Genomic DNA, 57894 nt, shown 5'->3' with positions numbered 1-57894 from the left:
CCGTATGGGAGGGCTGTGGATAATTTATAGCTCATCGCACACAACACGGGGCTCTAGCATTTCGACTCAATTGAAATGCGACCGCCGAGGCCGAGATTAAATAGGCCTTTCGGTTCAGCAGCCGAGCCCCACAACCACTGAGGCACAGCGACGGCTGCTCGTCACTTTCTAACGAAGCACTAGTCCAATGGCAAGCGCCTTCAATATATAACTAAACCCGTGAAGAAAAAAAAAACAGCATTTCCTCTTATCCGCAGCAGAGGCTTAAGCATCTCGCACACTGTTGCCTGGGCATGAGAATGGCAGGCTTTTTTTGCTTCCCATGCTCCTAGCAAGAACAACGTGAAGCCGTCTTGAGCAGCAACGTTACAAGAGCGATGAAAAAACATCCTCCCACACTCATTCACTCTCTTGCCGAACATTATGAATTTATCTTTATAAAGCGTCCAGTTGGTCTGAGGGTCTAAGAGTGTCATTCTCGCTATTTTAAGAGTGTTATGTCTTATCACGTTTGAGCTTTCGTGGGGTCTGCTACCATCTTGATCACAGCGCCATCTTTGTCAGCAACTACTCATCGCGTTTCGAGATTTCGTGAGCCTCCAACCACCCTGAGATCAAAGCGGCATCTGTGGCTGCACCTAGAAAACAGCGCATCTCGCGTTGAGACTTGTAGCGCTGTCTACAATAGCATTGTTGAAACAATCACCTCCCGCGTAACAATGATGACATCAAAGTCCAATATGGTGGGCAGAGGTGGAACTATGTCAGTATGACGTCAGGGGACAAAATGGCGCCATAGTTAAGGTTTCTCGAATCGAAGATGGCGGCCATTAAAATTGGTTGTGCCCTCTCCTCTTTCCCCCCCTCACCAAAAATATCCTAAACGGGTAGAAGAACTGTGCCGTTACGGGACCGCTATACATGTATACTTTCGTTCCGCTATATATATATATATATATATATATATATATATATATATATATATATATATATATATATATATATATATATATATATATATATATATATATGTATTCGTCGAAGTATACGCTTCACTTAAGGAAACATTTTTATTTGACTCGACGTTTCGATCGGAGGACCGATCTTTTTCAAGAGTGACCCTACAGTGCATGGGCGCGTGTTCTTATAGCATGGGACTTGACACACAGAAGGCTTAAAAAGAAAAGAAATAAAGAAAAGTAAAGAAAAGAAAGAAAGGGAGGGGGCGGCCGGGAGAACGGAACACAACTGACACCTATGGCATATTAGGGAAGCAAAGGCGCCGCGTCGCGTACCAGTGAACTCGCTGCACACACACACACACACACACACACACACACACACACACACACACACACACACACACACACACACACACACACACACACACACACACACACACACACACACACACACACACACACACACACACACACACACACACACACACACACACACACACACACACACACACACACACACACACACACACACACACACACACACACACACACACACGCACACACACGCACGCACGCACGCACACACGAGGCGAAAGAGGGAGGCCGGGCTGGGTGCGCACGCGGCTTCTGCGACAAGAAAAAAGAAAAAAAGAAAAAGAGAGAGAGAGAGAAGCAAAAGCAGAGAAAAAGGGAAGAGCAAAGAAGAAACGTGGTATGACCTCAGACGACTCAGTCGTCTGAGGTCATACCCCGGTTGAATGTCAGTTTCGGCTTGTTTCCATCTGCCGTTCAACTCATTCTTCGGTCCCGCGAGGGCCATATGTCCCCTTCTCTTTCTTCTTTTTTGTCATTATATATTTTTTTTAGTTTTTGAAATTTCTCTGTGCTATATTTCTTGTTTTTTTTGCATTTCTGTCAACAAGCCTTTCCATCTGGTCCTCCTATGGGAAGCTCATCTGGTTTTAGCGGCTCGCGTGTCACCATGTGGAGCCACTTTGGGCGGTCTCAACCTGTTCCGCCTCGTCCGGGCCATCTTTCGCAGCCGCTCGGGGCCGCACATACGCGGACAGAGGCATACCGAAACCCACAATTGGCGGACGCATCCCTTATTTTGTTAAGCCCCACCACGTTTCTTCTTTGCTTTCCCCTTTTTCTCTGCCTTTGCTTCTCTCTCTCTCTTTTTCTTTTTTTCTTTTTTCTTGTTGCAGTAGCCGCGTGCGCACCCAGCCCGGTCTCCCTCTTTCGCCTCGTGTGTGTGTGTGTGTGTGTGTGTGTGTGTGTGTGTGTGTGTGTGTGTATGTGTGTGTGTGTGTGTGTGTGTGTGTGTGTGTGCGTGTGTGTGTGTGTGTGTGTGTGTGTGTGTGTGTGTGTGTGTGTGTGTGTGCAGTGAGTTCACGGGTACGCGACGCGCCCCCTTTGCTTCCCTAATATGCCATCGGTGTCTGTTGTGTTCCGTTGTCCCGGCCGCCCCCCCCCCTTTTTTCTTTTCTTTACTTTTCTTTATTTCTTTTCTTTTTATGCCTTCTGTGTCAAGTCCCATGCTATAAGAACACGCGCCCATGCACTGTATGGCCACTCTTGAAAAAGATCGGTCCTCCGATCGAAACGTCGAGTCAAATAAAAATGTTTCCTTAAATGAAGCGTATACTTCGATGTATATTATTTTAAGCAGTCAAGTACCTCATGTTTTCGCAACTACTATATATATATTGTCACGACTGAAGTCACAGGGAAGGTACACGTTGCCGAGAACCAGAGAATAAGGTCGGCTTGCCGTTCCGATCACAGAGTCACAGAGACAAGCACCAGCGCGCCGCTCGTGCCTACAACAACCGCTTCGTCGTCGTCGGCACCAAACAAGGCTGTCGCGCGGCGCTAGGCACGTGGCATTATTCCCCCCCGTGAAAGAAAACATCGTCCCGATGACAAGGTGAGAGGAAGAAAGAAAAAAAAATGAGGTGAACTGTACAATAACGCAAGGTTTCACTTGCAGGAAGAGCTCAGTAGCGCGAAAAGTATGGCTTTAAGCGCACCACATGCACAATTTCAGGCCGCTGGCGTCGAACACTGACGGTCACAGTTCCATCTGGAATGACTTCGTAATTAACGTTGTTTAAGCGGCGCAGGACTTTATAGGGTCCGAAATAGCGGTGGAGTAGTTTCTCGCTCAAGCCTTTGTGGCGCACGGGGGTCCACACCCACACTTGGTCCCTTGGTTCGTAGTGGACTTCCCTGTGCCGGAGGTTATAGTGGCGAGCGTCGGTGGCATGCTGCTCCTTGATGTGCAGGCGGGCCAGCTGACGGGCTTGCTCGGCCTGTCCTGCGAAATGGGCGGCATCGGGTTCGACCGCTTCTTCCCCGCGCGGGAGCATCGCGTCCAACATCGTGCGGGCCTCTCTGCCATATACGAGACGGAACGGCGTAAACTTCGTGGTTTCCTGCGGCGCCGTATTGTAGGCGAAGGTGACATACGGCAGGATCTCGTCCCACATTTTATGTTCGACGTCGATGTACATTGAGATCATGTCCGCCAATGTTTTGTTTAGTCGTTCCGTTAATTCATTTGTCTGAGGGTTATACGCTGTTGTTGTGCGATGCTCGGTATGGCTGAGAGTTAAGGTGTCCCGCAGTAGCCGAGCTGTAAACGCCTTTCCTCGGTCAGTAATGACGGTCGACGGTGCACCGTGTCTGAGCACAATGTCGTTCATAAAGAATCGAGCAACTTCGCCGGCAGTGCCTCGGGCAAGGGCCTTCGTTTCGGCGTAGCGTGTTAAGTAGTCTGTGGCGACTACGATCCACTTGTGTCCGTTCGAGGATAAAGGAAATGGGCCTAAAAGGTCCATGCCCACTTGCTCGAAGGGTGTGAGGGGTGGTTCAATAGATTGTAGCATACCGGATGGCTTGAGCGTGGGTTTTTTTCGCCGCTGGCATTGTCGACAAGTCTGTACGTAACGTCTAACGCTCGGAGAAAGATGTGGCCAGTAATAGTTCTGCCGGACTCGGTTTAGGGTGCGTGTAAAGCCAAGATGCCCTGAAGTTCGTTCGTCGTGGCAGGCCAGGAGGATTTCGTGCCTTAGATCTGCCGGTATGACTAGCAGGTATGTTTTCGCACTCGACGTAGAATTCCTCTTATAAAGCACCCCATTGCGGAGGCAATACGACGACAACCGCCGAGCAAGATACCGGGGTATTGTAGGATGCCCACCTTCAAGATGGTCAATAATCAGTCGCAGCTCGTCGTCGGCACGCTGTTTGGAGGCGAGATCGGACGTAGTGACTGCTCCGAGGAAGCTATCGTCGTCGGTGGCATCTGACGAAGGAGGGCCGACGGGCGCGCGGGACAGGCTATCAGCATCGGTGTGCTTCCGGCCAGACTTATAAATAACATCGAAATCGAACTCCTGCAGGCGCAATGCCCAACGTGCTAAGCGGCCACAAGGTTCCTTTAAGTTTTTCAGCCAACACAAGGAGTGATGGTCAGTGATGACACGAAACGGTCGGCCATAAAGGTACGGGCGGAACTTGGCAGCGGCCCATACTACCGCCAAACATTCTTTTTCAGTGGTGGAATAGTTAGACTCAGCACGGGAAAGTGCACGGCTGGCGCAGGCAATTACTTTCTCGAACCCGTCTTGGTGCTGAACTAGAACGGCACCAAGGCCGACGTTGCTCGCATCCGTGTGTAACTCTGTGTCGGCATCATCGTCGAAATGTGCCAGGATCGGGGGTGACTGGAGCCGGCGTCGTAACTCGTCGAAAGCCATCTGCTGCTCGGCGCCCCAGGAAAATGATGCGTCATCTCGAGTTTGGAGAGTCAGAGGGCTGGCCATCTGTGCAAAGTGTTTGATAAAGCGACGATAATAGGAGCACAGCCCCAAAAACCGTCGGACTGCTTTTTTGTGGGCGGGGACGGGAAAGGCAGCAACGGCAGCAAGTTTCTCAGAGTCAGCTCGGATGCCATCAGCACTCACGATGTGCCCAAGAAACTTAAATTCGGTGAACCCGAAGTGGCACTTTTGAGGCTTGAGAGAAAGGTTGGCAGACCGGACAGCTTCGAGAACAGTTCTCAGGCGGCGCAGGTGTTCTGTGAACGTCGGTGAAAAAATTATCACGTCGTCGAGATAAACAAGGCATGTCTGCCACTTAAGACCTGTGAGCACAGTGTCCATCATCCGCTGGAAGGTGGCAGGAGCACAGCAGAGCCCGAATGGGAGGACGCGGAATTCATAGAGCCCATCTGGTGTTACGAAGGCAGTTTTTTTTCATGGTCACTCTCATCAACTTCAATTTGCCAATAACCACTCCTGAGGTCAATGGAGGAGAAGTACTTGGCTCGGCGAAGTCGGTCGAGAGAGTCGTCAATCTGTGGCAACGGATAGACGTCTTTCTTTGTCATACTGTTAAGTTTCCGATAGTCAACGCAGAAACGAAGTGTTCCGTCTTTCTTTTTAACGAGGACTACAGGCGACGACCATGGGCTGCTTGAAGGTTGAATGACGCCATCGGCGAGCATCTCCTTGACTTGCTGTTGGATAGCGTCTCTCTCCCGAGGAGACACACGATAGGGCTGCTGATGGATGGGTCGAGTGCCTTCATGCGTGATAATCCGGTGTTTAATGACCGACGTTTGCTGCACTTTAGATGAAGACGTGAAGCACACACGAAACTCCAGCAATAGATCTTGGAGTTGCCTCTTTTCAACGGAGGAAAGGCTAGAATTGATGTCGACAGCGTGTACGGCATCATCCGGTTCAGTGCTAGGCGTAGCTTCCTCTGAAGCAAAACATTCGGCGACTTCGTGCAGATGGTCGACGTAAGCGATGACAGTGCCACGGAACAGATGTCGATGTTCATTGGAGAAATTGGTGACAAGCACCTCCGTCTCTCTTCCACGAAGGAAACAAAGACCTCTTGCCACAGAAACTCCCAAGGCGAGTGAGAGGGAGACATTAGGCTCAACAACCCGGAGGCCGTGATGTGGCTCCTCACAAGTAACTCTGGCGAGGATGCTGGCACGTGGTGGCACTGTGAGGCTATCATCGGCGACTCGCAGCGTGGAGTGGGACCCATGGTACTCATGCCTTTCAGTGGCCAGTTTGGCGGAAAACGTCACCAAGCGGTTCGGTAGATTTATAGTGGCACCGTGCTCACGAAGGAAGTCGATGCCAAGAATAACATCACGAGAGCATTCGCGTAGAACAAGAAAAGTCGCAACAAATGTGCAGCCTCGCACCGTAACCCGGGCTGTACACATACCCAGTGGTGCAACCACATGTCCGCCTGCCGTCCGTATGTCTGGTCCGTTCCATGGCGTCACCACCTTTTTCAGTGTCCTTGTAAGCCGCCCGCTAAGGATAGAATAATCGGCTCCCGTATCAATTAAAGCGCTGGCCTCCTTCGTGTCGACGATAATAGGGATGTCCAGGGAGACCCGGCCAAGACCAGGGCCTGTCGACGTCGCTTCGGAGTGAAGTGAGCGGTGTGGCGGCGGAAGCCGGACGGCGGTTGGGTGGTCGGCGTCGGGACAATTTAAGCGACACGGCGGTGATAACTGGTCGGCGATGCGGACGACGTCGGGGCGATCTGGTCTGTGCGGCGAAAACTGGACAGGAATTCGGCGTTCGACGTCGGGGCGAATCGAGCGGTGCGACGGTGGAAGCTTTACGGCGAATCGGTGTGCGGCGGCCTCGTCCCCAAAGGTCGCCGGAGCTAGTTTTCCCGATGAGGGCTCGAGGAACCATAGCGTCCAGCGGTATACCGTGGCCCAGAAGGCGAAGAGCGACGAGGCGAAGGCGAGCGCGACTCGCGACGAGGAGAATGTGGCAGACTACGCTGGCGGGTGACGTACTCGGCGATGTCCTGAGGCCGCTGACCAGGCCGTGGACGAGGGCTGTCGGGGGAAAATCCTCTCAGGCCCATCTGACGATAAGGGCACTGCCGGTAGAGGTGACCTGCTTCGCCACAGTGGTAGCAGAGAGGGCGGTTATCTGGAGCGCGCCAGAGATCAGTCTTCCGGGGCGCCTGGCGCCGATCTGCCGAAAGGGACAGCGGTTCCGCAGCGTGCACAGCGATCTGAGGTTGCGTGTAAGGCGAAGAGGTAGGTAGCAGGGCTGGGCGGCGTGTGACATCAGCATAAGTCATCCGCTGGGTGGGACCCGGGGGTGGTGGTGGAACGACTGTACTTGTCGGTGGCGTGAGTGCGTTCTGGACCTCCTCACGGATGATGCTGGCCAGGGAAGCTGCACCAGGAGTAAATGATCCATGAAGTTGCTGGAGCTCCTCGCGAACCACGGTGCGAATGAGGTCGCGAAGGGAGCTCATATCTTCCCCGGGATTGTAGTCGGTTCGGTCAGACGGCGGTTGTGTGGAGATGGAATTCAGCGGCCGACCGTACTGGCTGCATCGCTGCTGTAGCAGTTTCTCCATGGTCACAGCTTCAGCCAGAAACGTCGCGGCGGTGGTGGGCGGGTTCCGCACGAGGCCGGAAAAAAGCTGTTCTTTGACGCCGTGCATCAAGTGCCGCACCTTCTTCTCCTCACTCAAGGACGGGTCGGCGCGATGGCAAAGGCGCATGACGTCTTCAACGTACATTGCGACCCCTTCGTTCTGACGCTGAACTCGAGAGGTTAGGGCACGCTCGGCATTCTCTCGGCGGTCACTGTTGGCGTACGTACCGAGGAGCTGGCTTTGGAAGGCCGGCCACGTAGAGAATGTGGCCTTGCGGTTCTCGAACCATGTCCGAGCACCGTCTTCAAGGCTGAAGTAGACGTTCCGCATTTTCGCAGCGTCGTCCCAGCCGTTAAACGTCGCGACCCTTTCGTAGTGAGCTAGCCAGTCCTCGGCGTCTTCAAACTGCTCACCGTGAAATGGTTTAGGGGTGCGTGGGGTCTGAAGGATGAGACAGGACGAAGGGGTGGAAGGGACAGTCATGGTACGGGCGGGCGGTGTCGTTGCCACAGCTAGGGTCTCTTCGTCAAGAGCGAAGGCCTCGGGGGGCAAGCCTTGGAGCCGTCGGCTGGTACGATGAACAGGAGTGGTCACGAGAGGCGGCCGCGTAGGATCGTCCGCAGGAGAAGGGATCATCGATGGCACCTCCACCAGTGTCACGACTGAAGTCACAGGAAAGGTACACGTTGCCGAGAACCAGAGAATAAGGTCGGCTTGCCGTTCCGATCACAAAGTCACAGAGACAAGCACCAGCGCGCCGCTCGTGCCCACAACAACCGCTTCGTCGTCGTCGGCACCAAACAAGGCTGTCGCGCGGCGCTAGGCACGTGGCAATATATATATATATATATATATATATATATATATATATATATATATATATATATATATATATATATATATATATATATATATATGAACATTGTATGCATGAAATTCCTAATTGAAGTGTTACCACATCGCACCACAAGCCGAATTTTATGCCCACCTTGACCCCTCATACGAAGCAAATTCCGTTTGGTATGTATCTTGAGATAGATAGATAGATAAAGAGGAGGAGGGAAAGGCAAGGATGTTAACCAAAAAGGGGTTCAGGTTGACTACCCTGCACTGGGGAAGAGAGATTAGGGGACTAAAAGGAGGAAGAGAGAAGGGAAAAAGGCATAACACACACACGCACAACGCTGTCACAATTTGTCACTCAATCCAGTCGATCTCAAGTAGGCAAAGAGTGCCTTGTATGCCTTGAGGGCAGTCGACTACTGTGGGCACGGACCGAGGATGTTTTGCTCTGTTAATGGGCGAGGATCGAGGCGGTGCAGGGTACAACACAGTGTATGTCTTGCACTCGCAAATCCAGGGCACTCACAGAGAAGATGAGCGATGGTCTCCTCACAACCACAGGCAAGACTGTCGGCCATCCCTAACCGGAAAGCATAGTGGTTGGTAAAAGCAACACCGATCCATAAACGGCATAACAATGTTGCGTCGCGACGTGCTAAGTTACGTGGAAGACGAAGGCGCAGTTCAGGGTCCAGTGCCTTGAGGCGGAGGTTGCAAAACTCTCCCGTGTTCCACGGTGAAAGTGTGAGCTCCAGCGCCAAAGGGCGAAGCCCACGCGCAGCTTCAGGTCTCGATATTGGGACCCTCACTGGAAGTCCGTCGTTGTGAGCAGAACGCGCAGCCGCATCGGCCTGGTGATTACCGTTAATACCACAGTGTCCTGGCAGCCATTGAAAAATGATGTCATGACCTTTGGAAATGGTGCCGTGGTACAGTAGACGGATCTCAGCAAAAAGTTGCTCCTGCGACCCGCGGCGTAGCGCAGCTTGCAGGGCTTGAAGGGCTGCTTTAGAGTCGGTGAAAACCGTCCAGTCATGTGGAGGTTCTTGACTGATGAACTCTACCGCAGCCCGTAAGGCTGCGAGTTCCGCACCAGTTGAAGATGTTGGATGGGTCGTCTTCACTTTCATGAAGATGGATCTGGCCGGTATCACCACCGACCCCGCAGAACTGGTCGAGTGAACTGATCCATCTGTGTAAATATGTATGCGGTGACTGTAGTAAGAATGCAGGTGATTCAATGTCAGTTGTTTGAGAGCGGGCAGTGATACACCAGCTTTCTTTGTAATGCCAGGAATATAGAGGAGAACCCGAGGTTCATGAAGACTGCACAAGGGTGAGCTCGGTCTTGACGCAGGGGTGAACTGCGAAGGAAGATATGCGCGATGGGCTTCAATGACTTTGGCAAATGCAGTACGCGGCCTAATTATTGGGAGTGTTGCGAGGTGATGACAGGGAACCCGTGTGAGGTGCCGAATATGTGTTCTCATGGTGTCAACAGCAATGTATGTAGTAACAGGATGTTCACGGGCAACAAGAACAGTTGCTGCTGCTGATGCAAATTTAGGCAGTCCAAGACAGATACGGAGAGCTTGCGGTTGCACACTTTGAAGAGTCTTGATATTTGTTTTTCTAATAGAACTGAATATCGGAAGACTGTACCGCATGTAGCCCAGAAAAAGAGAACGGTACAGTTGTAGCATCCAGCGCACTGATGCACCCCAGGACTTTTCCCCGATGAAGGAGAGGACGTGGACAACCGAAACTAGTCTCTTTCTCATGTCCTAGATATGTGGACTCCACGAGAGGTTCCTGTCGATGACAACACCAAGGAATCTGTGGCTTCTCTCATAGGGAATGGCTTCTCTATTGATGCGAATGGTGTAAATCTGATATCGCTCCAAGTACCATTCCACGCGTGTGAGCAGCATTCTTTCCATGACTTTGCCGACGCAGCTGGCGAGTGCAGTTGGACGGTATGATGAAAGGTCGAGCGGTGATTTCCCCGGCTTAAGAAGTGGAACCAGATGACTGGTCTTCCAATCATGGGGAACTATGCCAGCAGTCCATGACTTGTTATAAGTGTCCAAAAGAGCCCGTCGACCTTCTTGGCCAAGGTTGGCAAGTGCGGAGTACGTCACACCATCGGGCCCTGGTGATGATGACCTTCTACAACAAGCCAGCGCAGCATCAAGTTCTTCCATGAAGAAAATTGCATCCATCCGAGAATCCCGAGCGGGTGGAACATTGTTGCAGTGCAGCGTTGCGCCTGGATTCGGAGGGCCTGTTATTCTTGCGCAGAAATCTTCAGCTACCTCAACCACACTGCGCCTTTGGTGGAGCGCTACGGATTTGAACGGGTAGCGCTGTTGAGGGTACGTGCGAAGACCCCGAATTACACTCCAAGCGCGTGACAAAGGTTTCCGTGGATCAAGTGTTTGGCAAAATGTCCTCCACCGTTGTGTTTGCAGTGCCTGAATTCTGCGTTGAGTCTTCTTCTGTATGCGCCTAGCATCTCTTAGGTCTAGGCGCGGCTTTGAGCGTCGGTATCTGCGCTCTGCCCTGCGTCGTTGTGATCGCAGTCGCTGCAATTCGAAATCAAAATCGGTGTAGTTAGCGACAGGAATAAAGGGGCAGGTGGCGTGTTCCATGGCCTCCTTAATTGTTTTTTCAAGACCGGTAGAGAAGCCCTCTGCGCAAGCAGCCTCCATAAGTAATTTAAAAACTGTCCAGTCAATGCGCTGCCTACACTTGGCTGGGGAAAATGTGGAATGGCCGGTAATAATCAGATAGGTTGGGATATGGTCGGTGCCATGGGTTTCTACATCCGAAAACCACCGGACGCTGTTGTTAAGGCACTTTGAAATGAAAGTCAAGTCCAAGCAGCTGCAATAAGTCACCCCTCGTATATAGGTCGGGCTTCCGTCATTCAGGCACTGGAGGTCATGGTCCGAGGCGAAGGACACAAGCTGTCTTCCCCTAACGTCCATCCTAACGCCTCCCCATATGGTGTGATGAGCATTGAAGTCACCCATAATAACCCACGGAGCAGGTGTAGCTGCCATCAAACCACTCAACCTTCTGGCGTCGAAACGACTTGATGGCGCCAAGTACACCGCCAGTAGCGTAAACGTCAGGTCACGGCTCTTCACTGTCAGGCAAACGTACTGATTGTCTTCGTTCGGAGGAACCGAATGTTGCACATATGTAAGTTCACGTCGAATGTAGACGATGAGTTTGCTGGATCTGTTGCACGTGGGTGATGAAAATGCCTCGTAACCGGATATTCGCAAAATTGCCGGGGTCTTCGGTTCACAAATCACAAGAATGGGGAAATGATTCTCGTAGACGTAGTGCCGTAAATCGGAAATCCGGGACTGGAGCCCACGAGCATTCCATTGGAAAATGAAAGCTTGCTTGACTTTCTTTTGAAAAGACAGGTCCGAAGGAGCCATGATGCCGTCTACTGTAGAGCCGCAAGAACTGGACGTAGCGCGTCCAGCACTTGAAGTGCGCTATGTGCTGCTGGCGTGTGTAGGCTGGAAAGCAGAGCACGCATGGCATTCATTAGTGTCGTGAGCATTGCAATCACTTGCATATCTGGGCCATGGCCTTGATCGTGCCTGTTGGCTGGATCAGTCGTAGGCGCTGCACACTGCTCTGAGTGCGCCAACATCCCTGACGCAGTAGGCGCAGAAGGCTTGGGCAGTGGTGGCCAAGTTGCATCTGAGGCAGCAGGTCCAGCCTCACCAAGCGCCGGGCTCTCTTGATTTGGTACGGTTTTTGGTGGAGGCAGACAAGCTGCAGTTGGGTTTGGGGCATTATTGTCAAATGTGACTGCTTTCTTTGACAACCTTTGGCGGCGCGAACGACGTCGTCGCTCCTTCGCGGCGGCTTGTTTGTGCGTAGAATGGTCTCGCACCATTTGCTTCAGTACCGCCCAATCGGTCTTTAGACGGGGGCAGTCTTTCGAGGAAGAGTCATGAGGGCCGTGGCAGTTGGCGCACTTCAAGGTAGTCGCGCGGCAAACATCACCGCTGTGTGACTCGGAGCATCGCGGGCACACGATGGAGTTGATGCAGACGCCGCTCACGTGGCCGATCCTCATGCACTTCCTGCATTGAAGTGGCTTAGGCACGAAAGGTCGCAACTGTATGACGAAAGTGCCCAACCTTCACGTACGATGGTATGCAGTCACCCTTGAAGGTCAGCTTGATGCATGGAGATCTGCCTAACCGTTGAACTTGAATGATGGAAATGCCGTCGGTTGCCGGCTTGATCAACATGGGTAAATCTGCATCACAGATGGCGATATCGACGTTGTAAATTACGCCAGCCGTAGTGCCGCTGTCCTGGAGAATAAGGGGGAGTACACTGATGTTCCCGAGTTTTGTGATTGCGATTAAATTCTCTAGTGAACTTCGCTCCACCACATCAATGGCAATGACGTTTTTGAACGGGTTGATTCTGACATCTTTTATGCCTCCCGGTACAAGGCTCTCCAGATAAATAGAGATGGCTGGCCTGTTCAGTGGGTTCAAGTTGTCCGTTGAGTTCAACGGCACATCAAGGCTGTATGCGCTGAGGAACTTCGCGCCGTGATGATCGTTGGCGTTCTTGGTGAGGACACCGTTGACGTGCTCGATGAGGACGATTCAGCTTGTCTACGCAGTCTGCGCTTGGCCTTCTTGCCAACAACCGGTATGAAACCGTCGTCGGCCGAGGACGAGGAGTCTTCACTTGGCACCGAGTACACAACAGTGCCCTGGCTGCTCGAGTCACTCTGGCAGTACAGGCGCTTCCTCTGGGCGGCTGCTGCCGACCCACCGTGTTCCAATAGAGGCTCAGCAGCGTCCACTTCCATCGCCGTGGCAAAAAGGGAGCGGCGCCTCCCTGATTATAGCACAAATTACCTAAAAAACTGCACAGACGTGAAGGCAGCGTTCTGATACCATATCTTGAGAGGGTGCAACTCGACAATGGGTAGACGGGCATCGTAATTTCTCTGATAGATGGAGCTAGGCGGCGATTGTTCCGCTAGGCGGTGTGCGTGCACGCGCAGCGGAGCATGGTGGCAATCCACCCAGTTTGAAAGGGTATTGCATTCCGTTTCTCGACACGAGCGGCGCGTTTTTCTTTGTTTCTGCATCTAGTAAACCAAACAGCTAACGCTCGTTACTTCAACGTCTTCCAGACGGTGGCGGCTTTTTTTCTGCATTTTTTCTGGTTTTTTTACATCAGGCGTTCTAAGAATAATGAACCGGGAGGATTAATAAAAATCTGCTCAGTAGTGGAGAAATTTTCGCGCCCATAAAAAATATTGCATCTACGAGAGTAGGGAGACCTTTTTAGAATTTTACTGCCATTTTGCGTTCGAGAGAAATACGGCTGGCCAATATCGAGACTATACTGTTCCCGACGTCTCCTTTGTGATATTCTGGTTTCTCTGACTGAGTGGTTTCCCTTTTTTTGCTGGCTGAGGTTTCGGGTTTCCGAAGAAAAGCAAAAGCTCTGAGCAGGATCATGAATGCACGCTCAAGTGTGCGAAACATATCACCTTATATTTAACCGAATGGGCCTTAGAGAGAGCAGCCGCTCCTTCCGAACGACTGTTTTCACACTCTGCCTCACAGATTTCAAGGTTTCTTTTTTTCAGGTATATTGATTGCAGCAAGTCTACGCTGCTTTTTTTTCTTCTGGCTGGGTGATGCGACTTTTCGCTGCACATATTGCAGGCAGCGTAAAAACACCGCTTCGCTAAGTAACATGCGCAACAGCTTTGTCACACCGGGGAGGATATTCGCGCACACGCATGGGTTCGGTTCAAATTTTAGACCTTGATTTTTCAAACCACAGGCGCGCTATAAAATTTAATGAAGGAAATAGTCTCGAATTACGTCTCTTTGTAACTTTTCAGAATTAACATGGGCGATAAATGCAATGAATGTAATGTTAGTAAATCTTTGTTAAAACTAGATTACATCATCATCATCATCATCATCAGCCTGACTACACACACTGCAGAGCAAAGGGTTCTCCCCTACTGACAGGGGTTTATAGCGTAGATAGACAAACACAGGAAGAAACCAAGTGACAGAACAGAGCGTTTGTCTGTCTGTGCTGTAAACCTCTGTCAGGTTGCACCACCTAGCCTGCAAAAACGTTCTCGCCCCTCCCATGTCTCTCCAATTGGCCCTGTTTTTTGCCAGCTGCGCCCACCCTATGCCAGCAAAACTTCTAAATCTCATACGCACACCTAACCTTCTGCCGCCCCATGCTATGCTTCTATTCTCTTGGAATCCACTCCGTTACCCTAAGGACCAGCGGTTATCTTGCTTTCGCGTTACATGCCCTGCCCAAGCCCATTTCTTCCTCTTGACTTCGACTAGGATGTCATTAACACGCGTTTGTTCCCTCACCAACTCCTCCCGCTTCCGGTCTCTTAACGTTACATCTATAATTTTTCTTTCCGTGGCTCGCTGCGTTGTCCTTAACTTAAGCTGAACCCTTTTCGTTAGCCTCCACGATTCTGCCCCGTAGGTGAGTGCCGGCTGAATATGCATCAAGATTGAATTGGTATGATTAGTAAGATTGAATATGGATAAGCCATCTGGGATCCTGATCAACCTTATCTCATAGCTAGCATTGAGTATTTGCAGGACCGTGCTGCGCGTTTTATTTTTTTCAGACTACTCACGAACTACCAGAGCAACAGCCTTAAACAATCGCGCCGAATTAGAAGACTTGTCTTACTGCCGTAAGATATCACGACTAGCGCTTTTCCATAAACTGTATCACCATCCATCGCTTCACCACGATTTTTTTCCTATCACCATCAGCCTTCTTTCCGCGACTGGACCATCCGCACAAAGTTAAACGCATCGCGTATCGTTCATCTGCATTTGCGAAGTCATTCATACCACGCACTATCATAGAGTGGAACAATTTAACAGCGCACGTAGCGATTGAATCTAACGCCTCCTCATTTCTTGCTCTCATCCGCAGCGACGTTAGCATTTGATATGTTTGAAATATTCGTAATTTTTGAATGCTTTTTTTTTCAGTTCCTGTACTTTTGCGATTACTTCTGTTCTTTTCGCGTCTAATACGTACACTGTAGTATTCTTCATTTCTGTTCTGCCTAATTGTTTTCTTTGCACCTATAATTTGTATTAAATTGTTTTTATCGCCGGCTTCTTTTTATTTTACTCTCTGGTGCTTAATTATTTCTCCACGTTATACGTAGCCAATTTATTGCTCCTTTGCTTGTTACTGATGTTCTTTGAACATGTTTTTACACTAACCCTCCTCCCCACCACTCACCCTCTTTCTAATACCCTCGAAGGAGGGCCTTCAGGGTTATGCTGAATAAGTAAATAATTACAGCTGTTGTACACTGTTCTCTTGAGGAATATTATTAAACTGCCATTGATGATCGGAGAGGACCTGCCATATGCGCTCCACCCCATTCTTACCCTTCTGGTTAATTCCCTGATCCGTATGATCCGGATCATATTTCACTACATGTCCTAAGTAGACGTGTTCCTCTACCACTTCCAGTACCTCGCTGCCAATTGTGAACTGCAGTTCCCTTGCTAGACAGTTGAATAAACATTGGTTTCCTGTATGTTAATTTTTAGACCCACCGTTCTGCTCTGCCTGTCTAGCTCATTGATCATGATTTGCAGTTCACCTCCGAAGTGATTCAGCAAGATTACTAGATTTACGATAAAATTATCCTCAATGCTTGTGTAGCCAGAGGTGTAGCCTATGTATAAAAGCAGGTGCGCTGCTCTTCGTTTGTTTTCACAAAATTCTGAAGCTCGAACCGTGAGTGTCCTTAGAACGTCCCTTATAAACTATTGTGGAATAAGCCAATATCACCTGCTCTATTTTTGACTGGCAATTCTGTGGGTAGTCTTTAACACGATAGCATTAAGGGACCCGTTGTGCTGAAATTCTGACGTCCAGTGATGGGAGGGGAAAATCGGGATTGGTCCAGAGGATCGTGAGTCACAAACACATGACCTGACCCGTATAAGTCAAACACCTCACAACGATCACGCGGTAGAAATGGGATCACGTCACTACATTGTACCTCATTTTTCTACAGGGCCGTGACGTCCTTGCATCGCCATTACGTAGTGCCTCTAAAGAAAGAAAAAAGGAATTGGGCTGAACAGAAAAATTATGGAGCTGGGATTCCAACACCTGCCCTTTTGGTTGTTAAGCGGGCACTCGAAAACTTTTCATTCCATCGCGTCATACCCTTACAGCGGAGCGTAAGCGGCTCCCAATTTTTGTCTGCTTTAACGGCGTCATAGTTACGGTGATATGTTTTAAACAAAAGCTCTCAATTCGCATTCGGTTGAAAATGACACCCCCAGTCCTTTGAGAAGTCGGCACATTCGAGACCACGCCACGCTAGGTCATGTGCTCCGGTCGAGCTTTGTTACACACATTGAGTGGAAAGCGTTACACCTGGCGCTCTGAATTCGCTTTTGGGGACAATGAAAGTTCGGTGGAGTTACAGCGGGCGAATGAAGGGGAACGGACTGGATACCAAAATAAAGTAAGAGTATCAGGAGTGGCAGAAAGTTAGGTGGCCGGATGAGAATAAGTAGCTTGCGGGTACAGAGGGGCTGTAACTGGCACAGAACACGGTTATTTGGAGAAATATGGGAGGGGATCTTTGTCCTGCAGTGGGCATAGATTCATGATGACGACCCAGCAATGCTTCAGCGAAACTATATCTAGATGAGTATAGATGTCCCACAACGGTAGAAAAGACACGACGATAGGCAGGACTCCGAACACATTGGAAATTGGAGCTAAGAGAAGAATAAAAACATGGAGGACACCTAAGCTTTGCCTTTAAGAGTGGAACGTGACAGCGTGTGGCAGCACTGCCAAGGAGTCCACGGAACGCTATCACCTTGACCGTTGGACAAATCGCTCGAAGTCTCCAGATGGCCTCTGAAAAGGAGATATACGCTGCTCTACACTATCACTTGTAGACGGCTGCGGTTCGATCATCTGTTCAGAAACGAGCGACACCACGCTGAAAGGTCGCGTACGCGCGCGCCATCTGCCGGGCCAGAGCCGTGCATGGCGAAAGGAGGTGGCACATGATGGCGCTACGACTTCACACCAAGCACGTAGGAAATGTATCTAAAACGCATGCTACTGACTTAATCCCGACAGGTGTAATTTACATGTTCATAATTACTCATATGCTCCTAAGTACAGATCTTGAAGATACGGTTCTCATATACCCGTGCATTCAGTAGACGCGCCTTTATTCAAATCCAAGCGTCGAGTAGTCGTGGCGGAGTGCTGAAAAGAAGTCTAAGCACGCTTACGCCACAAAAGCCGAGGCCACCTTACCTCTGCATGACCCTTCCTTCCAAAACATCAAAAGTCTGGGAGGCACACACATGCATCCAGATAGGGGAGCCAGCTAGGTGGCTCTTGCAGGGCAGCATATACTCCCCACACCAAAGCACATTGTTCACGAAACAATGATTTCGGCGACCGTGGTGATTCGGCGTGGCGGTTCATCATGCGGCTCTTCCAGAGACTAAATAGTTCCAGCAATATAAATAGATGATATGGCACTACACAGTTTTTCTCCACAAGCAACTATTTCTATGAAAATAAAGAAAAAAAGAGTACTCGTGGCGGAGCGGAAACGTCAACGTGCCGAATGTCAAAGGGCCTGGTTCGATCCTGAGCTTAGAACCCGGTTTTTTAATGATGAGTGTGCGTCGATTTTTACGCAGATCCCGAATATTTTTCGACGCGCCGTGCGCACAACTACTTGGAGGCTGACGGCTTTACGACCGAACTAGCTGTATATTGATACGGGAATAAAAGAAGAGGCAGAGAGCGAGCGCGAGCGGCGAGTGCGCGGCTCTAGCACGAGGGAGATAGAACGAGAAAGCTTGGCCGCCGCCGGTCGTGCTTCGCCGGCCCTCCTCCGTACTGCTGCTATATTTCTCTGGGCGGGCCCGTGGCCACCCCGTGGCATCCCACACCGTAACATTTTGGTGTCAGAAGTGGGATCATGCCGCTCACCCGCTCCCAGAATCAAGCACCCGACGTGCCAGACGACAGGAGTCCACCACCAGCCGATAGCGCCGACGACGCGGCGGCCGGCGCCGGTAGACCTAGGCGCTCGGAGAGGCTCGGCTCTTCGCAGCAGCCGGACGCCGGTGTTGAGCGCCTCCTGGATACAGTCACCCAACGGATGGACGCATGGGAGGCCCGTCTGACTGCCCAGGCTGGGGAGATGGAAGCTCTCCGGCGCGAACTCCGTCGCCTGGTGCCAGCCGAGCCGAGCACAGGTCAGGTGCCTTTGGGCGTCCCCGCCGCCGCTGTTTACGGCTCTGCCGTCGCTGGGCCTGCGGTCGTGGCCGCCAATGGCGTGCTCGGCGCGGGTGCGTCCTCGCCGCAGTGTTCGTTGGACGTTGTGGAATTGCCCACATTTGACGGCACCTTCTCGTGGGATGCTTACCGCATCCAGCTGGACGGTATTGCGGTGGCGAGAGGCTGGGACGAGCAAATGAAGGCATGGATGCTCGTTGCAAAACTGAGGGGCCGCGCCACCGAGCTGCTGCAGAACGTGCCGCCCGACCAGCTAAGCTCTTACACTGTTCTGGCGGGCCTCCTCGCCGACCACTATGGTGCCTCAGGTCAACCCCGTGTGCAGTACCACCGCCTGCGAGCCCGCCGTCAAGAGCACGGGGAGACGTACCAGGACCTCGCCGCCGCCATTGAGCGCCTGGCTCTGCAGTCGCTGCCGGGAGCGCCTCAGAACGCCGTGGCCCTGGTCGGCACCGAGGCGTTTGTCGACGCCATCCGACTCCCCGAGGTGCAGCGCTTGGTCCGCTCTGGCCGTCCTGATTCCGTCCGCGCCGCCATGGCGCTCGCCATCGAGGCGGAATTGACTTTGCTGGCCACGCGGGGGTCGCCACCGTCTGCCGAGCGCAGCGTCCGGGTGCAGGCTCCTCGGTCCGCAGCCCCAACTGCGGCCTCTATCCGACGCCTGCGTAACGACGTCCGCATGACCTGCTTCCGCTGCGGCTTGCGGGGACACTACGCGAGGGACTGTGCCGGCCCTCCAACGTCGGGAAACGATTTGGCGGAACTCCGGGGGCACCGTTCCGCCGAATCCACGTCCACGTCCACGTCCACGGCCACGTCCGTCCCCACACTCCTTCGTTCTCCGCGTCCCCTCCTTTCGTCGGCTCCGATTACCACTGATGCTCCTTACGTGCTCGTCGACGTCGCCCTGCTTGACCGGCACGTAAAGGCCTTGGTTGACACTGGAGCGGCTGTCAATGTACTGCACAAATCGTTTGTTGCTAACGCGCCCCACCTGCTTCAGCCAGCCGCCAAAACCCGGCTCTTAGCTTTTAACGGCACCCCTATGGAGCAAGTCGGACGTGTCGTCGTCAACCTGACAGCCCTCGGAAATACCATCTCCACCGAGTTTGTTGTCGCAGACAGCCCTATTTGGCCAGTGGTCCTCGGGTGCGGGTGGTGCCAGCAAGCCGGAGTCGTCCTTAATTTTACTAGAACCAAACCACGGGCGAGCCGAACTCTCTGTGGGCCGGGCTGGCTTAGCCGGGTTTCCAGCCTCGGTGTCGCCCTGTGGCAGTCCCTGGTGTCGGCGACCAAGCGTGCCTCAGCATCTCTGCGTGACCTCGCGACGAAGTGGCCGTGTCGAGTCAAGCCGTTCGACGTCACTACCGTGACTGTGGCGTCCGCCGTGACCCTGCCACCGGGTGCGGCAACGTGGGTGTATGCCAAGCTTGACAGTCCGGTCACAGCAGACGTGCTGTTCGACCCCATCCGGTGTTCAGCTCCAGCCCGTCAGATGACCTCCCCTCGAAGCCTTCTGCCTGTGCTCAAAGGAGAGGCCCACGTATTTATACTCAACATCAGCAGCGTACCTCTCGCGCTGACTCCCGGCACGCAATTGGGTACAGCCTCAGTTTTGGACCCCGGGTCACCAGTGGCGTCTCTGCAACCTGAAGCCCCGCCTCGCCACCCTCCAGCGCGGGCGATCCTATTATGGGAAGGATTTAACTTTGGACCCAGCCTGACCTGCGCGGAGCTCGCCTCTCTGAAGACCTTGCTGCTCGAGCATCGCAGTTGCCTTGCTCTCAGCGCCGGTGAACTCGGGTGCACTTCCTGGGCTCAACACCGGATCAACACCGAAAACCGCGGGCCCGTTCATCACCAACCTCGCCGTGTAGCGCCAGCCGAACGGAGAGTCATCCAGCAGCACGTGTGCGACATGCTTGAACAGGGAATCATTGCCCCTTCTTGTAGCCCTTGGTCCTCCCCTGTCGTCCTTGTGCGCAAGAAGGATGGAACATTCCGCTTCTGCGTTGACTATCGGAAGCTAAATGCTATTACTAGTTGCGACGTGTACCCGCTGCCTTGCCTCGACGATGCGCTTGACCGCCTGAAGGGGGCCCGTTATTTTTCCACGCTAGATCTGCTCTCGGGCTACTGGCAGGTGCCTGTTCACCCCGATGATGCGGAAAAGACGGCTTTCGTGACTCCCGACGGCCTTTACCAGTTCAACCGTATGCCCTTCGGTCTCTCGAACGCTCCAGCCACCTTCCAGCGTCTCATGGACCGAGTCTTAGGCCATTTGAAGTGGACTATGGCGTTGGTCTACCTGGATGACGTAATTGTCTACGCGGCTACATTTGAAGAACACCAGAGACGCCTCAAACTCGTCCTCGAAGCCCTTACCTCTGCTGGGCTTCGCTTAAAACCAAAAAGTTTCTTCGGTTTCGCGGAGGTGACGTACTTGGGTCACGTTGTGAGCCGGCATGGCATCCGTCCCGACCCTGAAAAGCTAAAAGCGCTTACAGCTTACGAAGCTCCCACCACCGCCAAGGAGCTCAAAAGTTTCCTTGGATTTGCTTCGTATTTCCGTCGTTTCATTCCGGACTTTGCCAAGCGCAGCGCTCCATTGACCGCCCTGCTGAAGAAGAATGCACCGTGGAGTTGGACGCAGGCCCAACAGCTCGCGTTTCTTGACGTCAAGCACGCCCTCCTCGACCCTCCTACATTGGCCCATTACGACGAATCGGCCCCCATCGTCCTCCACACGGATGCCAGCCAAGATGGGCTCGGCGCTGTCCTCCTGCAAGAAGACGAGTCTGGTGACCACAAAGTCCTAGCTTATGCCAGCCGCCAGCTTTCCGACGCTGAGCGCCGCCGCCACTCTTCAGAACTCGAGTGCCTCGCCGTTGTTTGGGCCGTCGAGAAGTTCCGTCCCTACCTGTACGGCCGTCACTTCACCATAGTCACGGACGATAGCGCTCTCACTTGGCTGCAGTCCGCCAAACATTTGAATGCCAAGATTGCACGCTGGTCCCTGCAACTTCAAGAGTACAATTTCACAATAGTGCATCGGCGCGGCTCTGCCAATCACGATGCCGATTTCCTTTCTCGCCACCCTTGTTCCGTGACGGCTTTGACGGACCTGAGGACTGCACAAACGCAAGATCCCGCCATTGCTGCCATAATCCACTCCCTTGGCACCGCCGCCGGCGCAGGCCTCCGCCAACTACGCCGGGTCTATCGAATGAAGGACGACCTCTTGTGTCATGTGAAGCGGCTCCGTGGTCGACCACCCGTCTGGTTGCCAGTTGTGCCGGCAACACTGCGGCCGCAAATCTTGCGCGGCTTACACGACGCTCCCACGGCTGGTCACCTTGGTCGCGGCAAGACCTACGCACGAGTGTCGGAGCGGTTTTGGTGGCCTAATATGTCCAGAGATGTCAAGGAACACGTGGCGCCCTGCCAGACATGCCAGTACAGAAAAACGTCCGCAGGTGTAACCAAGCCACCCCCGCAGGCTTTTTCGCCACCAAGTTCACCTTTCGAGCTGGTTGGACTGGATCATTTGGGCCCGTTTCCGAAGACGCGTGCCGGCAACCGGTATGTTCTGGTTGCGATCGACTACTTCTCCAAGTGGGTCGAAGCACTGCCCGTTCCAGACACGTCGTCCGCTCATGCCGTCGCGTTTGTGGAACAGCATCTCGTTCTTCGGCACGGTGTTCCCCGGTGCCTCATCACGGACCGTGGGAGCTGCTTTATGTCCCATGAATTCGAGCGAGCCCTCCGCTCCTTCGGCATTGCGCATTCCACTACATCTGTCAATGATCCGCAGTGCAATGGCCTCGTGGAGCGTGTTAACCGTACCCTCACGGATATACTCGCATCCTACGTCGCTCCGTCCCACACAAACTGGGATCGTTTTGTTTCTGCTGCAGCTTTTGCAGTCAACACTGCAGCGCAAGAAACAACGCATGTGACGCCGTTCTCAGTCGTCTATGGCAGAACGCCCTCCATCCCTCTCGACGCGCAGTTGGGCCTTCCCCATCCTACTGCGTCACCAGCTGAATCTGCTCAACGACTTCGTTCCGCCCGCCTCGACGCCCAGCGCAACCTCCTCACGGCTCACGCGCGTGTGCAAGCGGCCAACGCGGCAGCACCACCACATCCCCCCTTCCGGCCCGGTGACTTGGTCCTCGTTCGCCGCACCATCCGTGCGACTGGCCGTGCCGCAAAGCTCTTGCCCCGATACCGCGGCCCTTACCGTGTCGTTGCCAGACTCGGCCCCGTGACATACCGCCTCGAAGACCTGCCAGAGCATCGACCATGCGGTGTGCACCACATTTTCCCAGAACATGTTTCAAACATGAAGCGATATGTCTACGGCGCCTGCGGTGACTCCGACTTAGCTACCGGGTCCTCATCAGTGCCGTCGTCGCCTGCTGGCTCCATGCCTTCCCCACGCAATGCAGTCCCATAAACGGATCACCGCTCTGTATGCATAAAACTCCCTGAGGTTAGCCTAACCGGTGTGGGACCTTCTTCGGCGACTGCAGACACCTTCGCCCAGCTCACACACTTCGAATTCACCGAAGAGTGTGACCGTTTCCTATCTGCGAGCCCACATTGCATCGCCCCAGGAAACCCTGCATCAAAGCACGGCCTGACTTCTCCGCCCCCCCTCCTCCCCCCCCCCCCCCCCGGTGGAAAGGTGATACGGGAATAAAAGAAGAGGCAGAGAGCGAGCGCGAGCGGCGAGCGCGCGGCTCTAGCACGAGGGAGATAGAACGAGAAAGCTTGGCCGCCGCCGGTCGTGCTTCGCCGGCCCTCCTCCGTACTGCTGCTATATTTCTCTGGGCGGGCCCGTGGCCACCCCGTGGCATCCCACACCGTAACAATATGCTATTGCGTCAAAAATTGACGACGGAAAGCTTGGCTTTCGAGATTTTGGGAGACCCCTAGAAATGCTTCTGTGACATGCCTGCAAATTCCCCCCCCCCCTTCCCCTTGGGGTTGTTAAATGGACACGGAGGACAAATTGAGTTTAGCCTGTATCGATAGGGCACCTACTTGTATGCGAAAAGAGAGCTCTATCACGGCAAACGGAGATTGTAATGATAGAAAAAAAAAACAAAAAATGAAATGCAGGTTTCGCCACCTTCCGCAGACTTGTCCAGAGGACTGCCTGCGTCCACAGCGATTAGTTAACTGATCCCAGAATCCAGGCTACACCGCTGTTCACTTCTACTCACCAACCAGTCGTTTTCGGCGCAGACGTCACGTATTCGAGCCCAGTCACAAGAAAAATTTTAAATTCAAATTTGCCTGCATAAATGCGTGTTCTGCTACCATACAAATATCAGCGTGCACACAAAGGGTAAGAGAATTTTTTTTTACAGGAAAAAACAATTACAGGTGGTTCTCTATGCACAAATCAAGGAGTGGCAAGTTAGAGTTGATGCAAAGAGTCCTCGCTTCTCTTTGGTTCACAACACATTAAAGCCGCAGGTGCCTTTCTGCTCCACAAGCTTGTGTAACGCCTTTAATAAGTCGTCGTTGGTTCACGAGTTAGCACGATTGAACCGTGACTTGTGTCTGTCGCCATTATCTTTGTCCTTTTTGCTCAGCACGATACCTAGGCGGGCGAGCTGGTGATACATTTTTAAAAATAACAGCGCGAAAAACGGGGACAAAGGGCAGAAAAAAAAGGACAAGCGTTGCCCTTTTTACTGCCCGCTCCAAAGCCTGTCTTGCATATTCCTGTGCACCGTGCGCCTTCCCTATTACACTACATGGATAGAATCGCCCATTTGCCTTCACTTCTGTGATACGAGATTTCCGCTCGTGTTAAAACGCCATGTTGGGTCACAACAATGCATGAGCACTCTTCAGCTGCGAGCTCCCTAAATGCGACATAAATTGGACAACGCTAAGTATCGCACCAAGAGAGAGCGCCACTTTGATCCATATATCATAAGTTTGGTTGTTCGTATGCTTTCCAAAAAGAAGAACTCTCGTTCGGCTGAAATAGAATTTTGTTGAAGCAAAACATGCACAATGCCGGTCCATCCTGCGGTCTTTCCAAATGCTGTGCAATCAGATTTGACAGAGCTTGTCTAGGGTCTAGTGAACGTTTTGCAGAGACCTGAGATACCGTACATTGTTGGAACTGAAAACATTTCTCTCATTTAAGGTCCGCTACAGGACATCGCGAAAAATAATTATCCTTCGGAAAAGGTCGATGGAACTGCTTGGAGACCTTGCAACACCGGTCCCGCTGCCTCCAAGGCCGTTATACCTATATTTTGGCTCCGTCGAACTGGTGCGCAACCTGCTAAGCCTGCATTGTAAATAGCGGTGAAGCTCTCGTGAATGTCGCCTGTAGAATTTGAAAAGCCAAGCTAAAGCTGCTGGGGTGCTTGAAGCGCTCATCGCCTACCAAAAGTAGGTCCTGTTTTGCCAGTTAGTCAGAGTGAGCCCACTTTCTCTCGTGCTCTATGCTTCGATAGAATTTTGGCGCTTAAGATTTAAGAAATGGCATTGGTAATGGCATTGAGAGGTCGATGCTTGTTCATATTTATTTTAATGAAAGCATTTATTGAACAATATTGTCACGAAGTGGCAATCTGGAGAGCAGAAAGGCTGCAAAAATGGCGTCCAAACAAAACTCTTTATTTGGGCTGGCTTGCACCCACAATAAAGTAAATCACTCGGCGGCGGCGTAGCAACAAACGTGCTCGGCGGTCGTCGAACAGAATTCCCGCCGCTCTCGGTCATCGTCAATTCAAAGCTGATAGCGATCTTTCTAGCTAAAGCGTGCAAACCTATTACATCATTCTAGAACAACCTAGAATCTGCTCTGCCTCAGTAAGAACAATCGAGATAAATCTGGTCGCGTCTTGCATCGCAAACAAAGCGATAAAGCGGCCTGCCGGCAGCATTCAAGGACGAACAAACACCACGAAGATTCGCGGCAATACTCTCAACACTCTTACAAGGGTCCTTAAGGATTCTTTAAGAATCGTCTCACGCGTTCCGCACTTATCATAGCTGCCTCATTTTTAATTGAAACAAAATTAGCCTTGCAAGGTAGTGAGCGTTGAACTTGTGCTGCGTGCACACAGGTGCGGCTTGAGCAAGCAACTCTACAGACGTTTGCGCGCCAGTGTTAGCAACTGCGAGGAGTGCAATATATATCCTCACGCTAGCCTCAGCCAGCTGCGTAATCGCATTCCTTGTATTAAAATGCACAATGCACGTCTACCTTTTCCAGAGCTAACGCTGCTTAGCCGGGCGCTGCAGTTGCAGAACGGATTTTCCCCAGTCTTAGCAACTAACGTCGAATTTTAGACGCGACGGAATAAGCGTCTGGGGAAAATATAACACTTTTAGCAGTCCATTTAGCGAAAGAAAAGCAGACGTTTATTTTTTTTTATGTTGCGAGCAAAGACGTGGCTTCATTCTTTTCAGGTTTCCTACTTGCGATATTATAGCGACCTTCCGTGCTGGCTTGAAAAGCGAGCTTTTCTAGAGTAAAAGCACGCAGCGCTATGTGTGCATTGATACGCTGGTGAGGCGTTGTGTGCGGCTGCAGGGTTAGCATGAAGGCTTACGACACTCGACTGGCGCCCAAAGCTGAACGGAGACAGAATGGCTTTCTCGCTGAGCAAGCCCTTGTCGTCTGCCGCGTGGATCGTTAATAAGATAAAACTAAACGTCTGACGTAGATAACTAAGCACTGATCGGTATATGGCCGTCACTAAGTGAACTTTAGTAGTAAAAACCGAAAACTGGTAGTTGTTTTTGGATTAAAAGGAAGACACAGAAACTGTCTCATTTTTCGGCGGACACCACACTACTGCCGTGAGGGAAGCAATACAGGAAGGAATGAAAGAAGGTAGAGGGATTGCAGTAGAACACGTTCTTGGGCAAGTTGGTTCATAGCTCGAGTGGATGAAGCGCACAAAGACACGGCACATAGGCAAAGACGGACACGACACAGGCGCCTGTGTCGTGTCCGTCTTTGCCTATGTGCCGTGTCTTTGTGCGCTTCATCCACTCAAGGTAGAGGGAAAAAGGCGCTGTAGTGGAGGGCTCCTAAATAGTTTAGACCACGCGGGACACTTTAGCTTGCGCTGACATCGCGCCGCTCATGGGCGAGACACCGAGGTTGGAAGCTGGAGTGCAGTGACCGCACATGGCCACGATTGGCCGATAAAACACGAAAGCTCTTCTCTGCGAACGGACGAAATGCTTAAGCAACAGTGGCGTACACCGGCTGAACAAATTTGCTTTCTCTATTTAGTCCTGAAGGAACTTGTAAATATGCTTTTGTCCGATCTACTGTGCGCTGCCGCAGAGGTAATATATGCATTTATATGCTCCCAATCGTAACTGCAGATAGCAGAAAGTCTAGTGCACATCAATTTTTGAGCACAAATCACCTGGCAAGGTTTCTGATGAAGTCAGCGCGCGAAACTAAAGCTGTACATGGGACAGCTCTCTCACACATGATACCTCGCATTGCCGTTGGTGTTCGCTAATCTTTCGCGAGCAGTAAACAAAAATAACAAGCTGGGAGTTCAAGTCTGGAAGTAACATTAGTGAGTGAACAGCGAAGTGCGAAAGTGCGTCGACGTTTCACATTCCAGACGAAGCGCAGCCATCTTTGCTCAACGAAGGGCAGCGGTTTCGTTTTCTCGACCGAGGCAAGACATGGAGCCTTGCTCTCGCCACGGTTGGGCACAATACTTTACTACACCAAATGGTATTTTCTATACCAATGCCTTATTGCGTCAAAAACTGTAATTGTAATCCCGATACCGATAAAGATACAAAACCAGAAATCATTTTCCGGAACAGATACTAGACGTTGCATAGTCGATAGCTCGATACATCGCACAAATGTAATACCAATTAATTTGGTAATATAATTCATTCATGGAGTTTCTTCGTGGTTCTTTGAATCTTGAGTATATCAGGTATATTGCAGTCCGACCGCACGGATTTCTTTAGGCTCTAATTTGTTTAATTTCTGCTGTTGATGCAGATGATATAGTTAGAACTTCAACATGGAACTGAAGCCATGCTGACGTTGAAACGATCACTTCCATTAGCAACATAGCAAAGTCTTTCATTTAGACTAATTATCTTTATACGAATCGGCCAGTGCACACCTGGCTACCTAAAAATAAACCTGTAGCATTTTCTGATGTTTTAACGTATGTTACTGCAATATTTACCAGGTTGCCCGTGCGTCTTCTCTATGCCAAAATGTGCAAGCTCCTTTGGAGTTGCGAAAGCCAAACAGTTATTTCCCCAGCATTGAGTTTAACAGATGCTGCAACTTGAGCACTCTTTGCTGAAAGCTAGAGGAAAAACAAAAGAAAATGGCTAAATATTTTGTTAGGAAAAAATAGTTTCGCTAATTTTTATTATTTACCTGTTACACTTATTTAATGCTATTAAGTAATGCATTTGCTCAAACTGCCGGTCCGAAAAGGCCCCGATGCAGCCGGGCTATAAGCGAAGTAAATTAAAAGTGCTTCTATAAGCAGGAGAAGCCGAGCTCATTTCCGAGTCGTGTTTTATAAAAGTTCTTTTTATCGACTCACAAGAGTGTAGCATAGCCCCGCCGACTCCAGAATCCTGGGGGTATAGTTAAGAGACTCAAGTTGCACCAGGAAGTGGCATCAGCGGCAATTTTCTTCTCCGAACAGCGTGACGAACTCTCTCACGGTCTACGTCATCCAGATCAGCAATCAAAGCCAGTGCACAAATAAAACGAGAAATGAAACGTTGCACTACATTCAGGCAGCTTAAAGATACAACCTGCAAGATACACTACAGATCGCAAAAAAAAAAAAAAACAAGCTGCCAGCCAGTCGTCTGCTTGCAGTGAAGCTCAGAAGGCTGATTTCAATCATCTTCGTCTTTGCACAGGTCCCTGTCGATGAGTGGAAATCTGGAGTCGCACGTCTCTTCGTACTTTTCGAGGCAGTGCTTCGGTACGTTGTGCTTCACAGCTTTCTTTACCCACAGCGTGCAGACTGAAAAAGTGAAATCCCATTTTCCAAGGTTTGGTAGCATTTAACTCGCATAGTAACTTACTTCTGAGGGCTCCGCCTATTTTTCCAGGCTCACTAAACGGGTAGCACTCGAGAACATTGAAAGCTTTGAAGTTTACAGTGCAGACCTTAAGCAAACTAGATCTTGGCAATGAATAAAGAGAATAAGCGTAAGGAGCCATTATTTTATTTCAGAAGTTGTTTTATGAAAAATCGCGATTAGTAATACACCCTGAAAGGCTAGTTGGTGCATGTTTTCATGAAAAGGCTAAGCGCTAAACAGACGACACAGAAGGACGGGAGACGTGACATTACATCGCTACAAAAGCTGTTTGTACTCTGGAAGCAATTTGCCATAGTCATCATCCTGGCTGCGTCCTCTGTAGGACAAATGCCTGTCCCACCCTATGCAACAAACTTCCTAATCTCACCCGGCCATCTAACTTTCTCCCTCCCCCTGCTACGCTTGCCTTTTCTTGGTATCCATTCCGTTACCGTTAACGACCATCGGTTATCTTGCCTTCGCATTACATGCCCTGCCCAAGCCCATTTCTTCTTCTTGAGTGAGAATAGTATGTCAGTAATCCTAGTCTGTTCTCTTACCCATCCTGCCCTCCTCGTGATTCATAACTTTACACCTATCGTTTTTCTATCTGGGGCTCGCTGCGTGGTCGTCAATTTAAGCTGAACCTTTTTCGTTAGCCTCTACGTTTCATCCCCATTGGCGGGTACCGGTAAGTTACAGCTGTTGTATAATTTTCTCTTGAGAGATTTTGGTTAATTGCCAGTGATAACCTGAGAGAACCTGCCATATATGAGCTCCACCAAAGCTCCACCCAATCAGCGGTCACTATCTGCCCTAAGTAGACGTATTCGCTAACCACTTCCAGGGCCTCGATGGAAAAAAAAAAGCCTCTTATAAACTAGCGTTTTTGAGTCTAGTCTCGTGCGAAGGTCACAAACATCTCTTTGTTTTGCAACCCTCTCCTTTAGTCCTTGTCGCCGCGCGCCAATCGCTATGGACTACAAATTCCGGCATCCTCCGCAGCAGCGGCGGCGTAGAGAAAATTCGGGATAAATTGGTCTATTCAATATACATGCGTGGAAACATTGTGAATAGTTAATGTGCCAATTCGGTTACTGCACCTTGTAGACATGTACGGAGCCTGCGCACGTTATATCATTAGCAGACATGACGCCTTCCTGCCCGGCATCTTAGTTGTTTCTTTTTTTCAATACAGGCCCTGTGTAGCGGTCACAGTAATGAACCAGCTTAGGGAAAGGAGAAGAAAAGTTATAATCCGTTACAAACTTACGGTCGTGGCCTTCCAAGGGATAGTTTGTAATCGCACACGTCTCATAGTCGCTGTACTCATAGAAGGCAGTGTAGCTGCGTCCGTATCTGAAAATGTTTTAACGCAGAGCAAAAAGACAACACAGAGAAAGTTTTGTTTTATATCTGTATTATGTAATACGTATTTCCATTCCTTTTATTCCACTCTTACCACCAGCCGCGCTGATTGGTTTATCCGACCACATAGACGACGCAGGTGAGGTCGAGCCCACTATCGAACTCCGGAAATGGGTAATGTTAAAAGCGAATAAAAATATTATGTTGACAGCAGTTTTATTTGCTCATTCTGCTGATAAATTCCAAGTTATTTCTTTTGAACATTTTAAGCCGCGTATCCGTTTTCGTTTGAACACATAGTGTAGAGTCAAAATATATTTAAAGACAGATTTGAAAGGATGAATTTAGCAGCTGGAACACGCTTAGAGCATTCCAAATTCTGGCATGCAAAACAAGTCAGAAAGCAAAGCTTTATGTCAAATGAAGGAAGCCAAGAAAAGGAAAAATAAATTGTGCACAGATTCTTTATCTTCTTGGAAACATCAATATGTGCTATTGTTTCTGGGCAGGAAGTCCAAAGAAGCACGTCGCAAGGTAGTTACATTAAGTATAACTCTTTAAAGAGTGCATCATCCCCAAGATGTGTTTTTGCTGTTACGGGCTGGAAAGAGGCGCATTCGTTTTCAGGTCATAGACCATGCGTTGACTCACCGCATCTGTGGGGATTCACAGTGCACACGCAGGTGTTTAAACCTGCCGCTAATATTAGAGCCCAAGTTGCTTAGAGTATCGCTTGAAATAGATGTACTACTCTCAAGTTCAACACTCGAAAAGAAACGCTCGCGTTGTTTTCGGTAGTTGACATTGCCGTTACCGGGTGCATGCTGTGTATTTTGTAGGCGAAGTTTCTAAGAAACTTTTGGTAGCAGCGCATTTACAGGTTCAGTGAGAATCTTGACTAAGAGCAACGCTGAGGAGTCAATGGATTCGTGTAGAGGATTTTCGTGATGAGTTTGTCGTACAGAGGACAAACGGTGGCCCACTCTTTCCGCAGCTGCAGCAACAGCACCGCTAGCTGCTGAGGGCGACGCTGCGACAGCACGAGCAAGTGGCACGCGCGATAGTGACAGTCAAGTACTGAGCAGAGTAGTGTTGAAAATGGCGACAGCAGGGACGTTTATTTCGAAGAGCAAATCTTTCACAGGGAGCCTAGTCTGCGCGACGCTGCAGCTTAGGGTTTTCTTCACTGGCCCCGCTGGATGCGGAAAGACTTTTGTTTTACGCGTGGCCAATAAAGCTAACGCTCGTTACTTCAACGTCTTTCAGACGGTGGCGGCCATTTTTTTCTGTGGCGTGAGGCTGTTGGTGTTTCCTTTGCTGGTTGAGCGTCGTGCTGGCGGTGCTGTTTCAGCAAGGTCAGGTCACTAGACCGAGCGCACCTCGCTGGCACACGGCTGCTTCGTCTCCTTTGCGGCTTAAAGCAGAGGATGCGAGGGGCGTGGGGATCCTTCGCCATGGTGGACGCGGCCTTTTACATTCTCCTCAGCCGAGACTGATCATGTGCAGGAGCGTTAGAAGAATCGCCGGCAACGGCGAACTTTAGCCGCACGTGAGGCGAAACGCGAAACTTCGCGGCTTCGCGGTACGCAGCATAGGTTCGGGAGCATCGCAAACGCAGGAGGAAAGCACCCGGCTTACCCGCCGCGGTGTTTAAGTGGTTAGAGGGCTCGGCTTCTGAACTGGAGTTGCCAGGTTCGAACCCGACAGCGGCGGCCGCGTTTCGAAGGAGGCGAAGCGCTAAGGCGCCCGTGTGCTCGCCGATGTCACTGCACGTCATAGATCCCCAGGCGGTCGAAATTATCTCGGAGCACTCCATTACGGCACTTGTTTCTCTGTTTTTTCTTTCACTCCCACCTTCCTCCCGTTCGGTAAGGCTTGATTTGAGCGTGCACCGAGATGTGAGATAATTAGTGCTCCATTTCGTTTCCTGAAAAAACAAAACAAAACCAGGCTTTGCTGCCCTTGCACCGCACCCGGACCGTTGGCGGGGCCACTGCCTGTTAAACGCCTACTAAGGGATGACCAGCATGCTTACAAACACAAAGAGCAGCGGGATTGCCAACGCAGGGACAGCTTTTCGCAGAATAGTTCGTGGCTAAGCTCTACCTCAGCTGATGTAGTTATTATGGGATACTAGTAGAATAAGCAGGCAGTGAGACCATTTTGCGTTGACGCCGTGATGCCACATCGGAGCCTGGGCAGTATGTAGCCGTCGTTTAGTGTGTTGGGTTGTCTTGATGCCGTGTGTAGTAACAGTGTATCTATGTATGAGTTACAGGACCAGTCACGACCCGTGACTCATGACACAGACCGGAAGTGACGGATGGTGTGTATGGCAGTAGTGTATGAGTCATAACAACTAATGACTTACGGCGCAGACCACAAGTGACGTAAACTAAACCGACAGTGACGCATAAGACCAAAAATTACGTGAATTAAACCGGAAGTGACGTGGACTAAGCCGAGAGGGACTTCAACTGAACGGGGGGTCGTCGCGCTCTGGCACCAAATCTTGCTATGCTATCGCATCACACACGTAATAATATTAAGTGCAATCCATTTTTTGCTTTATTGTGAACACTTGCGAATATGTGCCTTTTATATATTTTTATATATTCTTTCCCTTTAAATCTGTGCCTACTATGCCACTTATCTGTGTTTCGCCTCCATGTCATTTTTCTTTATTCCGGACGCAGTTCAGCTGTTCAGTACGTCAGCATTTTCCGCGGCCGACACTCGAATTTTCTTTCCTCTTTATTTCCATTTTTAAGGAACCCACAGCTAGTACTACGACCAGCATACTTACCTCTCTGTATGGAAGACGAGTCGAAGGGTTTGATAATTAGCAGAATCGAGAAAGTAATCACCTTGGTTCACGAAATATGCGGCTTGACCAGGGGCAACTCCAAAGGACAAGTCAACAACGATGTCTCTCCTGCAACGAAAGCACTCGTGAAAAAATCGAAGAATGTACGAACATCACAACAATAATCAGTTTCAGCAATAGATTTTTGTGCACGTTTGTTCTGACACACTTTATTTGTCGAACAAAGCAAAAAATGCATATAAAAAAGCATGCTTCATATGCAGCTGTAAGCGTCAGTGCACAATGTGAAGCATGACCACTGCATTTCCCTGCAAAAAAATCAGCACTTCCCTAAACTCACAAACCTGTTTCGGAAACATTCTTGCGTCAATGACACAATTTTGACGCATCATTTACACATCCTTGTGGCGATGGCTAGGGCACACAATTCGAAGAAGAAGCAGGTTCGCATGTCGTACGTTGTGTTCATGAAGTTGTGCAATGGGTGTCGCTATTAAATGTGTTCATGCAAGACTTAGCCTTAATGAGCTGAAGTTTTAAACGGCTTTCCGGATTGTGGGAAACCGGCACGCATGACCGAACCCCGCGAAGTAGCACCATTTCAATGGCGGAGAAATAGAAATGCTCTGTGGGACATGCGATGTCAGTCTACATTGGAGAACACGAAGTAGTAGAAATTAATCTGAAGTCTGCCACAGTAACGTATCTCATAGCTTGTTTGCGCCTTGAGGACAATAACCCCACCTCCGCGTGCGACCACCAAGGCACTGAATATCAAGGATGCAGGCAGAGCTCTCAAAATTAAGATGCGCGCGACATAAGACAGCACATAGGGCAGCTTCTAGAAACATACACCCCCCAGTTCTGGACAAAAGCATTTTTGAGCGGAAAAGAGTTCATGAACGCAATTCTTTTATATAATGTAAGACTTCACTATAACAATCAAAATATTATCACAATTTCCGAAAGCAGGCTTGTATTTTTTTCTTTTAACGTTTTCCTACCATCAAAAGCGTTCCCCATTGATTTTCGGCGGCAGTCTTTACTGCTCGATGCACGTGATGGAAAAATTTTAAAAGAAAGATTTTGCCATATATCCCAAGAATGGGTCATTACCTTCAATATCACGGTAACAGTAGCTAACAATTTTCTAATATTCAAACTTTTTATCCGAGAATGTTGGACATGGGTAGGTAGGTATGTAGTCAGTGTGCTCCACTGAATGCGGAAGAAAAATGAAGCTGCTAGAGGGTGGAATTCGTTGCCCAGTACTGAAAACAACAGACAAAAAAGAAATGGTTTAAGAGCAGAAGCTTTTCGATTTTCTCCTTCCTCAGTGTCCTTCTGATGAGGGGGGTGGCAACGCCACAGCGGGGCTGAGTGGTTATGGCGCTCGGCTGCTGGTCCCAAAGACGCGGATTCGATCCCGGCCGCGGCGGTCGAATTTCGATGTAGGCGAAATTCTAGAGGCCCGTGTACTGTGCGATGTCAGTGCACGTAAAAGAACCCCAAGTGGTCGAAATTTCCGGAGCCCTTCACTACGGCGTCCCTCATAGCCTGAGTCGCTTTGGGACGTTAAACCTCCGTCTACCATACCATACTTCTGATGGGTACAATACTTGGAAGAATCAAGAAAACATGCGATGATTCCTCCTGATCATTGACACTCCCGGCGCATGTGTTTCTCAAGCGCGCAGATGCGGGGGTCCAGTTCGCATTCAACAGAAGCGAGCAGCACGCTTCCTGCTAGCGCTGTCTGCGGCGTTTCGGAACGTTTTGCGAAAAGTGGCACATTGCGGTCACACTGCGCTCACAACTTTGGGCAAGTCGACGGACCTCAACTACACTGACAGAGAACAGCAAACATTTTCTTTCAATGGTTCACTCGCTACGCTAAATGCTCCGCTCAAGAGACACATATCCGAACCAGAAGTGCTCCGTTAGCAGCTAAAGAAACCACTTAATGTGGATTTTAGACTATCGTTTAGTACGATCGAAAGGTCCTGATAGAAAGTAAATGCATTAGCAATCAACAAGTGCTTTGGCGAATGCGGTTGTGATGAGAACTTTGTTGAAGTCTATGGTTCTCAACTGCTCTTTAGTTCCCGCGGCGCATTTTCCGCCGAAATACAGAGAAAAATAATACAGTTATTTCATTCACTTTCATTTTCCAGATAAAGTAGGAAAAGCTTTTTATTTGTTTGTTTGTTTCGTTTCAATTATTTGCTTTATGTTCTCTTAGACTCTCATGAAAGGTACAGACTAATGATGCAAAGCGGTAAAATAAGTGAACAACTTCATTTCGGTTAAAACGCGTTACCGATCATAATGCAGATTTTATAGTCTCTTGGCATTAGCTATAAGCGGTTTAAGCTGCGTTCGATACCAGTACAAATTCACATACATGCATGCTCATATGGCTTGGTGAATACCAGATTTAGCCACTAGTAGGTGGTTATGTAGGCTATATGCGTCCCCGAAACTCCTTTGTTCGCATGGTGCGCAAGCACACTGATATTCTAGAATCGGTACGGAAAAGGCGCTTTAGAAAATGTGGCCAAATGATCCAAATATGCCTTGCCAATGGGCTTGTTGCTGTGGGCTCTCTCATGGAATCGGAGGCACGTTATAAATGTTTCTGCTACATCGTCATCCCGAGGCAGGATACAGTTTTTTATGCTCTTTTACTTTTAGCATAGACGCACCATTTTAAAGCATGTAGAACAAGCAAGTAGGCCCCTTGTTGCGGACATCGAATTAGGCACGCTTGCATGGTAGCAAGAAACGATACCGCGCACAGAAAAAAAATAACAATTCCCCACTTGCAGGGGTGCTGGAAACTTTCCGTGCGGCTGTGACTCATCTGCAACATTCTTGGACAAAACTTTTGAAAATTGTAAAATTGTAAACTACTGTTACGGAAATATTGATGGCAATGGCCCATTCTTCCGATGCGGAGCAAAATCTTTCTTTTAAAGTTTTTCCATCGGTCGCGTCAAGCAGTTGAGAGCGCCATAAAAAAAAAACGGAAAGGAACTGTTTCCAGGATAGCAAAAACGTTAATAGAAGAGAATGCCAGCCTGCCGACTGGATATCTGCGGATATATTGGATGTTATAGTGAAATCTTACAATATAAAAAAATTACTGCGTTAATAAACTCTCTCCCTTTAAAAATTGATTTTGTACATAATTGCGGGGTAAGACAGACCCTCCGTTTTAAATCCCAAAATCTGGCCTGAACGGAACCCTTTACGCTGTTATTTGCCGTCTATTTTTGATATGCGCACAAATGTGCACTGAAAATGTTTATTCTAGCCGTTTTTCTTTGAAGCAGGGTTGTTAATATATTCAACAATATATTTCAGCAGAAAGTCATGCCTACAACAACTGTGGAAAAGGGACGAATTGAATGCGGCACTCTTAGCGATGGTATGGTCGGCCTCTAATTTTAAGGAAATAGTTTAACGTGTAGATCTAAAGGCGCGTCAATAACCCAGTCTGTCGTTCATATTCATCTTACCGTCTTGTTTTCTATCTTATCATAACGACGAAGATTGCCAGGGGATAAAGTCCTACAATAAAGTTCTGCCCCTTTAGAAACTCAAATTTATGTACTTGCACACTTTACTAGCATTGTGATTTCGGAGAACATTTCCACATGGGCACAAATGCCTTTTCGTGCCTGACGTGTCCTCGCGCTTCCGTCCATCTTCCTTGGCCGGACGACCAGGCGAGCGTCCGAAACGCGCTGCGTGATTGGCAAAGTCCTTGATGCAGATTTCTTGGTTTCCGAGCTCGCCTGAGCACAGAAGGTCGAGAAACCGTGACCGACGAAAAGCCTCTCCCCCAGCCCACCTCTTATCTCTATGTCGCTAACTTCTATACAGCACGGAAGCAGGACGGTACAAGTGAGAACACACAGCAACATGCAGCGCTGCCTTGTAAATGCCTAATTCTTTGCAGATGTGTCGTATATACATGGTGTTGCACTTAAGGCTGTCAGGAATATTTTAAAATACGCTTTTTGAGTTAAAAGCATATCCAGCGGCGTGGTGCCCCGCAACCGCCTCGTGGTAGAGCACCCGCCTCGGCTTCGGGAGGTAGTGGGTTCGACTCCCACCGGTTACCCACCGGTTTCCTCAAAATGGGTACAAACTTTGCCCCGGCGTGGTGCTCGGCTTGCTAGGGTTGCTTGGCTTGGCGAAGGAGCCTGCACCTTCAAATCCCGTCACTGCCGGCTTGGGAGGAACGTCGAGTTGACTAACAAAGTCGGACAGCCGGAAGAGCGGACTTGCCTAGGACCGCAGTGATACTCTGAATCTCTTCTGAAGAAGGATCGCTTAGTGTTGAACTTCATACGCTGGTTAGAGAGTACGAGCTTTGTTTCTAACTCTTCACTTTGCAGTGAAACACGAACCACCTTTGCAGGCTTAGTGTTCGAAACTGAGTATGCCCCCGAAAGGGCGCAGCCGGGTTGGCAGAGCCTCCCCTAAGCACACACCTCTGAAGAAACCGGGCGCCAGAAAACAGATAGGACGTGCTGGCCAGCAGGCGGGTAAAGTAATACGGAATTGTTTTTGTTTTGAAAGCGAAATTTATTGTCCCAGGGCATCAATGATGGGTGAAGGTGTGATGAATGATCCCATGTAAAGCCCTCAAGGGCCCTTGAGGTATCTATAATAAATAAAAATGAATGGAAAAAGGTTAGCTTATTTCATGAAGTCCAGTAGAGAACGATGGTACGGTCCCTGCGTCCAGGAAATGTATAAAAAGGGTTGCTTGGTGAAAGACCTGCTACCATCAGGTGCTGGATCCTTGTAGGCTTGAGAGCTGGGCAGTCCCACAGTAAGTGATGAATGTCGGCCTCAATGTCCTCCTGTTTACATACCGGACACCCTGGCCGAGGAAACAATTCTCGGTACTGAGGCTACTTCCGAGTGATGGCTGGTTTGAGGGCAACCCCGACCCGGGGTGTTTTTTGTCCGCTATACTTTTAGGTTCCTTATTTATTAAGGGGGTTCTAGCCTACCGTTAGTAATATCCATATTCTTCGATTTTAGAAAATTTTGTTCTCGTGGCTACAGCAGCGCAAGCATTTCTGTGGGCGCACACGGCAGAAAGCGAAACCCCGCTACCAGAAACAGCTCTTGCAGCGTGCACAACCACACGTCAGACATAGGCGCGCCAGTCGTGCTCGTCCTGCCTGCGCGACGCTCCAGTCGGGCACTGCGAAAGGAGAAAGTGACACCCTGCGTGTTGCTGTGTGCTTCCTTTTGTCCTGTCAAGTCACCAGACAAGCGTGCGTTTTTCTCCCAACTGCACTAATATTCTCCGAGCCCATGTATTTTACCCGAAGAGGCAGTCAGAAGCGGCTGTGTTCAAAGCTGTGCTTGTTCCCTTCTTTTCGAATGTGTGCGTGTTTCCCCTGACATGGGGGACCTTGCATCCGAGCTTTTACGGCGTGCGACAGAAGCAAATCACTGCGCCCCAAATGGAGAGCGTAATCGGAAGAAAGCTGCGAATATCAGTTGGAAATACTGTGTAGTACGCCGGTCCTTAAAAACAAACGAATAAGGTTAGGATAGTTCTGCGAGCCAGAAAGAGGCTTGTGTGCAGACTGACCTCTTGTCGCTTTTTGAGCACTAACTGTGCATTCTGGAAGCAAGCAGCGCACCTGTCGGAGAAGTCGTCTGGCGCTCAGTACAAGTTCCCTAGGTGTGTGTGTGTGTGTGAAAACAATGATTTCGGTGCCTTCACGCAAGTCAATCGCCGGAGATGCCTGTGCGTGCACTTCTCTGGTTGAGAAGCCAGGTGACTTTGTTGCCAGTTGGCGCTACTCTAAATCTTTAACCGAACACACGCGTCCCTTATACTTTTGTAGCCAGTTGCATGGGCATTAGCGGGTTTTAAAGCTTGAGGTACCCAGCTGAGTTCTCTAGGCAAGTTTCCTTAATTGTTGGGAGCTTTTTCCTTTTTGAAAGGTGACGTCCGAACTCACTGTCTGTCCTTGCGCGTGTCACACGCAAGAGGAGCGAACCTCAGCTGAAACGTTCCACTGTTCGGCGTACTTCCAGAAAAAAAAAGTACTAGCAAACGCCTCGGTGCTGCTTTTTAATTACGCTCTAAACTTCGTCGCCATGACAAGCCGACTCTGCCAAAGAAATAACAACGAAGCATTATTTTCATTATATGTTTTGACCAAACACTTCCTTGCAGTTGTGTTACTTATTTTTTGGCTCAAACTGATTCCATTCAAGGGTGCATCACCCTCAGATTTCTCCGCAGTTCATGTAGACCTGATGTTTTTAGCCCTAGGGAACATAATACGTAGGTTTCATTCTTATTGTATGTAAATGTTTAATTTTCTCTATTATTTTTGTGTTTAGATCGCAGATCTCTGTATTTTTGTGTTTGATCACATTGATGCCTTGTTAACACTCCTGCAAGGGCCCGAAAAGGGCCTGCAGTATGTTGAAATAAGTAAAATAAAAATAAATGTGTTTCTGCCGTTTGTAACCTGTCACAGCTGGTAAAAAATTGTTGCGATGGGCTTGCAGGATTAGCGTATGAATTAGCGAAAGCAATTTTAGGTTTGCTTTAGCTATATAGCCATTCATTCTGCCGTGGAACCACCGCCACGTTGCGTGCTTCTCCGCCCTAGTCATAGGCTTCTCTTTCCACAGTAGCCACCGCTTTGGGTTCTTCCCATGACAGCCGCCCTCCCGCTGCACATCCCGGCGCTCTCGCCCTCACCTCCCAGGCCACCCGCCGCCTGAAACTCTCTCTCTCTCTCTTCTCTTCACTCTAACACTTTCCCTACGGCCAACTACGACAGGTGGCCGATTCTACTACGGTTGGCCGGTAGCATGTGAATCGCAATATAGTAACTTAAAATAAATGTCATTATCAAGGAAAATTAATAATTCCTTAAGTTATTAAGGTCTTACGGCTGACGCTGTATACCCGTACAAAGGTTGAACGCAGGTGTGTATGGCTAAACTTATGCTATTACAGGTGTCGCTGTAACAAAAAAAAACGAAAATACATTGCTTACTTTGGATGGCCGCTGTGCGCCTTAAGGTGCCAGACGTAGGTGACTGTTCCTGCCTCAGGGTTGAAATGTGTTCTTGTGGCGCTCATGCACTTGAATACAGTGTCATTACTCGACGTGAAGACGGCGACGCCATGTGGAAAAGGAGAGAAGACCTGGAATAGAAAAAAGAACGAAAAGGATGGAGCATCAATCGGAAGACGCAACGCGCAACCAATATGGACGAGATTAACGGAAAATCTGATTGCCTAAAGCAAGCTTGAGCCATTTCTACGAGCTACAAAGGTTTTCGCGCAGGCCAACAGAATTCCAAAGGACAATTACGATTCTCTCAAGTGCGAAATTTGAGCTCAGTTCTGTTGGTGTCCCAGGATCTGTAGACTGACTGTTTCGCTTTGCTGGGTCCCCGGCAAGGCTGGGGACGATATTAGTTCGATAGCTGTATTAGTTTAAGAAGACGACGATGTGTGAAGCACAGCGCGCGAGAATGTGCATATTAATTAGTTGGATAGCAGTATCACTACAAGATAGCTACGTGCAATGCACAGCGGGAGAGTTTGTTGCAGCTAAACACGAGGCCTGATCGCCTGCGGCGTTAGCGTAGGGGTCTCAGTCTCTGTAGGCTAAATGTTTTCCTTTGCAGGGACGTCGGTACTTCTAGCGACGATATTATTTCGATAATACTACTAGTTGATGAAGACGGCGATACGCAATGCACGGGGCGCGGGAATGTGTATATTAGTTTGATATCAGTATTAGTAGCGAAGGCGACGATGGGCAATGCAAAACGTTAGTGTGGTGCAGTTTGACACAATCGGCTGCGGCGATAGTTTAGTGGTCCCGTGCAGTTGCCAGCAAAGCTGATCTGTTCGTGGCGCCGCGGTTTCTAATCCCATCCGTGGCAATGTCTTTTTATTTATTTATTTATTTATTTATTTATTTATTTATTTATTTATTTATTTATTTATTTATTTATTTCAAGTCTGGCAAAGTTAGATCGACGGCAGCGACGCGGCTCAACCCACGAACGGGCACTTAATTAACAGCTGTGCTCTAATACACATATTGATCGGCGCAGAATGGAATATTTGGTTGGTAGACAAGAAAGGAGATCAGGAGGCAGACAAAGACGTGTTATAATCATGCGTGACAAGCAGATCTTTGACCGATTCGTGCCCTGGCGCCGATTCACCAACTCATGTTTCATAAGCAAGTGATTAGATCTCGTGCTGCTGGGAAGTGATGAGTTCCTTAGAGTGCCCAAGTAACTTGGTACATTAAATGTTGCTTGCCAAGAAGGGCAAAAAAGTTTCACTGGCTCCGTCTCAGCGCTGGCTTGTGGAAAAAAAAAGAAAATATTGTCTTTCATTTTTCGATCACCGAGTGCCATGTCATAGCTCATGTGCAGGTTTCTTATGTAAAATCACTTTAATATTATATAAGGACTCCGTTACCTCATACTGAAGTGAGTTGCATTTTATTTGGTGGGACTAGGAAACCTAAATAGAAAAAAATGCTCTCGTAGGAAAAGCTCTAATCTTCACACTCTCCCTACACTTTTGTTGCCTTTAACGTGCAGGCGCGAAGTTTCCCATGACTAGCTTCCCCCTTACCGGTGTTTATTGATAGACGTTGCGGCATTGCCCTATTGTTTCCAATTTTTATCGTACGCGACGGTTTAGGAACAGTCCATCTGCGCGACGTGACCAGTGTGTTACGATGGTCCGCGGTCACGCACTCAAACTGCGGTCCGCAGTATTGGCTGCAATAATGCATGTTGGTTATGTGAGGGTGCTAGTTTGGCTCCAGTTTTATCTGTTGAAACAGAACGTTGTCTACAGCCGCAGCCTTTCTAAATGGTATAGCGATCATGCTAAACAAATTGGGCATTTACACACGATTAAGTTCCTTGCCATCGCCCGCACACGCCGCACAGTGGCATTGACCTCTCGGCGCCTTACATGATAGATTTTCAAAACCATTAAAAATTTAAACAGCGGCTTCTTGTGGAAATGAAGGAAATGCAAAGTCCGTATGCGTGGAAATAGCATGACTTCTGAAGAATCTGCTTGTTCAGTAGAATTTGTCATCGAGCTTAAATTGTGCAGCGCTTAGGTTTTATAGACTTCAATGCCTAATTTGCCGAAGCGAAGAGAAAAACTGTATAAAATTGAGATTTTAAAACATAGTTACCCTCTCTCAACCTGAAGAGCTATAAGTCAATGTGTCCGCAAACTCTCACTAGTTGCGCCGTGGCCGATAGGTCTGAAGCTAGACTGCACAAATAAACAGGTTGTCATTTCGAACATCTGCTCCCGCCGCTTGGGTTTTCTTTTCTTCAGAAGACAAATAAACCCGTACATATATAGTCATCTAATGGCATCCCCTCCGAATCGGTGTGGTGGCAAGTGTCATCTTGACTTTTTTTCTTATTTCAATCCTATTCTCTTTGCCTTTCTTTCACGGAACATTATTTTTCATGTTCTAATTTATATTAGTTTCATATCCGTTGCTTTTCGCGAAATTTCTCGGTCACTCTTTCTCGGTCACTCGGTCTCTACACGCTGCCGTGCCCTCAGGGCCCTGGGCCCTGCGCTCGCTTGTTCGAGCCAGCCGGCCGCTCACACGACCTCAACTATGAACTACACCGTCGTGGGGGATGACATTTCGCCCGCGGAGCTGGCGTCCGGAGAATGGGAAACCGTTCTTCGCCTACAAGACCGCGCCCGGCGCCTGCAGCAAGACGCCGCCAACGATGACTCCGGCGTTCCTGCCAAGAAGAAACGGAAGCCGCCCGCTATCAAAAGGCGAGTGCCGCTACCGCAACTCCCAAAGAGCGACTACAAAATAGTCTGCCGTCCGCGAGGCTGGAACTTAAACGACTTTGCGCCACGCCAACTCGAACTCGCCATGTGCGCGGCAGCCAAGGTTCCTCTCCAGGCCGCACTAACTGAAGACACCATGCGTGTTAATTCTAATAACAACACGCTCACTCTAAGCACCCCGGCACGCCAGCGAGCTGCAATGTACTCCGAAGTCAAAGCGTTCCAGCTTGGAGATCACACCTATGAAGTGGTGACGTATGTAGTAGCGCCAGACGACTCAGTCAGAGGTGTCATTTATCAAGCCTACGACGGAAGCTCGCCGGAGGAAGTCCGACAAGGCTTCATTAATCGCAACCCGGGTGTCGTGATCCTCGACGCTCGTCAGCTGGGTCGTTCAAAAACGATCCAGATAACATTCCAAGGGAACAAAGTTCCGAGCCAGATCTACTATTGGGGATCCGTATTCCATGTGCACCCTTACCGGGAACAAGTCGAAACCTGCTACAACTGCAGGAGAGTCGGACATAGAGCCGACGTCTGCTACAGACCCAAAGCCAACCTGTGCCACCGATGTGGCGAGAACCATCCTGCACCTCCTGATGGGGAGCCACTCACATGTAAACCCGACTGCATCGTGTGCCATGGGGCACACCACACCGGGAGCCGGAATTGCAAGCACCGCCTCGTGGTCCGGAGACAACAATCACATAGGCTTAACGAGGGTGCGGCCCAGCATCACGTGGAAGGTGCGGCCCGACATCACGTGGAGCATCACCCGAGATCCAGGCACCGATCTTCGAGCCGGGCGAGGAACCAAACATGGAACCAGGGCAGAGATAGATCCAGTTCCTTCCCGCCGCTGAGTGGGGCGGCTGATGGAGAGAAGAGCACAAGTTCAGACCGAGGCAGAAGCAGCAGCCGAACCAACAAAAAGGTGAGCTGGCCAAATCCGGCCTCCCAACAGATGAGCGCTCGGGAGAAAACTTATAGAACAATTCCACAAAGAGCTTAAGGCGCGTGACGAGGAAAACGCCAGACTAAAGAAAGAAATGGCGGAGCTTCGTCGACTTGTCATGGCCTCGAGAGAGCGAAGAGCACAGTCACAGCAAACACCTGTGCAAGCCCCTCTTAAAGCACCCATTCCCGCATGCGAGGCTATGGAAACAGACAAACGCACCGCAGTTAAAAGACACCCTCCTCCCGCGGAGAATATCCAAAACAAACGAGCTGCCGAAGCCTCTGCAGGCGATGTACCGCAGCAGGCTACGCCCGCTCCATTAAGAGCTGACGCTAATGCAATCACTACAAGAGTGGATAGCATTCAGAACAAGGCAGACAGCCTAGAGGTTAGAGTAGGAAACTTAGAGGCTAAGGTAAGATGCCTTAGCAGTGGAGAAGTGATGGAGAAGCTGACCGCATTGGAGAACAGCTTAACATCATTACAGCAAAGAGTGGATCACCAATATGGCCCCGTCGCAACAAATTGAGGTATGTCAGTGGAATTGCAGAGGCTTCCGGCGCAAACGGGGGAATCTGCAGTTTCACATTCAAGCACAACAACGTCCACCAGACATTATTGCTCTACAAGAAGCTAGTGGCACGGTCAAATTACCGGGCTATAAGGCGTTTCTTCCGCCAGGATATGATGCCGGCTCAATTACGGGCGTGTCCACAGCCGTATTATTGCAACGCAATATTACTGCTCTACAGCACTCCATAGAAAGTTCAAAGGAAGACTACGTCCTCCTTGAGATTTTACCCATGAAACGACGAGATACAAATTTGTTTCTGTTTAATGCATATAGCCCACTCAAAGATAAGGGTACCGGTATACCGGAATTACTTCTCAAGACTCTGAAACTAGCGACTAAAGCCCAGCTATTAATAGTAGGGGACTTTAACGCACCACACCCGGAATGGGGATACTCTACAGCCGGTCCCAAAGGCAACAGGGTATGGCAAGTGGTCCAAAATCTAGGCCTAACTGTCCTGAACAACCCCCAAGAAATCACGAGACTAGGCAACAGTATATGTAAAGACACGTCGCCAGACCTAACCCTGGCAAAGAACATACAAAACCGAACATGGACTAACACTGGACACACGCTAGGCAGTGACCATTACATTATATCTACCACCTTTGAGACAGCAAAGCATAAATCAGTCTTCAACAAAGTAAAAATTACGGACTGGGACAAGTTCAGCGTAATAAGAGAACAAAGACAAAAAGATGCAAGCACTGACCCAGTAATTGAACATCTCGGGGACTGGGTGGAATCACTAAAAATGGACATTAAGGCAACCACAGCCGAAATCGGCATGGAAGAAGGACAAGTCACTCACTCTAGGTTACTGCATATGTGGGAAGCTCATTTCAGCTTGCAAAACCGCTGGAAGAGGAACAAACACAACAAAAATCTTAAAAAGAGAATTGCACAGTTGCAGAGACTAATTGAAAAATATACTCTAGAGCTTCAACACAAACAATGGCAGCAAATTTGCGACCGCATGAATGGCAAGCTCGAGTGCCGGAAAACTTGGCATCTGCTAAGGCACCTTCTTGACCCCACAGAGGCTAAATCAACTAAACGAGGTCAACTTATGAGATTAGTGCATCAGTATCAAGGCACCACAGAGGAGTTCTTAACGGAACTACGAGATCGATACTTAAACACAACCCCAGATGGACCGCTGCCAAACATCAGGGAACACCCAACGAGGACTTGGACGCTGAGATTACGGAGTCGGAAGTGTGGCTTGCCATGGGGCAACTACGCACCACGTCTGCAACCGGTCCTGACGGTGTTACTAACAAAGCACTTAGAAACTTGGACGCAGGGTCAGTGAAAGCACTCACTGATCTCATGAACAAATACTGGACAGACGGAAACATTCCACAAGAATGGAAACATGCAAAGATTGCATTCATTCCAAAGCCAGGCAAGAAATTGTGTATAGAGAATCTACGCCCAATCTCTTTAACGTCCTGCTTAGGAAAGTTAATGGAACATATAATTCTCAATCGGCTACAAGCATACGCTGAGGACCATAACTTACTCCCTAACTCCATGCTAGGTTTTAGGGCTAATCTTTCTACCCAAGATGTTATGCTGCAACTCAAGGCAGACATCATAGACATGGAACGCAGCAGAGGAACTAAAGCCATATTAGGCTTGGATTTGAACAAGGCGTTTGATAATGTCACGCACGATGCTATCTTAAGGAATCTCTCGGACATCAACCCAGGGGAAAGAACTTTCCCGTACATCAAGTCATTTCTCAGTAACAGAACGGCAGAGATAGCAGTGGGAGAGATTAAATCAGACTCTATCTCACTTGGAGGTAAAGGAACGCCACAGGGCTCAGTCCTGTCACCCTTCCTTTTCAATCTCTCACTAATTAAAATTCCTTCTAAATTAGCAGCCATCCCGGGGCTGCAATACACATTCTACGCAGATGATATCACTTTATGGACCACAACTGGCAGCGATGGTCAGATAGAGGATACCCTGCAACAAGCTGTAGACATAATACAAGACCTGGCGGGTAAAGCACGGCTACCCTGCTCGCCCTCCAAGTCCGAATTATTTCTAATCAGATACAAACCAAGGGGCCCTCAAGCAAAAAATTACAAACCTCCGCCTCCACTGAAAATCTGGGTGGAAGGGCTCCCTGTAAAGTAAGTTCTAACTATAAAATCCTAGGACTCTTCCTTCAGTCGAACCGGAAGAACAAGGAAACACTAGAAAAACTCCAGACAACCGTCAATAGGACTGTAAGACTACTTAGACGAATTGCAAGCAAAAGGAAGGGAGTGAGTGAAGGAGACAGAACTTTGCAAAATAGTACAAGCATTTGTAATAAGCAGGCTTGTCTACGCACTCCCATACTTAAAATTAGACAGTAGTGAGAAAGCCAAAGTGGAGTCTATGATTAGAAAAGCATACAAGGTAGCATTAGGGCTACCGAACTGTACCTCCACCGAAAGGTTTCTGGGCTTGGGAGTACACAACACCTTAGACGAGCTTACAGAGGCACACTTAACAATGCAGAGAGGCCGGCTTTCCCGCACCAAAGCAGGAAGAACCATACTTGATCGTTTAGGACTAGGCATACAGTTGCCACCCCAAGATACCAAAACACAGATAGCTAAACGCATCGCTAAGGTAATAAGAGTTAAGCCACTAGCTAAGAATATGCATCCTGCTCACCACGAGGGGAGAAGAAGGGCTAGGGCAAAAGCTCTACACAACATATACAACCAAGATGAACATGCAGTATATGTAGATGCCGCAGAATATCCCCAGAAACAAGCGTTCGCACTAACGGCGGTGGATACGCAAGGTAGACTGATAGTCTCCGGCACTACCATAACGAAATCCTCGGAAACGGCAGAAGAGGCGACAATCGCCCTTGCTATCGTTAACACAGAAGCTACTACCATACTCAGGGACTCTAAATTTGCCATACGCAATTATGCGAGGGGCAGAATTTCTCAGGCAGCAATGAGCATATTGGGTCAAACCAAAGACTTAGACAGAATTATTGAATTGATATGGGTCCCGGCTCACTCGGGGAATCCTGGTAACGAAGCGGCCCACATAACAGCGCGATGATTCGTCAGCCGAGCAGGGGACGCTGTCGTTGCTGAGAGTTTTTCGAAGGACGGCCTATCATCTTTTCACAATATTACTAATCATTTTAAATTTGAAAGGAGGATATTCCCTCCTCCAGACAAAGCCTTTAATAAGGAGCAGGAGACCACTTGGAGGCGACTCCAGGCGCGATCCTTCATGACGCCTTACCTGTTGTCAAAATTCTACCCCGGTGAATACGACCCTGCATGTACATTATGTGGTGATTTAGCCACTTATGATCACCTATTGTGGAATTGTAAAGAGGAGCCGCCCCCGAAATCTCCAATACAGGTTCCTACTCTCGAGCAGTGGGAGGCCGTGTTGGTCAGCTTAGACTTGGGAGTTCAAACCCGGGTCATTGAATGGGCTACCCAGGTCGCTGTCAGCCGTGGACTGATAGCCCCCTAGCACGGATCGTCTGCATTCTGCCTTTTCTGACGAATCAAATGTTTTCCAATCCAATCGGTCACTTTTTTATGCCAACAGTATTCTAGTCTTCCCTTGCTCGTCTTACTGCTGATGTGTTACTTTCGCTTTCATCACCCTTAAAATCCTAAGCTACTGCAAAGCTCACCACATGATATCTGGATCTATAGTTTACAGCCAACCAGAACATGTTTAACGTTTTCTACGCTGCTCCTGCATGCTAAACAAATATCATGTCCCTGTTCATAATTCTGTATTGTCTGGCACAGCGCTACGTGACGAAAACCATGCACCACATGATGGAAAACCAAGTGAACTTGACCATTATCTCGAATTCCTGGTAACGTTACGGCCGAGAGAACTTTATGTTGTTGAAAGAAAACAAAAGTGTCGGAATGACGTCTACTTAGTGTATAGTAGGAAAAAAACAGTTCAGTGAATAAAGTTCAGGTCCTAAAACCTGTGCGTAAAGATTTATCTACTGTAAGGGCAGAACATTAATTTTGTCCTCTGGCGTGATAGCAACTATAGCGTTTACTCATGTGAAAACAAACTTCAGCTGACAATGTCTTCGAGCACTTACTAAATTTGCCCCTCTATTTCATGTTCAGAACTTCACGCCATATTAATTAAGCCTGTAATTTTATAACGTGCGCGGAGCAATAGGTACACTTACTTATTGGTGCGTCGCAGCAAGATGAACATTACTAGAGCCAACGCTGCCAGTGACACGTTATCACTCACCCTCAATGTGTTGACTGATTCGCGGTTGTGGTTTGCTGGACGTACGGCCGTTGGCAGTACGAATAGGACGAAGCAGATACCTGTGTTCAGCCAAGCCATTTTGACAGAGGAACTGCCGTGGTGTTGCAGTGCTGACTATAGGAATGATCGCTACAGTGCTGAACCTGATCTCGAAAGGTGGCGCCAAGATCCCCACCTTGTGAATGGGCAAGAGGTCTTGTATTCAGGCTTTCACTCTTGCGTAGGCGAAATAAACTAAACAAAGAATAAAAGCGGAGAAAGCGGTAGCCTCGTGGCAGGTTACAAAACACCAGAGCCGCACCTGTGAGGATGTCTCTTGACGCGTCTGACTCAAGCAGTTAGCTGTTTTCTTCTGTGGAAGCAAGAAAAAAAGGACGTACAAACATTAGAAGCCGTTTCTGATAACGCACACGTTAGCCTGACGGCATCAGCGGTTCCGTATCTCTGACGATATCGTCTGTCTTGACCACGTCTGCGATGCAAGTGGCATGTCTTCCCAAACAGCTTTTTGAAGTCTCGCTGAGGCTGAGGCACAGCGGCAGTTCTTTTTTTTTCGTAGTGGAAGCTACACTAGGCTATTAGAAAGCAGTTTCACCGTGCCCTTCCGAGGCCATAACTGCGCATTTGTCGTAACCATGGCAACTAGCTACACCGTTTCACAGGTGTTCCACCACAGCTCCACGCCGCACCGTTTCCTCAAAAACCAATTTTCAATTTTCAATTTAATCTCTCCAATGCAACAAGTTTCACATTGGAGGTGGAGACAGGAACGTCAAGTGATCTCTTCATCATTTTGTGGAGTATTACCTCAACTTTGTCTTTCTCATGGTTCCGCAAGTGTAGATAAGAGACCGAATTGAGAATTAGGCTTATTACGAAAGCATAGGCCAGCCGCACGGCATCCCTGCTTCGCAAACCCCCTCTCTTATCGAAGCTGCGGCGGACCATACGGCCCATCTGGTCTCCAACTTAGCGGAGTTAGTGCAAGGTTGTGTCTACTCTTCTTTTGTTATGGATGAAGAGTCCGAGTATTCTAATCTCTTTGGCCTCATGTATGGGGCCACTGGTTAAAGAGATATGTATTTGGGTAGTGTCCTTAGGGGATGCCCTAAGGTGCACAAATTCAGACTTGCTGGGTGCGCATTGGAGACCACAGTGCCCTGCGTAGCAATCCACTACGTGAGCGTCTGTTTGCATGTAGGCATTCCTCTATGCGCCTTATGTTTCCCTCTGTGGCTCAGATCGTGATATCAACGGCATACAGCGCATGCCATATGCCTTCGATCCCCATCAACTGGTCTGGGAGATGGAGAGAGAGAAAGAAATATCTTTAATTTGCACCGGTCAAAAATGACGGCGGAGAAGGCTATAGCCTAAACCCCATTCATTCCCCTAACCGTCGGCCGGAATCCCTTGGGACTCGGCGGCAATCAGGGCGAGACCGATGACTTCGTTGTTCTTCTGCTTCGTGGTTGAGCAATAAGGTCTCCCAGGACTGTGCAGTTCTATTCGGGTTGTTATATGAAGAGCAGGTCCAAACCATGTGGACTAGATCTGCAATGTCATTGCCGTGCGTACATCTAGGATTAAAGACTTCTGGACGTCATTTACTGTACAGTTGAGGGCCCGGAAACACCCCACTTTGCAATTTCCTCCACTTGATTTCCTCTTTCCTACTGAGCTGTTTATCTGCTGCTGGATAGGTCTTACGACCGAGCTTATAATGAGAAATTATTTCATAGAATGCTGTGAGTTCGTCACCCGATGGGAGGTGTTCCTCGCGTGGAAGCGGCGCGTCAGCGGCGATCGACCGGAAAGTGAGCCCTCGGGCGGTCGCGTGTGCCTTCTCGTTCCCTCACAGACACTGATGAGACGGGGACCAGATCAGTGAGATTAGCTCTGATGGTACTTGCCCTTCCCTCAGAAACTGGCGGCTGCAGCAGAGATTCTGCCCATGTCATAATTCTTAATGGCTGCCTTAGAGTCACTCACTATCACCCTTGTACCGTTTTGTATTATTACTAGACCAATGGCAACTTTCTATGCCTCAGTTTCACTTGTGTTTTTAACGGTGCAGCACGAGACCGGGTCTCCACTCTCACGAACCACTACCGCTGTGTGTGCTGCCTTGCGATCGTATTCTGCAGCGTCCGTGTAGAGCATATCGGATCTACCTCGAAATTTGCCCTGCAGGGCCACAGTCCTATCTTTGCGTCTACCTTCGTGAAACACCGGATGCATGTTCTTTGGCAGCGGTGGAATTTTGAGTCTATTCCTGGTTGCTCCAGGTACGTTATCTGTCTGCTTTGAACACTCCGAGGGTTCGAACCCCAGACGCTCCATGATTTTCCTTCCAGTTTTGGTTTTTAAAAGCCTTTGATGCTGCCACACCGTGGCGGCTTCTATGAGCTCAATCAGAGTGTTGGAGACACCTAGCCTTAGAAGGTTTACCGTCAAAGTGTTTGGAGGAAGACCTAGTGTGATGTTGGTCCTATTTCTGATGATGATTTCAATTTTGCCCTTTTCTGCTTTGGCCAGTTTGAGATAGGGGGCAACGTATAGCACTCGGCTTATGACGAAAGCCTGAACCAATTTAAAACAATTGGCCTCCTTCATGCTTGCATGCTTGTTAGAATTGCGGATGTGTAGCCGGAATGTCGGGGTTGTGCTCGCTTCGTCTTATAATAGTTTCTGTGTTTTTGCCATATGCTTGTATCCGCAGCCCTAGGACTCCAATACTGTCTACCGTTAGAATGGCATTGCCATTCACTCGTAAAGCAATATCACAGCCCTTGCATGGGGGACTATTTCTTTTTCTTTTTTGAGATGACAGAAAAAGAGCCTCTGATTTTTCTGCGAGCATTTTAACCCAATCGGCTCGAGATATATCTCTATTACATCTATGGCTCTCTGAAGTGTGCTCTCAATCTGTTAATCGCTACCCCTGTTCATCAAAGGCGTCAAATCATCCGCATATATGGTGTCATGCAGATTTGTGATTCCGTCTAGCTGCCCTGGAAGCCAAATCATCGGTATATTAAACAGGGTTGGAGAGAGAACGGACCCTTGCGGCGTCTCTCTATTCCCCAATCTAATGTTTTCGAGTGATTATCCGCCCAGGCTGATGGTCGCAGTCCGATTTGAGAGAAAGTCTCTTACGTAGTCTTGACTCCAACATTTGGCGTGCTAAGGTTCTCAAGTATGGCTACGTATTTGACACTATCAAAAGCTTTTCAGACATCCAGTTCCACAATGACCCTGATATCAAGTCTTTTTATCGAATACCTGATCCTTTAGCTGTAGCATGACATCACATGCCAATAGCTTTGATCTGAAGCCTACCATGGTATCAGGATAAAGGTTTTGATCTTCCATGAATCTATTCAGTCTAGTTTTAGTTACGTGCTCTATCAATTTTCCAACGCAATATTGATGAAAATGGGCCCAAGATGCTCAAAGTTGAGCTTCTTCCCTGTCTTCGGAATGAAGACCAGGTTCGCAGCTTTCCACGCTTCCGGTATCTCTCCGGCATTCTTGCATATAGGTTGTAAGATACCGAACGGAACCGTCGTCAAGATTCCTGAGCATCCTGTAGTTGATTTTGTCCTGCCCGGCAGCCGTTTTGGTTCTTAGGCGGTTTATTTCAGCCCTGAATTCCCCGACAATGATGGGACGGTCCAATACTGGGTTTTCTGAGCCCGCGTATTCAGGGAGACTCTCAACTCCAGAACAGCTGAGGTAGCGATCCCTAACCTCAGCTATAAGTTCCTTTGTCGGACCTTCATATTTATACACTAGCATTTGAAGCTGCTGTCGGGTCTCCGATCTTATTTTCTCTCGATCTGGTTTCCTGTCACCTCGTCTCTGGCTGAACTTTTGCTCTAACTCTTTCTTTTTCTTCCATTAACTCACGAGATGTATATCAACGACTTCCGGATCACCTTTTCAAATTCAACCTCTTCTGTAGCGTCCTGAATAGACTGAATAACTCCCTTGCTCCAATCGTTAATATCGCTTATCGGGTCCTGTCCCGACCTGATACTTCTAAAGTTATCCCAATATATAGTCGCAACTCTGCTCTTATTGATGACCGGTGGGCCATTCTCAACTATGATCTCTAGTATCCTGTTATCGCTACCTAGGTCGTCCCCGGTGTTGCACCATGTAGCAGTGATGCCGCTACCGACCAATGTTAGAGCCGGTGTCGTGTCCTCGGATGCGCTATTTCTCTTCCTAGTCGGCCTCATCGGGTCCGTAAAGAGGATGAGCCTATGCTGTTGAATTTTATCCCGGAGATTTCTGCCTTTAACCTCCGTGAATTTATATGCCCATGCCAGATGGTGCGCATTAAAATCGCCCACTATGAAGAGTGGACTTCTTTTTGAAATAGCCTTGGTTTTCGTAAAAACATCGCCAAAGTCACATTTGCGGTGCTTGGGTGAGCTATACACGTTCAGGATTAAAAAATTATTGTTTTTGCGATTACGAGGGATGAGTTCGACCAAAACATGATCGATTTGCGCATTCTCCGTCTCGTGGTGCAGCATTGAAAAGTTCCTTTTTACAAAGACAGTAACTTGGGTAGCGTTACCACACCCCGAAAAAGATTTGTAACCCTCTAATTTAGCATTTTTCCCGAACTCCTGGACCGCAATAACCTCCGGTAGATTGCCATTGGTGAGAAAGGACTGCAGAACCGCACGTTTACGCGAGAAACCTCTACAGTTACAGTGCCAAACTTTGTTATTATAGTGGTGCAGAGCCATCTTTTTGAGTTTTTGAGCCTCTGGGCAGAGCCATTGCAACTACCTGTCTCTACAAGCAAATTCAACCTTCGTTTGCTAGACAGCAGTGCCCACCTTTTTCAGCTGCTAAAGTACCGTTTGAAGCATTCTATGCAACGGCTTTGTTTCAACCTCAAGAGCTGAAATTCTGACTCCGTGATGATCCTCGGCCTCTGTTTCCTTAGTCCTCCTCTTCTTTAAGGGTGGATGATTAGCTGGCCGGGATGTTTCCGGTTCCGGTTCAGGTTCATTGGCTAGTTGTTTCTTAATGTCATCAGGTTGTTTGCGTAATTCTGCATTTTGCTCTTGCAAAATCTTGTTTTTCTTTTTAGAGCATTAATAATTTCTGCATTAACATCCTGGGAGCCCTTATTTACCCAACCCACCATTGGTCCAGCAGACTGTCTTCGCTTGCGTGCCGCCACTACGGTCCTAGAGTTCCTTTGTGTAGGTTGCTCCTTTTCCAGCGATTGCAGTGCCGTTAAGGATTTCGAGCGCCCTCTCGACTGGCTGCGCATTGCCAAATTAAAAGTATGGGGATAGCACCGCGTCTTATGGTGTCCTCCGCGTACCCATTTGATACGAACCATATTCTGCCTCTTGGATTCTGATTAGTGCTGCTCGATCGGTCAGAAAGTCTTTGATATAGTTGAAAATGTTGCGGCCACAGTTGGTCTCATTGAGGTGTGTCAGTATGATGCTGTTTTTGACGTTGCCGAAGGCTCCTTTCAAGTCCAAGGACGACCTCGTCATTGTGTGGGTGTTCGACTGGTTGTATTATGTCTCTGTTGAGTTGGAGGAGTACGTCCTCTACCGACTTTTGTGGGCGAAAGCCGAACATAGTCTCTGAATATGTGTTTCGTTGTTCCAAGTATTCGGACAGCCTATCCCGCACCATGGTTTCCATCAGCTTGCCCACACACGAGGTGAGCGAGATAGGCCTCAAGTTGTCTGTGTTGATTTCCTTTCCCGCCTTGGGGATGAAGGTTACTAGAGCTGTTTTCCAATCAAGGGGAGCGGGTTATCGCCTTTCCATATAGTGTTGATGCAATACAGAAGGGCCTCATACAATTGGTCAGAGAGATTGGCCAGCAGCTTAACTGTGACCTTGTCCCATCCAGGCGCAGTGCCTCTCCTCATTTTAGCCAGGCCTGCCTTGAGATCAAAGAGTTGGAACGGTTGGACCAACTAAAGATTACCTTTGCCTGCGTAAAGATACGCCTTACCACGAGGGTCCCGTTTGCAGCAGAGATACTTGTCCGTGAATGTCTCTGGGAGTTGTGTTGTGCTGCCCTTGAAATTATGAAGTGCTCGTTGTAAGTGGCGCTGTGTTTCGCCCCGGGTCTGCACGGGGTCTATAAGGCTGCGGAAAAGCCTCCAAGTGCTCTTCCCTGGACATCTGTCTGGCAGCCGTGTTACAGCGATCTATCCAATTGGCGTCAGCAAGCTGGGAGGCATACTGAGCTGCTTTGTGAGTGAGATCCAGGATGCGCTTCTTGAGTGTTTTGTTATGTTTCTGTCTTTTTCAACGCTTGGTGAGACTGTGACGGGCTTCCCAGATGTGGAGTACATGGTTTTCCACCGCCGGGCAGTGTTCCGTGGTCTGTATCTGTGTTCCGTGTTTCTTCAGTGTTGCCATAAGTGTTTGGGCCCACTGCTCGTATCAGCCTTTAATCAGGCTTGCTGAGGGCAGGTAATTTCTGAAAGCCGACTAGTTTGGGAGTCGAGCCTGTGTGAGCGGCCTTTTGAGGGGCCGCGTGTGAATTAGTGTGTTAATGATGCAGTGGTCACTGCCTAGTTATCTTCTGTGTTGTTCCATTCCACGTGTTGGATATGGTTGCAAATTGTGAGATCAGGGCACGTGTCCCGAGTCGCAGAGTTTCCGATTCGTGTCGGATGAGCTGGGTCGGTCTGGAGGGTGCTGCCTAGCGTAGACATAAGCTCCACTAGCTTTCTACCTCGCGCTTCCCCCTTTTTTGTAGCGCCATAATTGGCGGGGGCATTGAAATCGCCCACAATCAATAATGGGTCTTGACCCACTATCTTCAGTGCCCGGCTGAAGATATCTGAGAAAGTAATGAAAGAGATAAAGGGGGGACTGAGAGAAGAAAGTAATTAGTGATTTTCTGTTTTACGCGACAGCGTAGCAGTTCGGTCGAATAGCCGTCGGCGTCGCAGTAGTAAGAGTAGTAGTGGTTGTCGGAAACGCGCGTCGGAAATATTCCTTCCCTGCTAAGAAGCCCGGACCCTGAGCTCCAGCGCACACCATCCATCTGAAGGATGGACCAGTCCAGGCCTGCCAGCAAGCCTCTAACCGCGGGCGTGCAACTATCCGTCAGGCCTGCGTGCCGAGTACGGGAAGAAATGCCTTTTCTTATAGATATGAAAGTTGTTTAATCAATCAATCAATCAACCAATCAATGAATCAATCAATCAACTAACCATTCAATTAATCAACCCCTTACTGCGCGGTTCGGGTGTTCACCGAGGTATGCGAGACAGGCGTCATTTCCTTTCCTTAAATTGTCCAACAGGCAAGGCGTCGCGCCGTACGTTCCGATGGCGTTCCGTGGACCCCTTGGCAGCACTGCAATACGCTGTCGCGTCCCACTCTTAAGGACGAAGCTTAAGCGTCCTCTAAATTTTTCTGTTTTTCATTATTTATTCATTGATATTCTTGTTTTTATTTTTTAATTTCTGGTTTCTTTATTTCATTACCTATTCGTTGCTTAAAAACTCTTGGTGAATTAACTTTTACATTTTTCTTTTATTTACCACACAACTTATGAATGACAGTTCGTGCGGACAAATGCCGTCGACAATTTCCGTTTAAAGGTTTCGTCTACAACATCTATCTACAGCTTCCGTCCACGCCAAGAAAGGCTTTCGCCTTAAAAAATGAGCTGCGGTTAACCACTTGCTTCCTTTCTTCTCTTCGTCCCTCTATCCGTTCCTTACAACGCGGATCAGGTGTCCGCCGATATATAAGACAGATACTGCGCCGTTTCCTTTACCCCACCCGCAGAAAAAACAATTTCAATGTGCTGAACCTGGTTAGAGAGCGAGAGCTGTGGTCTATCGGGACAGTAGACGCGGCTTGGCGTTGAGTGCCGTCCACACAATGGATAGGCAGCGCGCCCACCCTGCCACCCTGGCAGGTGGCAGTTAATGGTTGATCGCGAGAGGTTGGTCACCCAATGAACGCTGCAGCCTATTTCTGTAGGATGGATGAAAACAACTTTCATTAGACGAAAGAAAAAGTCTTCCAGAGTGGTCCCCTACTGGTCCACGAGCCCACGGGCTTGTGCTTCACATAAAGCCTGATCCATGCATTAGCCATTTCTGGCCGGCGGGCTGAGCGGCCCATAAAGCAGCCTCCGAGGAAGACTGAGTGGAATACGGGGGCACACCACAGGTGTTACAATAAGGAGGAAAGGTGGGGTGAAAGCATGAGAGACGGTAAGGTGAAATAAAGCAGCCCTTCTGTAATTGCTGTCATGTGGCGCTGGATAAAGGCGACAAGGTACTGTAGGGTGGTGGCAATGTCATGCGGCTGAGTTCGTAGAATGTGGTGATTTGATGATATGTATAAAGGACCGATGCGGCCTCTTTCGCAGGGTTGGGTGCCTTATCGTCCGGGGTCCGGGAGGAGAGTTCTCGGGCCAGCGCATGAAGTGCTGCGTGTCTGCCAAAACGTTCTCAGCGCTAATGCATGCAGCCCACATCCGTCTCTCACCCCCGCCACGTACCTCAAAGCGCCTTGAGGTGTCCCATACAGCCAGTTATGCGCCCTTCCTTTCCTCAATATCGTCGATCTAGAACGCTGTCAAAGCCAACGCCAATGAAGGCAGCGAACGCCGACGGCCTATAGGAACAGGCGAGCGCTAAGTTTCGGCGGCGGCGGCTGAGTGACGTCATAGCTGTCATGTGACTCAAGATAGGTCCAAGGTCAAACACGCGCACACCGCGCTCAAGGCGCACACTGCGAACAGGGGACGGCGGGGAGTAGTAGAGCTTTAAAAATTGGAGGACGCTTAAGCTTCGTCAAGAGTGGAACGTGACAGTGTGTTGCAGCGCTGCCAGGTAGTCCGCGGAACCCCATCGCCTTGCCAGCTGGACAAATAGCTCGGAGGGTCTAGGAGCTAGGACAGATGCTGCTCCACACTAGTACTCGTAGACGGCTGCGGTTCCATCACACCTGTTCAGAAACGGACGACACCACTCCGACGCACAAAGGTCGCCTGCGAGGGCGCCATCTGCTGGGCCAGCGCCATGCATGGCGAAGACGGGTTTCAATGGGTCCCACACGATGGCGCTACGACTGCACGCCAAGCACGGAGGAAATTTACTGCAGAGGTATGGTACTCGCTTAATTCCGACACCTGTAATTTACATCCTCATAGTTATCCATGTACGCCTGAATATAGGTCTCGAAGACACGCTTTTAAGAAACCAATGTATTCACAGACATGCCTTCATTCAT

The 57894-nt window shown here is 49.2% G+C and overlaps 1 protein-coding gene and 1 pseudogene across 1 annotated transcript; both read right to left on the bottom strand.

Moving 5' to 3' along the window:
- Positions 1–32002: 32002 nt before the first annotated feature.
- LOC144133895 (uncharacterized) lies at positions 32003–48895 on the bottom strand. The gene is made up of 4 exons (XM_077666957.1): positions 48607–48895; positions 39978–40129; positions 32963–33030; positions 32003–32022 (listed from the first exon to the last, which is right to left on the bottom strand). Exons 1-4 carry the CDS (start codon positions 48703–48705, stop codon positions 32003–32005), a joined length of 339 nt encoding a protein of 112 aa, XP_077523083.1. The 5' UTR covers positions 48706–48895.
- Positions 48896–50019: 1124 nt separating this feature from the next.
- LOC144133894 (uncharacterized) lies at positions 50020–51243 on the bottom strand (annotated as a pseudogene).
- Between the last annotated feature and the right edge of the window lie 6651 nt (positions 51244–57894).

The sequence above is a fragment of the Amblyomma americanum genome, chromosome 5 (assembly GCF_052857255.1).
Source record: "Amblyomma americanum isolate KBUSLIRL-KWMA chromosome 5, ASM5285725v1, whole genome shotgun sequence".
Taxonomy (NCBI): Eukaryota; Metazoa; Arthropoda; class Arachnida; order Ixodida; family Ixodidae; genus Amblyomma; species Amblyomma americanum.
The sequence above is the reverse complement of the archived record's forward strand: the minus strand, read 5'-3'. Positions and strand labels throughout refer to the sequence as shown.

Bases quoted from the DNA above. Each gene is read 5' to 3' on its own strand.
- LOC144133895 (XM_077666957.1), bottom strand. From the start codon at position 48,705: ATGGCTTGGCTGAACACAGGTATCTGCTTCGTCCTATTCGTACTGCCA. The intron at 40,130-48,606 runs GTGAGTGATAAC...TTTCTATTCCAG, and splicing joins AATCAGTCAACACATTGAGG to GTCTTCTCTCCTTTTCCACA. The intron at 33,031-39,977 runs GTAAGCAATGTA...CTTTCGTTGCAG, and splicing joins GCGCACAGCGGCCATCCAAA to GAGAGACATCGTTGTTGACT.